The sequence below is a fragment of the Streptopelia decaocto genome (assembly GCF_964273445.1).
Source record: "Streptopelia decaocto genome assembly, chromosome: Z".
Classification (NCBI taxonomy): domain Eukaryota; kingdom Metazoa; phylum Chordata; class Aves; order Columbiformes; family Columbidae; genus Streptopelia; species Streptopelia decaocto.
In genome coordinates, this window is record NC_138657.1 from 62,959,750 (window position 1) to 63,029,842 (window position 70,093).

General features: G+C 41.0%; 2 protein-coding genes across 5 annotated transcripts in view; one reads left to right on the forward strand and one right to left on the reverse strand.

The window, feature by feature from the left end:
* Nucleotides 1-674, reverse strand: part of SUB1 (SUB1 regulator of transcription) — a 9,900-nt gene extending 9,226 nt beyond the window's left edge. The window contains exon 1 of the mRNA XM_082075785.1: nucleotides 590-674. The gene's annotated coding sequence lies outside the window, so the exon portion shown is untranslated. The remainder of the gene's footprint in view (nucleotides 1-589) is intronic.
* A 10,533-nt stretch (nucleotides 675-11,207) lies between these two features.
* On the forward strand, nucleotides 11,208-57,878 carry ZFR (zinc finger RNA binding protein). 4 transcript variants are annotated; one of them, XM_082075273.1, is made up of 20 exons: nucleotides 11,208-11,346; nucleotides 11,618-11,702; nucleotides 29,403-29,685; nucleotides 31,428-31,572; nucleotides 32,311-32,529; nucleotides 33,793-34,040; nucleotides 35,085-35,276; nucleotides 36,377-36,677; nucleotides 37,582-37,775; nucleotides 40,419-40,538; nucleotides 41,496-41,641; nucleotides 42,019-42,181; nucleotides 43,819-44,024; nucleotides 44,250-44,400; nucleotides 45,808-45,949; nucleotides 50,756-50,853; nucleotides 51,675-51,770; nucleotides 54,756-54,867; nucleotides 54,977-55,074; nucleotides 55,489-57,878. In XM_082075273.1, the coding sequence occupies exons 1-20, from the start codon at nucleotides 11,310-11,312 to the stop codon at nucleotides 55,666-55,668; spliced, it is 3,216 nt and encodes a 1,071-aa protein (XP_081931399.1). In that variant the 5' UTR covers nucleotides 11,208-11,309; the 3' UTR covers nucleotides 55,669-57,878. The 4 variants fall into 4 exon arrangements, 3 of the variants coding, with proteins under 3 accessions (XP_081931399.1, XP_081931400.1, XP_081931401.1); XM_082075274.1 differs by having other exon boundaries at nucleotides 36,377-36,665; XM_082075275.1 differs by lacking the exons at nucleotides 11,618-11,702; nucleotides 29,403-29,685 and having other exon boundaries at nucleotides 11,289-11,346.
* Nucleotides 57,879-70,093: the final 12,215 nt, after the last annotated feature.

Genomic DNA, 70,093 nt, shown 5'->3' on the forward strand with positions numbered 1-70,093 from the left:
GGAGAGGGAGGGCAGGACGAGACGGACCAAGTGAGGACGAAGGAAAGGGAGAGAGACGAAGGACACCAGGTAGGCGGGCCCGAGCCGCCATTTTCCTCCCCTATTCCTCTTCTCCACGACTGGTGTTGCCCCCCAGGGGAAAGGAGCGAAGGCCCAGACAGGGGGACGCGGGCAAGGACGCGAAGGCCAACCCGCGGCAGGGCGGCACCGAGGGGCTACAGGTCACCGACGGCACAGGGCAGCACACACACAAAAAAGGGTCGGGGGTCGTTAGCAGGCAGGGTCAGATCCCAGCGTCGGGGAACCGGAGCCGGGCGGTTCCCCGCCGCCATTTTCTCCCTCACTCAAATCCTCTCTGCCCCCCCAACATGGCAGCTTCTCCTCGACGGCGGCTCCTCCTCCCGCCCCAGGCCCGCTCCTCAGCGGGGCATCCCTCCCGCTGGGCATCGCGGGCACTCGAGGAACACGCGAAGCCTCGCCGCACGGCTGCCCGGCGCGCCGCCCGCGCGCCGGCCGGGAGATGCCGAGCGCCCCGCCGGCGGCGGCCCTGGGGGGCGCGACAGGAGGGGGTGCGTTCCCCGGCACTCACGTCTTGCTCCACGCGCGGTTCCTCTGCACCACGAGCGAAACGGAAGTGACGCACGGCGGAATCCCCGCCCCTGCCCCGCACCACGTGGGAGGGGCAGAGGGGAGGTGTTTAAAGGGGTCGCGTTTCTTTGCCGCCGGTTCCCGCCGGAGTGTGGGGGCTGGGGTGGCAGGGCGGCCCCGAGCGCCTCCGGTGGGGCTGGTGTCCGCGTCCGCCGCCGAGCGCCAGCCGAGCGCCGAGGAGGTCGAAGCTCGCCCGCCGAGTGATCTTGTGGGGCTGACAGCAGGGCCTGGCCTGGAGCGGGCACCTCTCGGGGCTGCGCGCTGCCGAGGGGACGCGGCGGCGTGGCCGGGCCTTCACCCGCCGCTTGAGCTGCGAGAGAGGCTCGGGTCCTGGTGCCTACCAGGAACGCTTAAAGAAAATAAATAAAATAAATCCTTAGAAGGCTGTTCTCTGTAGCACGCTGCAGCGTTGCCTCGATGTCGTTGGGAGCCGCCCGGCGGCAGCCGTGCCCGGGGCAGCGCCGTGGGGCGGCGGCGCTCCGGTGGGTTTGCAAAGCCGGGCCGCTCTCCAGGAAAGCGCCGGTTCCCCTTTCTGTCACCGGGTTTCACTTTCCTCCTGCAGAGCTTTGCGGTCGGGGGCCGTCGAGCGTGAGGGCTCCGTGGGGTAAGTGCGGGTCTGGAGCGCTTCGGACAGAAGGTTGAGACAATCCCTGCTCCTGTTCCGAGCGCCTGCTTTTTCAAAGCCCCCAAAGCAATTAAAAACAAACAACAAAAAAACCCACAATATACACTGACTTGAAAACAGAATTTTACAATCTCACTTATTTCTGTAGGACGTTTACACCAGAACAGGCACCCTGAAGCTGTCCCCTATGTCAGCACTTGAAGAGGTGCTGCAGAACTAGTGCATTTGAACAGATCCACAGCAGCTTCTGGGGGGAAGTGACACCTCCTTGCAGGGGAGGTGAGGAAAGGGTCCCCTGCCCCCAACTTGATGGAAGACAACTTTCAGCAGCCTTTACGAACTGCAGTAGGCCAAACATGCTGCTGGAGCTCGAGTGGGTTCATGTCGTTGTCTTCCTATGCTATATATTGAAGCTTGTACTTTCTTTCTGTTTATAGAGAAATACTGTCGTAGTCACCACAACTTCACATAAAATTAACACAGCCTGTTATCATTTACTTAGCACTGTTTGCACCAACATGTCATGCAGTTTTGCTGCAAGCACAGCAGGATGCCAGTGCTTCAAGGACTCATTATCAGTTTAGTTTTGTCCACTGTTCATTGTTTTTGCCTCCAGCTTTTGTTACCATGACATAGCAAGCTTTTTATAATAAGTGCAAGCAAACTATGAGACTATTGTGGCTGCTGCCATCGCCACCATTTGGGGTTTTTTGTTAATGGATGGCCTACACAGCACCAGGTCTGCTGGTATCAGATGGTATTCATATTTCTCAAAGGGGGAAGAAAGTCTTTACACATGAGCTAGTTGGGGTCATGGACAGAGCTTTAAACAAGGCATGATATGGGTGGGGGATGGGGATAATATCAGGCTTATCTGTGACAAGCTGTGGGTTGAGAAGCCAAGGATATATAGGGGTGGGGTGCTAGCGAGGACCCTCAGCCTGTGGCCTTGAGAAACGTTGGCCACGCTGGAGCACACTTGAAGTCTTATGGAGATGAGGCAGGGACTCCTGAGGTTATAGCAGCCAACAGGAAAACATCAGTGAAATGCTTTAAAGGAATCAGGGGGTGATCTTCTCAGAAGGTTGCATGGCTGACAGCCCAGCTAAGTGCCTCTACACCAATGCATGCAGCATGGGCAACATGCCGGAGGAGCTGCAAGCCACTGTGCTGCTAGAAAGCTACAGCCTAGTTGCCATTACTGAAACTTGGTGGGATGGATCTCATGACTGGAGTGCAGCGATTGATGGCTACAGCTGTTCAGAAGGGACAGGCAAGGAATGAGGTGTGGAGGGATTGCCCCCTAAGTTGAGAAATGGATGGTGTGAAGAGCTGTCTCTGAAGAATAGCCACGAGCACATTGGAAGCTTGTGGGTAAGAATCAGAGACTAAAGCAGCAAAGAGAACTCTGTGGTTGGTGTTTACTACAGGCCGCCTGATCAGAGGGAGACAATTGACGAAGTCTTCTTACTCCAGATACAGGAGGTATTGCACTCACAGGCTCTTGTCCTGCTGTGGGACTTCAACCACCCCAACATTTGCTGGAAAAGTAGCATGGTGAGGTGTGGGTGATCCAGGAGACCCCTGGAGTGCATAGAGGATAATTTCCTAAGCCAGGTAACAGACAGCCCTACCAGAGGGGATGTGATATGGGACATGATGCAAGTGAGCTAATTGGTGATGTCAAGACTGGAGGCAGCCAGGGCTGCAGTGATCAGGCACTGGTGGAATTTGCAGTCCTGAGGGGATGTGGGTCAGGCAAAGAGTAAAGTCAGGACCCTGAATTTTAGGAAAGCCTAGTTCCAGCTGTTCAAGGAGTTAGCTGAGAGGATCCCCTGGGAAACTGCCCTCAAGGACAAGGGAACAAAACAGAGCGGGTAGATGTTTATGAACACTTTCCACAGAGCACAAGAGCTCTTGATCCCCAGGTGTAAGAAACTGGGTAAGGAGGGCAAGAGACTGGCATGGCTGAGTTGAGACCTGCTGGTCAAACTAAAGGGAAGGAAATGCACAGGCAGTGGAAGCAGAGACAGGGATGCTGGGAAGAGCACAGGGACACTGCCCAGTTGTGCAGAGATGGGGTCAGGAAGGCCAAGGCGCAGCTGGAGCTGAACTTGGCAAGGGACGCAAAGAATAACAAGAAGGGCTTGTACAGGTATGTCAGCCAGAAAAGGAAGGTCCAAGAAAGTGTACTCCCCTGGTGCGCAAGACTGGCAAACTGGTAACAACAGACAAGGAGAATGCTGAAGTCCTCAACAACTTATTTGTCTCACTCTCAGTTTCCACACTTCCAGAGTAGATGAACTATAAGACAGGGACTTGGGAGCAAAGTTCCTCGCATTGTGAGAATCTGGTTCGTGACCACCTGAGGAACCTGAATGTACATATGTCTATGGGACCTGATAAGATGCATCCCAGAGTGCTGAGGGAATTGGCTGAAGTACTTGCCCTGTCACTCTCCATGATATTTGAGAAACCAGAGAAGTCAGGTGAAGTTCCTGGAGACTGGGAAAAGGGAAACATTGCACCCATTTTTAAAAAGTGTAGAAAGGTGGACCCTGGGAACTACCAACCTGTCAACCTCACCTCTGTGCCTGGGAAGAACATGGATCAGGTCTTCCTAGAAGCTGTGCTAAGGCACATGGAAAACGGAGGTGATTCAGGACAGCCAGCACGGCTTCACCAAGGGAAATTCCTGCCTGACCAACCTAGTGGCCTTCTATGACAGAGTGAATGCATCAGTGGATGAGAGAATAACTGTGGACATCATCTATCTGGACTTCAAATTGGAGATATATGGATTTGATGAATGGACTGTTCAGTGGATGAGGAATTGGCTGGGTGGTCGCATCCAGAGAGTAGTAGTCAATGGCACAATATCTGGATGGACACCAGTGACAAGTGATGGCCCTTAGGGGTTCAAATTGGGTCTAGTACTGTTTAATATCTTCATCAACAACGTAGACGGTGGCATCAAGTGCACCCTCACCAAGTTTGCAGAGGACACCAAGCTGAGTGGTGCAGTTGACACACGTGACGGACGGGATGCCGTCTGGAGGGACCTGGGCTCAAGAAATGGGCCCACACGAACCTCATGAGGTTCAACAAGGCCAAGTGCAAGGTCCTACACCTGGGTTGGGGCAACCCCTGGTATCAATACAGACTGGGGGATGAAGGGATTGAGAGCAGCCCTGCTGAGAAGGACTTCGGTGTAGTGGTGGAAGAAAAGCTAGACATGAACGGGCAATGTGCGCTTGCAGCCCAGAAGGCCAGTCATATCTTGGGCTGCATCACAAGGAGTGTGTCCAGCAGGTCGAGGGAAGTGATTCTGCCCCTCTGCTTTGCTCTGGTGAGACCCCACCTGGAGTTCTGTGTACAGCTCTAGAGCCCTCAGTACAGAAAAGACATGGACCTGTTGGAGAGGGGCCAGAGGAGGCCACAAAAATGATCAGAGGGCTGGAACAGCTCTGCTGTGAGGACAGGCTGAGAAAGCTCGGGGGAAACCTTCTTGTGGCCTCTCAATACATAAAGGGGGCTTATAAGAATGATGCGAACAGACATTTTAGCAGGACCTGTTGTGATAGGACAAGGGGCAATGGTTTTAAACTAAAAGAGGAGAGATTCAGGCTAGACATGAGGAAGACATTTTTTACAATGAGGGCCATGAAACACTAGAACAGGTTGCCCAGAGAGGTGGTAGATGCCCCATCCCTGGAGACATTCCAGGCCAGGCTGGACGGGGCTCTGAGCAACCTGATCTGATTGAAGATGTCCTGCTAATTGCAGGGGGGTTGAACTACATGACTTTAAAAGGTCCCTTCTAACCCAAACTGTTCTATGATTCTGTGTTCTGTTTTTCAATAATGATAGGTGTCTTTGAGAATTATTCTGGTCATTGAGTATAGTGTCTGTTTGGCCTTTTTGGTAAATTACACTTACTGTATTTTACTCTATTTAAAAAGAAGAAAGAATATACTAAGAAAACATGCTGGCTTTAGAAAAGTGGGAGCCTTAATTTTTCCAAGGTAAATATCTTCTTTTACCTTCTGAGCGAGTAATCTATCCCCCAAGGGGTATAGTTCACTTTCTGAGCTCTTAAAATAGATTTTTATAATGGGTTTGTCCCCTCATCAGACATTTCCCTTCTCTAGCTGCCTTAAAAGGGCTTAAATTCTTCTAGTTACAGTCTGATTGCCTCATTTCATATCACACATCTTTGGCTGAGAAGAATGTGGTAGCATTAGCTTTTCCTTCAAAGCAAAATTTTAGCATGCAGGTTTTAACAGGAATGCTGAAAAATACAGGCTCATGCTTTTGATCACATAGCAGTTACTGAGTGCAGTTGTTGACTCCTCTACTTACAAATAGTAAAGCTGGTAGGAAACACATTTTGAGCCAAGCAGAATGACTACGCTTTCAGTATTCAGTACTTACTAGTTTAAAAGGTGGATGAAGAAATCAACTGAGTTAGTCTGTAATATGGACACTAATTTTATTCAAGTATCAGGAAAGAAAGAGTAAGGGATACTGCCAGGCGGTATTTTTGCTTATGTACTGTAAGCAGTTCACTTCTCATATGCATATGATGTGTAGTTTGAGTTTGCATTAATACTTGCATAATTTTTTATTATGCTTAGTCTTGGGTGGTGGGGGGTTTTATGTTGCAATTTGATATTCTAAACACTAATATCTTCCATTTCTTGTTTAATAAATTAGTTTCAGTTATTTTATGAACACATCTGTTGTTATAGTCTCTGTTCAACACCTAAACCCTACTTTTTTGCTTTAAACACTTAAATCGTTGGTGAAAACATCTGGTCTTTGTCTTCACTGCTTAAGAAATGTTATTTCTCTTTGAAAAAAAGGTTGATAACAAATGTCTTGTGACTGTGTAGCTATCTGAAATAATTTCCAAGTGAGAAGATAGCATTTGGCTCCTTATATTGATTTTAAACCTTTTCCTATCTGGGGCTTTTACAAAGAGAGCACTAAGTATTGACTTACCTTTTCAGGAAATGAAAGTGCAGCTCTTGTTAAGATGGTCGGTAGCATACTGTGTAGGAAAGCTTTAGTACTCTGCTGCATCTGCCCTGACCTCTGGTGGCCACGCAAAGCTCAGCTCAGAGTCTGGTTTTAAGTAAATTGGGAGGTTACCTCTGACAAATCTTACTTCCAATTTACTTCCATTTGCTACGATAAACAAACAAACAAACAAACACAAAACCAAGCAACAACAACAACAAAAAAAAACCACACAAAAGCCACACAAAAACCCCAACAAAACTTCATGTTTGCTCACTTTGGGTGGTTAACAAAGAAGGTGCAAAAGCTTTAGAGTCTTCCCCATTATGTTTCAACTCAAGTTTTGTAGTCCTGTGGTAGTACTAGAGATGTGCGTGTTGGACATAGAATAACAGGACTATTGGCACTAAATGTTATATGGTGTTTTCTTCTCACCATTTTTTGGAGATCTCCTTCCATATAGATGAAATGAAGGTCAAAGATTTGTTTTTCTGAACATTACCTTGCAATTTTTTTTCTGTGATATTTTTAGATAATTTTAGAGCTTTGCACAAGGAGAGTAGCTTTACTATTTAATCACAAAATAAAGTTTTGCATTCTAGTGTAAGTTTTCATTCTGTAAATTCTTGGCTATTCTTCTGTAATTTTAATAGGAACAGAGATGGAGAAGATTCTTTTTCTTATTTAAAAAAGAATGTTACACTAAAGCGATTCTGCCTTTCTCCCTCTGCCACGTGACTTGCACATTATCACTCCATTTATTTTCCTTCCAGTTAAGGATACTGAAATTGGTAAAGTTCAAAATGCCCTAAAGGATCTAATCTGAATTTATTACTGTTTCATTTTGAAGCAAATCTGATTCACATGTCTTACAAAGATGCAATCGTCTTTTATAACCCACTGAGGTTTTTTAAGTATAGACTATGAATCTGATCTTGCAAGCTAGTAGTAACATAAATAGATGTTATGTAATGGTTCACAAAGTCACCGGGAAGCATCAGGTTCTTATTAGGAAACTGCTGAGGGCAAGACTTGTATAATACCACTGGGTTATTTGCCTTTTTTTTTAAATTCTGAGAAAATGTGAAACCTTCTTGATTTCTTTTTGTCACATTTAGTCAGTGTGACTTCTCATAAAGTATGTTGCAATCTTTTTTAAAGTGATACAGACACTGAAGATTCAATATCCAAAATTCAACCAAAAAAGTAATCTGAAACTTCTGCTGAATTTGCAGCTGAATTGGGCTGGCAAATGAGAGCTTATGCTCAGACATATGCAGGGCTGAAATTGCAAGATACAGGGTAGAATATTTGAACTAGAACTACTAGAAATTACATGGATGAAATAAGTTATGAAAACTGAGACACAAATCCGTACCATGAATAAGAAAGAGGGTTTTGTCCTCAGATTGTGGAGTCAAAGATCGAAAAGAGGGTAAATATCCCAAATTCAACTCATCAGTGAAGAAGAAACAGGCAATTGCTGGCCTACCCACTTGCAAAATACAGGGTTAATGCTGCAGTGTTAAAAGCTATGTGAATGTCTATGTGCACATAGATGCTTATATTTTTAATTAAATGTGTATTGAATACTTTATATTCATCATTATCTTGGAAAGTTTGTAACTTTGGAGCAAAGAAAACTTCTGTTTTCTTTTTGTCCAAGTACCATGATCCAGTGGTCCAATTCTGAACAACTTTTAATAAAAATCAGGAGGGGGTGTATAGATATCTCCCATTTGCATTTCCAGGGTCCATTGAGGTTCTCATGGCAAAGGTCATGCCCTGTATGTTCTTCTACAGAAGATTTGTGTAGATCCTTCTCCTAAAATGCTCTCCTGTATCACTTCAGGATTAGGGCTTTTGCTTTTGTAAGCAATAGCAATTAAATGTCTTCTCTTCACCCAATAGCTGCTTTCTTCACACAAAAGCACTTTTAATAGAAGTGCACCACAGAGGCTGGAAATTAATTTCTTTTCCCATGCATGTTCCTTTTTCTATTGTGCTTTACTAGGAAAAGAACAAACAAGAGGTACAGTACTATTTAGTTCCTAAAACTGATAATAATGACCAACAAATCATGTTGAGTGAATGTTGGCATCTTAAATAGCTACACTTAATATGCAGCTGCAATAATGTAAGATTTACATGGGAAGTTACTTTAATCTTCTAATTTGTTTTATGAACAAAAATACCTTCGCTGAAGTCTTACTGCCTAAGATGACTGTGGGTGCTGAGGGATAAGGGAAACCCAACCCCTGCTTTTGTGAGGACGGTGGGAGATCCCATGCAGGGGCATTTTGGGTAGGTGTGTCTTACGGAAAATAAGTACTTCTAAAATGATAACTTTTTAATTAATCCAGAAGTGTTTTGTAAGTCTTGATTAGTTTAGGGACAATGCCTATCATAGACAAAGTAGACAAATGAGATGCAAGTGTTAAGAGTTTAAGTTTCACTTTGCTCAGAGCTTTGAGAAGCCTCTGCTGCTGAGGGGGAAGAACTGCCTGGATGTGGAGCAGGGCCGTGGGGAAATTCAGTCACTTTGAATGGGAGATTACTGCACTGACTGTGATGCTCTGCCCAGCAGTTTTTAGGAGTAATCCGATGGACTGCTGGTGCCTAGAAACTTCAGATGAGTGAGACCTGTACAATAAGCACATGGGAATTGTTGCAGAATTAATTTGTGGACACACGTCAGCCATGGCACCTTGGGGAATTTGAAACTAGTCTGAAGTTTAGACAAGACTGAGGTCTTGCTGTGAACTTCGGACACATGTGCTAACTGCAGCTGCTGCCTTCTAGCTCTGTGACCTTGTGAGAGCGCTGACCAAGTACCTGCTGCCTGTGCTGGGCTTCAGTGGAGAATGTGCTCATGTAGAAGAGCCGGTAAACACTGACACGGGCAGTACGGCACAGAGACTGTGCTGGTTTGACTGAAAATGACTTGATTTTCTTCATGCAGTTAGAAACCTTTCTTTTTCATAGGTAGCATGGTCATTATTTGGACTTAGTTTGAGAACAAGCGATAACATCCCAGCACAGAGTTAATATTTTTAATTGCTCTGGTATGAGAGCCAAGAACATTCTTAGCGCTCTGCCCACAGGTGTGAGGTGTCAAGGAAGGGGGACCATGGATGGGGCAGAGCTTGACTGACATTCAGACTGATCAATAAGAGTACTCCATCCCATTAGCATCACATTTCATATTTAAAGGGGGGGGTCAGGATCTTCCAGTCTTGCTCTCTATCTCTGGCTCTTCTCATTGCTCTTGGAGACCTGTTCAGGGGAGTTCTGTTTGGGATGTTTAGTTTGACCTTTCGCCATTTTGCAGAGACCTCTGAGCCTTTCTGCCTTTTTCTTCTTTTCTCCCTCCAAGATCGGTTGTTTGAGACCAGTTGCTGCTTCCTAGGACTGGCTGCTTGGTGTGAATGGAGCTTGTGAGGAATTGCATTGAGTATCTTTTATTTTATATTCTATTTCTATCATATATATATATACATACACACACACACACATATATATATATTTACTAGTAATGTAATAGTATTTTGTTGTTTTATTAAACTGTGTTTATCTCAGTCCAAGTTTCTCCCTTCTGATTCTCTCCCCTATTTGGGGTTTGTGGTGGGGGTGAGTGAGCAGCTATTGTGGCTGTAGTGCTAGCTCGGGTTAAACCACGACAGGGACAAACACCATTATGGGGCAGGGGTGGTGGTGACCTGCTTCACCTGGATTTCTCTTACTGGAGCTACTCACTGCTACATGCTGTGCTTTTGCAGGGAAGAATGAGAATCACAGAATGTCAGGGGTTGGAAGGGATCTCGAAAGATCATCTAGTCCAGTCCCCCCTGTTGGATCAGGAACACCTAGATGAGGTTACACGGGAATGTGTCCACGCGGGTTTTGAATGTCACCAGAGAAGGAGACTCCACAACCTCCCTGGGCAGCCTGTTCCAGTGTTCTGATACCCTCACTGTGAAGAAGTTTCTTCTCACATTTAAGTGGAACCTTTTGTGTTCCAATTTGAACCCATTACCCCTTGTCCTATCATTGGTTGTCACCGAGAAGAGCCTGGCTCCATCCTCGTGACACTCACCCTTTATATATTTGTAAACAGTAATAAAGTCACCCCTCAGTCTCTTCTTCTCCAAGCTAAAGAGACCCAGCTCCCTCAGCCTTTCTTCATAAGGGAGGTGCTCCACTCCCTTCATCATCTTTGTTGCCCTGCGCTGGACTCTCTCCAGCAGTTCCCTGTCCTTCCTGAACTGAGGGGCCCAGAACTGGACACAATATTCCAGATGGGGTCTCACCAGGGCGGAGTAGAGGGGAAGGAGAAGCTCTCTTACCTACTAACCACCCCCCTTGTAATACACCCGAGGATGCCATTGGTCTTCCTGGCCACAAGGGCACGGTGCTGGCTCATGGTCATCCTGCTGTCCACCAGGGCCCCCAGGTCCCTTTCCCCTGCACTGCTCTCTAACAGGTTGTTCCCCAACTTATACTGGAACCTGGGGTTGTTCCTGCCCAGATGCAAGACCCTACACTTTCCCTATCGACCCTATCTTTGCAATATGAGTTCACGGGTGTGGACCATGGGGGTGGTCCATGGTGACGGTGCGGAGCAGGGGATAACAAATGGAGGACGGGGACAGGCAGCGCTACGAGCAGCGCTCCCTGGGGAGTGGCTCGCCATGGCGGCTGGGCCTCAGGAATGAGGACTACAGCGCCCAGGAGCCTTTGCACATCCCGCGCATGCGCACAGAGGACATGCGCCTCAGGCGCGGCGCCGGCTCCCAGAGCGCTGTTCTGCGGGCGCGGGCCGGACTGCAACTCCCAGCGGCCCCCGCACATCCCGCGCGTGCGCGCAGCTCCGGCCCGGCCGCGCTTCGCCGTTGTCGCCGTAGGTGGGTGGGGGGAAGGGAGCGAGCGCGGCGGTGAGGAGGAGGAGGAGGAGGAGGGAGGGGGGGGTGAGAGTTGAGAGTTCAGCCGCCGCTGTCGCAGCCAGCTCGGACTCATGATTCCCATATGCCCGGTAGTTTCGTTCACCTATGGTGAGTAACGGCGCTCGGTGTGTGTGTGTCCGTGCGCGCGGAGGGGGAGGGGATGCGGCCCGCGCGCGGGGCGGGGGCGCGGGGGGAGGGGAGGAGGGGGTGTTCTGAGGCGCCGTGTCTGACCTGTCGCTCGTGCGCTCTTTCTGTCCCTTGTCTGTCTGTCCCTTTCTCTTCCCCCCTCCCCGCCTCTCATTCCCCCCTCCTCCTGCCTGGGCCTCCTGTCATGGCCCCGACCGCTGCCGCCGCCGCCTTTTGGTTACCGTCGCCACAGTGCCCAGCCGGCTGGGAGAAGATGCCAAAATGGCCACCGGCAACTACTTTGGATTCACCCATAGCGGGGCTGCTGCCCAGTATAGGTAACCACCGCGACCCCTCCCTGCCCCGCCCCGCCCTCTCTCCGCGCCCGGAGCCCCTTCTCCCCGCTTGGCCTCCGGTCCCTGACCGGCCTCTCCCCGCCCCTCGGGCTGAGCGCTCGGGCCGCTCCTGTCCCCTCACCCCGCTCCTCAGGGAGGGTTGTGTCCGGGACCCCCCTGCGTGTCCGCCCCGCCCGGGGCCGTGTTTTCTGATCCTCCTGGTAAGGGCCTCCCTGCATCCCGAGGGTGTGAGGGTGGGGAGGTGGCGCTGAGCACCGCGATGGAGGAGGAGAGGCAGCGGCGGCATCAGGTCCCGAGGCTTCTAAATTAAAATGGCCACTTGCCGTCAACGCGACCAGTGAGTTACTGCCGGCCGCCCCCGGGCCCTTCTCCTCCTTCAGCTTCGGGGAAGATGGGGTTTTCTCCCCGAGCCTTTGCCCTCGCTTATGTCAGCGTGGGAGGATGGAATCCTTTTTAAAGCAGGTTAGAATTATATCAGCTCTACCTATTGGAGCCTGGAGGGATATGGGAAGAGCTGAAGCACCAAGAAATAAAAGGGACTTCATTCCACTGAAGTAATGTTATAATTAATTATCTACAAAAGTAGAGAAGGTACTTTCAGGGCCAGGCACATTTTTGAAAGATTTCTTACTTCGAATATACAAGACTAGGAGCAGATCTTATACTGGAGCTTGGGGACCTGTAACTGTATAACTTGTATAGACACACTGCCATAAGTCTTTGTATCTTTGCAGGTTTTGTGCATCTAAATTATGTACCAGCGTATTAAAAATAATTGGTAGCATCTATTATCTCACGTTTTCTGAAATCAGATCACTTAATCTGGAAAGAAAAGAGATACAGTCAGGAACGACTTAACATTTTTGGCTTGTGTTGAAGTAGCACTCTAAAGTCCATATTTGGATCTATGTTATTCATTTCATAAATCTGTAATACAGACCTTGCTTGATTCCTGCATCTTGGTTAACGGAAAAAACAGAATTATAAAGCAAATATATGAGAAGTTATTAACAAATGAATGCAGATGTGTGATACTATTAGTTAGCTTATCAAAATTGCATACCTGCATAGCTTCAGGAATATACAGTTTTACAGAGATCTTGGAATGACTCCAAATCTATTCTTTCTATCTGTTTTTTCCTGGAAGTGGATGTAAATTTCGTTTACTCCAATGCTTGATAGTTGAAGGAGAGGATTAAATTTATCTGCCTTCTGGTTCTTTTATGCTTAGGTGTTCACAGTATGTTTATGTTTTACTTGACAGTTATAGTGAAATTTGAAACAGGGTTTCATGGGGTATGAAGGAGTTTCTAAATAGGATTTTTTTTGCCTTTAATAATAATCTGAGATCCATGCATCTACATTTTTGAACTGGAGATGAATTTTTAAAATTGTTGTTCCTTTTATTGTGGAGCTGAGGTAGTCTCTAGACTCAACAAACATGAACAACTTACTTGAAATTTCTGTTTCAATTGCAATATAAAAACATAGAATTGGAATAATATTCAAGTTCAAAACTTGTTTTGTTAGTTAATCCTAAATGTGCCCTTGAGAAAATGGAAAAACTAATTTAAATAAGCTTTTTCCTTTGCTATCACAATGCAAGATACTATTTCATATGCTATTAGTAAAACACTGAATCCTATAAACTATTTGTATATTTACCACATCTGAAAGTGAAGAGACACAGCAACCAGTGTTAAAGCAGCCCTTTCATAAGAATTAATTCAGTATTTTGAGCAGAAAACTAAAGAATCACTTAAAATGTCTAAAAGGGAACTTACCTTCATGAAGCAGTCTTGGCAGGTCCTTAATAGGTTGTTCGCAGGGTGCTACAAAATCATAGAATCATAGAATAGTTTGGGTTGTAAAATGTGTATTCCAGTTCAACATATTTGAGAAAGAGATGTTGGTGACAGGGGAAGATAGTAGAAGATTTAGTATTGCAACAAGTCCTGTACTATTGTTAGCAGTATTTGAAATAACAGTTTAGAGAATAATAAAATTATTGCATTCTTAGAAACCAGTATAATAGATAAACCAATGGATATTTATCTGCATAGCTAATATGTAGGTAAGCCTCATAAATCTACCAAAAAAAAAAAAAATTCTAGGCACAGGAATACTCTGTGGACTTCTAAAAAGTTGCTCAAAACACCAAGTTGTTTTAGGAGGGCAATACAATATTTCGGTTGGAAGGGACCTAGAATGATCATCTACTCCAATTGCCTGATCGTTTCAGGACTGACAGACCAGAAGTTACAGCAGGTTTTAAAGGGCCTTGTCCAAATGCCCCTTAAGCACTGACAGGCTCGGGGCATTGACCACCTCTCCAGAAAGTCTGTTCCAGTTTTTGACCACCCTCTTGGTAATTAAATGCTGCCTCATGTCCAGTCTGAACCTCCCTGATGTAGCTTTGAACATTTCCCACGTGTCCTGTCACTGAATCCCAGGGAGAAGAGCTCAGCACCTCCCTCTCCACATCCCCTCCTCAGGAAGAGGTAGAGAGCAATGAGGTCCCCCCTCAGCCTCCTTTTCTCCAAACTAGACAAGCCCAAAGTCCTTAGCCATTCCTCACAGGACATTCCTTCAGCATTTCCACCAGCTGTGTTGCTCTCCTCTGGACCCATTCAAGGACCTTCACATGCTCCTTAAGTGGTGGTCCCAGAGCTGCACACAGTGCTCAAGGTGAGGCCGCACCAACACTGAATCCAGCAGGACAATCCCCTCTTCTGACCACTGATTATCCCGTGTTTGGTGCTTTGCAGGATGGGGTTTCCCTCTTGGCTGCTGATCATGTTGAGCTGCTGTCAGCCAGCACCCCCAGGTCTCTTTCTGCAGGGCTGCTCTCCAGCCACCCCTCTCCCAGTCTGTACTGGTGTCCAGCATTGCGCTGTGCTGGGTGCAGAATCCAATATTTGGAGTTGTTACATTTCATCCCATTAATCATTGCCCAGTGCTCCAGTCTATCTAGATCCCCCTCTTAACTTGCTTCATATTTAATCAAAGGCAGCAAAAGAGCTAAGTACCTTTCAAACCTCTAAATAATGGATTAGAAGCATTCTTGTTTCTTTCAGTGTTGTCACTGCATAAGGTTTCCTGCTACCCGCTCATTCAAAATTCTTTCTGTGCACTACCCGGTAATAATATCATGACTTAATGAGAAAAGCATTAGGTTATGCAAATACCAATAGAGGAAGTTTCTCTGAGGATTGCAATACCTTTACAATCTGTGCTTTCTGCTAGCGGTGGTATTAGGGCCTAAGGTTATAAACCTGCATGCAGTGCAAACTTCATCGGTTACTTATTTAAGTAACTGTATTAATCCATCTATTTAGAAGCCTGAAATAAATGTGGAATTGGTAATATTAGCCCTATTTTCTTTGTGTGTGTGTGTGTTCTCTGTAGGTCACCTGAACTACTGTGTGTGTCTTCTGTTTGAAATAAACAATGGAATATTGGCTTGTCTTTAATGTTTAAAAAATAATAGCATTCTTGAGTCAGTGCTGGAGAGAGGCTTAGTTGTGCTTTTATTCTGAAGCTGGCTGATGGAAATGTGGGAATGCTGGTGGAGAGATAGGAGCATTGAGAAATATGTCGACAGAGAAGTGTGTGAATGTGGTAGTCTCATTAAACTGTTAAGATTTTGGGTTCTATTAAGAAGAGAAAAATGTTTAAGTGTCTTGAGTTTCTTCTTAGTAATATTCGTACTGTGTACTTTCTCTAAAGAGACAGGTCACAGATGGGAGATTCTTGGGTAGTTTGAAGTGATTTGTTGATTTTTGAATTGCTCTATTACTCTTGCTAAGTACGGCAAGACTTCACAGGTAAAGGCAATTTAGCAGTTCAGGTCCAGAGCAGACCACAGTGCCTGTGAGTTTAGGTTAAGATGCAGACTTCTAGGCAGCCATATGGAAATCAGCTCTTGCAGTTGTAGCTTGTTTGACATTCAGGTACAGTGTGTGATGTTATAGGATATTTGAGGCTGGTGCAGAACAGCGAAGGATGGTGAAACGCTGTGGATGTGTAAGTTGGCTATTGGGAACTGTTTGGACATGGAGTGTTCTTTTTGCATTTGCTGGTACTTCTAATTACTTTTGTTTTCAGTGTTTGCCTCAGTTGCCTTTTTTTCAACTAGATACTGGTTTCAGAAGTGTTCAGAGACATTAGGGCTGTAATTCACTCAGGTCTGCTAGCCCAAGCTTACAGTATCACTAAATAGAATTCAGACTTGTGCTGGCGGACAACACAAAGAAAAGGACAATACTGAGTGGGACATACAGCTTATTCTGAAGTGAAAATGTACTACTAGGCTTAAACTTACATTAAGAAACACATTTGTTCATCTTACAGTATTGTGTTCTATGCAACCCACTCTAAAATGCATGGGAATGAAAGTAATCAGTCTTATAATTAGATGAATGTTCCTATATCATAGTATAACCACTCCAAATCCTTGCTGTTATTTTTATGCCCATGGTATCTTGAGTTGCATCATATATCAAAGCATATTTGTTTTTAGCAAAAAAAGACTTAATATGATAGAGCTGCATGATGCTGATTCTCTTTTGTTCAACTTATGTTAAATCTAAAATGCTGTCCTAAACTTGCTGTTCTAGTGTACTTCATGTGCACAGGAAGCCTCTAGTAAGCTACTGCTCTTTGTAAAAAGATTTTGATAGACTTATTTTCAAATCAGTGAGGTCCCACTCTCAAAGGGGTTGTGCCGATTTTAGAAAGACAGTAAGGGGTCTGGATCGTTAATGTGGACTGTGTGACAGTACTGCAGTTGACTAATGATGGGGGTTGGAAGAGGTGGTGGTAATTGGGGAAGAAAGGTGCCTCACTAATCAGAGGGGCCTTTGTCGTTTTTAGAAGGGAGGTCTGCCAAATAGTTGAAATTTGCAGCAGGCTCATGTCTTTAGGAACTGAGCACTTGGGGAAGGTTTTCTGTTAATGGTGTAGTTACTTCCTTAGTAGTTGTAACCTCAAAAGGGATTGCTGATTGGAGGCTTAACTCTGGGATGTTAAATTATGTGTAAAATTTTGTCTGCTGCTAAAATACAACCATGGTAGTTAAAGTGTAGTTGCATTATTGGTACTAGAAAAGCAAAGTAGTAGCTTAAGGCAAGAAATATAGAATGTTTTAAGCATTGAATACATTTTTTCCATACTAGTGAAGTTTATTTCCTTTTATAGAGAGCTTGCCAATTTTAGCATTATTTTCTGTTTAACATCTTTATTAATGGTCTAGATGATGGAGCAGAGTGTGCCCTCAGCAAGTTTGCTCATGACACAAAACAGGGAGGAGTGGGTGATGTCCCAGAGGGATACAGAGCCATGTAGAGGGATGTCAACAGGCTGGAGCAGTGATCTGACACGAATCTCGTGATATTCAACAAGAAAAAGTACAAAGCTCTGTAGCCAGGGAAGAACAATCCCTTGCACCGATATGTGCTGGGTGCCACACAGCTGGAAATCAGCTTGGCAGAAAGGGACCTGGGGGTGCCAGTGGAAACCCAAGTTGAACACGAGCCAGCAACGGGCCCTTGCAGCAGAGAAGGCAAACAGTGTCCTGTGCTGCATTACACAAAGTGTGGCCAGTGGGTCAAGGGAGGTGATCCTGCCCCTCAAACTCAGCGCTGGTGAGGCCACACTGTCGTGGTTTGATCATGGGGAGACAATCAAAACCGTGGCAGATGGTTTCCCTTCACCCTTTTTTCCCCTTCCCCCTTGAGCCCCACCCCCCTTTCCCCTCCTTCTCACTAGGATTTGGGGAGGACAGGAAAAGAGAAAAGTAAAGGAAAAGAGAATAGTGAAACTTGAAAACGTTTACTAAGACTAGGAAAACGAACACAGAGAAAAATAACACAGAAACAAATATTGTAAAACCAGTCCTGAAGTCCAGCAGGATCCCACAGTTGAACCGGAAACAGCACGAGACCCTTGCTTGCAGGAACAGCAGAATGAAGGAAAGCAGTCCAATGAAAAAGAACCGATACGCCGAGCAGCCGATGCAAAAAAGAGCAAGCCAGTCCACGTGCTCTGCTTTTATATGCAGGAAATAGTGAATGGGATGGAATACCCCTATTGGTCAGTTTGTGGCCACATGACTTGGACCATTTCCTTCCATTGCTTGCCCCCCCAGCTTCAGCCCAAAACGGGGCGGGGGGGTTCACAACACCAGGACATTCCACCCCTTATTACATACCATTCACGGCCAATACAATCTAACTAATACAATCTATTAATACTACCTAATTACTTACAACTATATACATATATACCCCCAGGTGTAGCTTATTATTCTTAGTCCTTGGACCATCCCTTGGAAAAAAAAATCCATCTAAGTTCACTATTCACAACAGATGTAAATACATCAACTTTGAAGAAGCTGTCAGATGCCAGTCGAAAAACTGTCTCTGGTTCCATCTGAAAGACACTGATTAGACACTGTTAACATGGAAATTAACATCATGCAATTCAGTCTTGACTATTTTCACCCAAAATCAAATCCCCTTGTGGTACACACTGGACCTCTCCATCTCTAAGCATCACCCACCAGGTGCTGCCCAGTCCCTGGGCAAAGACAATCCCACGAATAGGCTTGTCTTTGCCTGAGGCAGGAGTGACCCAAACTGCTTTTCCCAACATATTTTTCATGTGTACCACCGGGACTTTATCTCCTTCTACTGTATGCAGAATTTCTGATTGGGCTGGCGCGGCTCGATTGGTTGATCCCCTAGTGTTGACCAACCAAGTGGCTCTCACCAGGTGTGAATCCCAGTTTTTAAAGGTTCCACCACCCAGTGCCCTTAGTGTAGTTTTAAGCAAACCATTGTACCTTTCAATTTTCCCAGATGCTTGTGCATGATATGGAATATGATTTATCCAGTCAATGCCATGTTCTTTAGCCCAGCTGTCTATGAGACCGTTTTTAAAATGAGTGGCATTATCTGATTCAATTCTTTCTGGTGTACCATGTTGCCAGAGAACTCACTCTTCAAGGCCCATGATCGTATTGCGGGTGGTAGCATGGGATACAGCATAAGTCTCTAACCATCTGGCGGTTGCTTCCACCATTGTGAGTACATACCGGTTCCCCTCACGAGTTTGTGGAAGCGTTATGTAGTCAATTTGCCAAGCCTCTCCATACTTTAACCACCGCCCCCCATACCATACAGGCTTTAACCTTTTGGCTTGTTTGATTTCCACGCAAGTCCCACACTCATGAATTACCTGTGAAATGCTGTCCATAGTCAAATCCACCCCTCTATCGCGAGCCCATTTATAGGTCACATCCCTACCTTGATGCCCTGAGGCATCATGGGCCCACTTTGCTAAGAAAAGTTCACCTTTATGTTGCCAGTCCAAATCTACTTCAGCAACATGAATCTTAGCAGTTCGGTCTGCTTGCTGGTTGTTACGATGTTCCTTGGTGGCTTGACTTTTAGGGACATGAGCATCTACATGGCGAACTCTCACAGGCAGCTTTTCTAGGCGAGCAGCAATGTCTTGCCACGGTGTGGCAGCCCAAATGGGTTTGCCCCTGTGTTGCCAGCTGTTTTTCTTCCATTGCTGCAGCCACCCCCACAAGGTGTTTTCCACCATCCATGAATCAGTATAGAGGTACAGTACTGGCCATCTTTCAGCTATGTCCAGTGCCAGCTGGATGGCTTTCACTTTGGTAAACTGACTGGATCCACCTTGCCCTTCGGTGGCTTCAGTGACTTGTTGTGTGGGACTCCACACAGCAGCTTTCCACCTTCGATGTTTACCTATAAGGCGGCAGGATCACAGAATCACAGAATCGACTGGGTTGGAAAAGACCTCAGAGATCATCGAGTCCAACCCTTGGTCCAACTATAGCCCGTTTATTAGATCATGGCACTAAGTGCCATGTCCAATCTCAGTTTAAAAACCTCCAGGGACGGCGAGTCCACCACCTCCCTGGGCAGGCCATTCCAATGCCTGACCACTCTCTCTGTAAAGAATTTCTTTCTAATATCCAGCCTAAATTTTCCCTGGCAGAGTTTAAGCCCATGCCCCCTTATCCTTTTGCTAACTGCCTGGGAGAAGAGACCAATCCCCACCTGGCTATAACTTCCCTTCAGGTAGTTATAGAGAGTGATGAGGTCACCTCTAAGCCTCCTCTTCTCTAGACTAAACAACCCCAGCTCCCTCAGCCTCTCCCCATAGGTCTTATGCTCCAGTCCCTTCCCCAGTCTTGTTGCTCTTCTCTGGACTCGCTCCAGCCCTTCAATGTCTTTCCTGAACTGAGGGGCCCAGAACTGAACACAATACTCCAGGTGTGGCCTCACCAATGCAGAGTACAGGGGAAGGATCACTTCCCTTGTCCTGCTGACCACGCTATTTTTGATACAGGACAGGATACCATTGGCCTTCTTGGCCACCCGGGCACACTGATGGCTCATGTTGAGCTTCCTGTCAATTAGTACCCCCAGGTCCCTTTCTGTCTGACTGCTCTCCAGCCACTCTGTGCCCAGCCTGTAGCGCTGCAGGAGGTTGTTGTGACCAAAGTGCAGCACCTGGCACTTGGCCTTGTTGAACTTCATCCCATTGGAATCAGCCCATTTTCCAGTCTGTCCAGATCCCTCTGCAGAGCCCTCCTGCCTTCCAGCAGGTCGACACTCCCTCCCAACTTGGTGTCATCAGCAAACTTGCTGATGATGGTCTCAATCCCTTCATCCAAATCATCAATAATGATGTTAAATAGGACTGGACCCAACACCGACCCCTGGGCACCAGTGTCCACCAAAGCCTTGTACTCCTGGGGGTGTGTTGTACCAGGCCATCTTATCTGTACAGTCCAGTAAACTCTGTTATCCTTTTCCTCTGCCTGGCTGGAGGCAGGGCACCTCTAATCTCGGTCTTCCACGGTCTCTTGGTGTGAATTAGAGGTTCCTTCACGAGCATCAGAATCTCTTTTGTAAACTGGGGCAGCGCTTTTCCTAGAAGCCTTCCCTGTTAACTCATGCACTCGTTCTTGAAGTTCCCCAGTAAGTTTATTGTGCCACTTACTCATATCTTCTCCCTGCTCACGTAGGAAGGACCACAGTAAACCTTTGATGGTGGCCTGCCTGTGTTCTCTCTGTGGAGATTGGGAATGCCTTCTCTCTCTCTCTGGGGACTGGAAATGCTTTCTCTCTCTCCCTGGATATTGGAAGTGCTTTCTCCTAATAGCTGAAACATTGGTTTGTACAAATCATGAGTCATGTGTGTCTTCCCTGAGTGCTTTCATTTCTCTCAACAGCTTTTCAAAACAGTCAACAGTTACTTCACTCAGTTTCTCCACCCTAGAGACATAAGCCCCTAGGGGATCAGAAAGGTTTTCCTCAAATTCCCGGAGCCGCTCAGTCATGTCATTAACACTTTGTCTACCACCAGTTGACATGAACATTCCTGCCAATATCTTAGCATATATAGGTGGTGCACTTTGTGAGAATCTGCACCACATAGACCGTGTACACTCAACTCTATCTGGATTCACCCCCTCCTGGCTATCTGGCCCAAAATAGATAATCTCTCGCACAGCTAACTCTCTCAGGAACTGGATACCTCGCTCCATAGTATTCCATTTCCTTGATGTGCATTGACAGTCATCCTTGTTACGAAATCTTGTTTTCATGGCTGTCAAGAGTCGGGTCCAGAGGGCCGTGGAGTTGGGCTCACTGGCAATTGCCCTATCAAGGGTGGAATCCCTTGATAGAGATCCCAACTGTTTGGCTTCTCTGCCCTCCACTTCTATTGTTTCAGCCCCATTATCCCAGCATCGGAGCATCCAGGTTAACATATTCTCACCATCTTTACGAGTATAGTCTTTTCGCAGCTCTCTCAGCTCACTTGGAGAAAAAGACTGGGTAACGGTCACTTCCTCCCCTGATGATGCCCCTTGGGATGAATGTGGCCCCTTGCCATCATCTGTAGCCCGATTAGTCTTCCTAGTCACTTTCTTACAACTGGCTACTGATGCCAATATGGGCTTAACATTATCGCTGGGCTTGTTTTTGCTACAACAGGAACAATGCCCCGTATTTGAGGAAGAAGCTTGAGCCTGAGTAGCCATGGTGTTTGTGACTGGGGAAGTGGCGGCCATAACGGCAGCCCCTTTTCCAGCCTCACCAGACACCGTGCAACTCTCATTGATCAAAAGATACACAAGCCTTCGATTTAACCTAATCTCTCCTAACAAATATATGAATACTAATATATTTGCCAGGAAACTCCATGAATATTCGAAGTGCTCAGAAACATCGGTAATCGGCTCAAATGAGAAGGGAGAAGTATGCTGAGTCATACTTTCCCAAGATTCACTAGCCCATTTAGCAAACACATAACTGGAATTTAGCTCTCCTGGCGGTCTCTCAAGGTACAGCAGAAAGGAATAGAAACTCATTATTGGTTGCACTACCATAAAGTAAACCACTGCCAAACCACAGAGTACTGTTATAAGCATGGTCCAGTTCTTTTTTGTTATATAATGTAAAACTCTATTGACAAGAAACATCCAGAGAAAATAAGGAATACTTGTGCACAATGTTATCAAATAACTTACAGAAAATATACCATAGCATTTTTCAAATCAAAGTAATTCACCTCTACGTTACACTATACAATATTCTAAACACCCAGACCTCTTATAATCCTATGAGTTGGCACCGTGCCGGGAAAGTTGAAAGGTACTTCTGATCAGTTTTAAAAACCTCCAATTTTTTTCCCGTGCCACACCACGCTGCGCCTGCCGCGTGGCCACGTGGCGCCGAGCCGCGCTCAAAGACAGACACGGCAGACAGCGGCACCTAGTGGCCGCGCTGCGCAACGCTGAGCCCGCCACGTGGCCGCCGAGGCAAAGGCTGGTGGCGGCGGCGAAACGGCAGGGCGCAGGAGCGCGCGGGTCGGACCCTGCCCTTAAAGTGCCAAAATACTAAAAATTTCTCAAGTCCCGAATTTGCCCGCATTCTCCACCGCATTCTCTGTCGTGGTTTGATCGTGGGGAGACAATCAAAACCGTGGCAGATGGTTTCCCTTCACCCTCTCACCCCCTCCTTCATCCCCGAAAGCAGTCCGATGAAAAAGAACCGATACGCCGAGCAGCCGATGCAAAAAGGAGGGCAAACCAGGCCACGTGCTCTGCTTTTATAGGCAGGAAATAGTGAATGGGATGGAATACCCCTACTGGTCAGTTCGTGGCCACATGACTCGGGCCAGTTCCTTCCATTGCTTGCCCCCTCCCGCTTCAGCCCAAAACGGGGCGGAGGGATTCACAACACCAGGACAAAGACCCGGAGTCCTGTGTCCAGTGCCGGGCTCCCAAGTACAATAGAGACATGGCCACAGTGGAGAGAATCCAGCAAAGGGCCACAAAGATGATGAAGGGACCGGAGCATCTCTCCTTTGAGGAAGGGCTGGAGAGCTGGGACTGTCTGGCCACAAGAGGAGAAAGCTTAGTGGGGTATCTGCTTAGTGTATATAAATACCTGACAGAAGGGCACAAAGAGGACAGAGCCAGACTTTTTCCAGTGGCCCCTAGAGACAGGAACTGAGGCAATGGGTGCAAGCCGAAACGTAAGAGGTGCCTTCTGAACATAAGTGAACACTTTTAGACTGTGAGAATGACTGAGCACTGGCACAGGTTGCCCAGGGAAGTGGTGGAGTCTCCCTCCTGAGAGATATTCAGAAGCCATCTGGACATGGTCCTGGGCAACAGCTTGAGGTGGCCCTGCCTGAGAGAGACTGGACCCCAGATGACCTCCAGCGGTCCCTTTCAACCTCAGCCAATCTCTGATTCTGTGATTTTGACAGGGAAAATGTTAGTAATTGGTATTTTTTAGGCAGAAGTAACATCTTAATCTCAGTTCATTTTATCTTGCAAGCTATCATTGTGAACATGGTTGTTGACTAGACTTGGATAAAATAAATGTTTTCATAATGAAGAAAGCAGTATAGGCAATGAGCAGTTCTGTGTCTACAACTGAGTAGGGAGGTAGGAACAGAGCATATATTGCATCACTGTTACAGGCACTTGCAGTTACATTGTGATGTACAGTGGGGAAAACCTTGGAGAATTTGGTTGGATTTTAATCAGATAGTGAAACTAATCGTGAAGATTAACAAAGCAGTAAGGGTGAATTGAAAACATGAGGATATTTGTCATTGAGGTGATTTATTTATAGTATATGGTTTAGCTATCCAGTAGCAATCCATATTTTTTGTTTGTAAGGAATAATGCAAGGATGTTTTTAGAAACAAGGAAGAGGAAGGGAAACTCAAAATTGCTGCAGAGAACTGTCTTTGTTAGACTGTGGGTAGTTAAATCATAGAATACATTACTTGGAGCTGCTGAAATTTTGATCTACATAAACTGAAAAGCAACAGAATTCAAGAGGGGGTTGCACATTTGCATGCCTTCAGACCTTACTTTGGATTCTTAGTGAACTGGGTTACAAATAATGTTCTGTTCACAAAATGTTAATAATAGGAAATATAATTTTTGTTGAAGTTCTAAAAATACATATTCAGTCCTCATCAAAATTTTATGCCCACAGTGAGTGACAGGCTCTAGAAAAACGGAAGTCACTTTTAAAGTACAACTAACTGTAGTCTGTAGTGCAATATTTCATTTCACCATTTTTGTGGTTTATTGTTAAGTGTGTTTAGGAGGAAAAAAGCTCTTTATTATCATTATCATTATTTTGTTTTTACTTTGCTTTGCCCAGGTTCTGTTAACACACTTGAATTGTCATCTGACTTATTCACTTATTCAGTAGTGCCTCTTCCTAAGTTCGGATCTGAAGAAGCAGCAGCAGATTGTACTGCTTCTTTCAGTTTTTGTGGGGTTAGGGTTGTTTCAATCTTCAGATCCCTGAAAGAAAAACTGCAAAACTGTGGTTTTTGCTATTCTGCTACTAACAGAATAATCTATGAAACTTCAAGAAATCTGGCAGTTAGGTCTCAACAAATATGGTTTCCTAAATGCTAAAATGTTCAAATGTTCTTAAAGGTTAGATTTAAAAAAAATAAGTCATAGTCATTTTTTTAGTACAAAGAATTTGTATTGTAAAAATTATTTTAAGAGTAGCTTAAATGTTGTGTTAAGCCAGCCTGAAAATCACTGCTTTAAATGAAAAAAAAAACCTGCAAGAACTATGTTTAAAATGGCAATTCCTGAGGAAACTTGCAGTTTGGATAGAGTCAAAATTGGTTTTAGTCCTCATCTTAACTCTATATCAAAATAGCATTCTTCAGAAAACTAAAAAAAAAATTAATATCTTTGCTGCTAGAAAGAATTTTCAGTGTTCAGTACCCTAAACACAGCTGGAGTAGCAGCAGTATTAGTGTATGTGTGTGTTGGTTGTTAGTACGGAGATGAGCTGGAGATCAGCATTTTTGTTTTTCTTTGGCTTGCGTGCACATGAGTTACAATAAATTTTTGTTTTAAAATTAAATCAGTCAGTGTGATGAAAAGCAAGGCTTACAGGAAACCTTTTATGTGCTTCCTTTATAGATACTTTTTACGTGCTATTTGTCTCATATGGAAATAGACTGCATTTTCCTGAAAATGTGTTCCTCTGACAATAACTACAGATAACTGTATTAAGTTTCTTAATGTGTGACTTACTCCACGAATACCTTAATGTATAAAATATCTTACAGTCTTAAGTCATATGAAGTTATTAACTGGTAAAGTAGAAAGCATTGTATCAAAGCATTGTATTTTTTAATATTGTTAAAATGCAAAACATAAAGCTTCCTACTTTAAATTTACATTTTCACAAAAACCCCACATTTTCATACTAGAAAAGGGCTATAGATGGAAAGGAAAAAGGACAGGAGCCCAGTGTTCTTCAGAAATTAATTCAGTATTTGTTTCCTAATTGCTCTTAATTCTCTGTCATTCTTGGGCTGATACATCAGAGGAAATCCAGATGTCTGTCAGTATTGCTGTGTAAAAGTAACTAACAAGTGAGGGTTCTGCTATATTAGATCTAATAATTATAACAAGTTTTCATCTAAGCTTTTTTGGTGCAATAATGTTGCTCATTTACAAACCCACATTGTATGGCTTTTGAAGTTAGAAAGACCTGTGTGGTTTTGGAACTGCAGAACAATGTTTTGCTAAGTGGACTCCAGTACTTCATTTATTGCTATTTTTCAGCAATTTCTACCTCCTAGCCAGCTTCTGACTTAATTTTAAGTGTGCTGCCAGCTTTTTTTCACTTTGGAAGTCCATATTTATTTTTCTGTATCAAAAACACTGCTACGGTTTCTTTGTGGAGTTTAGAAAAAGGTTTTAATTGCTTCTTGAATATCCTGGGTTTTGACAAGGGGGTTTAAAGTTACCAACAAATTAATCTAATTATTTTAATAGCTAGTATGGAGTAGTGATGGCTGAAGAATGTTAATTTTTCTGAAGAATGGCTGAAGAATGTTTGAATGCCCTTAGCCCATAGCACATACAGAGTAATTTGGTTCAATTTTTCCCCGCTGTGTTGGGAGATTAAGCTAAATAGAATTACTTGCTTTGTTGTGGTAAATAACACACATGTGGTTTGTTACCATGGCTCAGCTGTATTTCATTGTTGCTCTAATAGCTTGATCACGTGTGTAGATCTTTTGGAGTCTTATTTATTTGGATTAAGTTGAAATACTTGATGTGGTGCAGTAGGGAGAGTTATTCCTTAAGGTAGAGATTAGTAAAACAATTGTAGAGAGTGGTAGAGGTGGTTAGTAGTATTAGTACAGTTAGACAAATTAAATGAGTAATTATCAAATAAGAATAATTGCAGTGGAGTTCCCTCGGGATGGGTTCTGAGTCTTGCTTAGTATTTGTTATTAGTATGATGTGTCGTGATATTTGATATGAGGAAAATACTGTTAACACACAGGTAACTTTACAAGAAGCTGCTCTGGGGAAGCTAGACTGTTTGGAAGGAGAGCATGGTCTGCAATAGAGTGGGTAGCACAGCTGAAACTTCATCTGAAATGGTGCATGTGGTTCTTGCCACCTGTAGTCAAGAAAGAAGAATAGTACTGGGATAGGTACAAAGGTGAACTGCAAGAAAGATCAGTGGAATAGGCAGCCTGGTAAAATAATCTAAGAGGTGATAGGTTCATCTCAGCAAATGTGATGAGACACTAATTATCAAAGAAGAATAAAAACTCTTGTAAGTTAAATGAAGAAGTTGGCACAAAAATATTTTTATGTAAGTTAATGGCATGAAAATGTCTGGTCATTTTAATCACAGAATCACAGACTGGTTGGAGTTGGAAGGGACCTCTGGAGATCATCTCATCCAATCCGCCTGCGAAAGCAGGGTCACCCAGAGCAGATCGCACAGGAACGTGTCCAGGCAGGTTTTGAATGTTTCCGGAGAAGGAGACTCCACAACCTCTCTGGGCAGCCTGTTCCAGTGCTCTGGCACCCTCAAAGTAAAGAAGTTTCTCCTTATGTTTAGATGGAATGTCCTGTGCTTCAGTCTGTGCCTGTTGCCACTCATTCTGTTGCTGGGCACCACTGAAAGGAGTCTGGTCCCATTCTCTTGACACCCGCCCTTTAGACATTTATAAACATTGATGAGATCCCATCTCAGCCTTCTCCAGGCTGAACAGACCCAGCTCTCTCAGTTTCTCCTCATAAGAAAGGTGCTCTAGGCCCCTCATCATCTTTGTAGCCCACTGCTGGACTCCCCCCAGTAATTCCTTGTCCTTCTTAAACTGGGGAGCCCAGAACTGGACACAGTTGGAAGGTTTTCAGGGAGAAAAGGGAATGGGATAAATTTAGAAAAGATGTCACCATGAATTTCTGTAACATAATGTAAATCAACTTCTAAAAAGGATGAAGCAGTCAACTCCAGAGTATTTTTCTTGTAGTCTTGCAAACTCGATCACTAGCTCTGCATGATGTTGCAGAAGCAAGGGGAACAGGTTTGCTAAAGTAAACATGGTCATAGAACTGTATTGGCCTTAGAAATCATATGATTTGGGCAGTTAATTCTATACCATGATAAGAAATTTCAATACAAAAATAGCACAGGAGAAGTGAAACTGTCTGTACCAGAATCTTATTAATTGTCCTGGTGATAATGATCATAATCTCTTCACAGTATTAAATACTGAAAAAAGTCACGTAGCTTTAGTCATATATATTCTGAGAACAAAAGCATTTTCTTTAATAAACTGGCTGGTACTGTTACAGAATATGATACAGAGCCAAGTTAATGCTTCCTGGACAGGTCGCTGTTCTTTCTCCTACTCCTGTTTGTTTGGGTTTTTTTTTCCTGTTTCCCTATGCATAATTTATGTGCGTTCTGGCACTTGGCAGACTTGTTTCGTAAGCTCCAATGTTTCTAACACTTCTACCATGGGATTCTACGAGCCCAGCAACAACTATTCTCACCATTTTCTGCTAGATTAATGACTTAAATCAATGCACTGAGTATCCTGACAAGTAGCAGAACTAGCACCAGGGATGACATAAGAAAGCACAGCTGGGGTTGCTGTGTGGGAGGAGGGAAGAGTAAGAGTGGAGGTAGGATGGAGCAAGGCTTTTCTATTGACAGGATTGGACTGGTGATGTGTTCAACTGCAGCCTGAGCTAAACAATCTGCTCTCTGTTTCCTCAATTTAATGTGATTTTAGCAGATATATATGATAATGATAGTTACCTTCGAATTTGTGACTATTTTACACTTTTGTACTGTTAGATATGTAGGTAATGCAGTCTAATTTTATAGGCTGTCACTCACTTTTACCATCATAAAATAGTCTTCCTGAATTTTCTGGTGGAGTCCAATTTCTCACCTTAAACTAACAAAACAGAGTCTTCCTATGTGTGTCAAGTAGGAGGAATTGTTTCAAGCAGTGGTGGGAGCTACACGAAAAGTGTTTCAGGCTGTTTTCTTTCTATTGTTGTACTGAGAAATTGAAAATTAAATGAAATGTAATTGTGAGTACCACTCACAGCTGAATTAAATTTGAATGGAATGCAAGTGGTCTTTTAAGCAATCAGGCCTATGATGGGCAGAAGGTGGAGTCCAGGCATGGAAGTCTGGTAGTAATGAAATTTTCCACATCACTGTTCTAATAATTTTTTTTTTTTATGTATTGAAGTTAATGGGTTCTGCTTTAGTTAAAATGACAAAATCAATTTTCATAAAAATAAACCAATAAAAATTACTATAACCAAAAGGGAGTTATGGAAATGTATTTTGCAAAAATAATGGTATCTATAGTTAAAATGTGGTTTGTTTCTGGTAGTTATGTCAGAGAGAATATTGGGGTAAAAATGCTGTAACTTTTTATTCCTTTTGGTCTTGAGCATAACAGTACAGTTCCATTGTACCACTGAGTACGTTTGTTTCATGTGAGATTTTATTTTTAATTTTCTTCTGAAAAATACAGGTTACTACTTCTCTGCTAGGCATGGAGTTGGTTATGAATTACCTTTTAATAGTGCTATGGAGATGTGAAACCCTGTAAAGATTTTTAAATATTATTGAACAGCAGTGCAGGATTAAAGTGTATGCATAGATGGATAGCTGCTGCATGTCTGTCTGTAGAACAGACAAGTATTAATCAAATCTGGGATTTTGAAATGTGTAGGCATTAGTTTAGTATGTTGGATTGATATAATTATTTACTTACTGTCCTTTTCCAATGTAGCCAGCAGCCAGCTTCGGGTGTAGCCTATTCCCATCCAACTACAGTTGCTAGCTACACCGTTCACCAGGCACCGGTTGCTGCACACACCGTGACTGCAGCCTACGCTCCAGCAGCAGCTACAGTCGCCGTAGCCAGGCCTGCCCCGGTAGCTGTTGCAGCTGCCGCAACAGCTGCCGCGTACGGCGGCTACCCTACAGCACACACAGCCACGGACTATGGTTACACACAGAGGCAACAAGAAGCCCCACCACCACCACCTCCTGTCACTACGCAGAATTACCAGGTGGGTTAAAAAAAAAAAAACACAACCTTCTGCTGCACAATTTTTAAATGATGTGGTAAAAGGAAGAGGCCTCTTTGGAAAAGAGAATGTGGTAATACTTATATTTTTTTCTTGTCTGAATCACAGTTTGAATACAAGTCAAATTACTTAGTGAAAACTGATAGAATGTGAAGTGGCTGCAGTCTCATATGTCCTGTATAGAGGATTATCATCCCTAGTACTGCAGGAGCTAAGGTCTAGACATTGGTACAATAAGTAATGAACTGATGTTTATCTCCAAGTGATTTTGTGAAACTACTATTGAAAAGAGTAGTACCATCTTCTCTCAACTAGCTTAAATGTTTGAGTGGCATGCAGTAAACTGGGTCGTGGAACTGACGTAGCTGGAAAAACTGTTCAGATAAAAGTTTTCAGTGGAGGTAGTAGTAGTGTTCCTTTATCAGGTTCCTGAGTGCCACAGAAGTTCTTAGTACTGAACATATGAGAATAGAACATTGTCCTAGGACAGGAACAACCCTTTGGGTGGTTTTTGGTACCCTTTGTGAGATCACTGCCTAACCTCGTGTTCCCTTCCACAAAAGGGAACTGTTTGTCTGTTTTGATCTTGGATGCTGAAATAAGATGTGTCTTGTAATATTTTTTGAAACTTTTTAGTCCTAAACTCACCAAGACATTATCTAGAGTCTAATTAGTATTTTGGTTTGTTTAAAAGGACAACACTGTTGCTGAATGTTGTCAGTTCTTTTGTATAGCTTTTATAATTTGTTGCATATGGTAATGAATCATGACGTAGTGGGATTTTCTCGTAGCTCGGGTACTCATAATTACCAGGTCAGCTGTTAGATGCATTTGGATAGAAAAGAGAGTCCCCTAAACTACATAAAAATAGTTTTATTTTACACTGGTTGGATGGAACATAGATTTTATTGTTGCATTTCTTGGAAATAAAAATAATTTTTATATCTCAGTGCCTTTCAGCTGTAGTAATTCATGCTTTGCTACCCCTCAGTTGATTAACTCTTTATGCTTTACCATGAATATGGTGAGGATGAGAGAGTATATGTTCATACATACGGTGGCTTCCAGGCCCTCCCCTTCTAAGCTTACTAGCCATCTCGTGAATTCTGGATGTGTCAAATGGGCTGCTTGCCTTGCTATTGTAGATAAGATGTAGTTCCCTAATGGACTAGTTTTGAAATATCAAGAAGTAAAGAAAGCTTTAAAAGTACCACTTTCATACTCTAAAAAACAGAACCAAGGAAAGTATTGTTAGTGATGGGATTTTTATAGCAAATAAAGGGTCATGTTTGTAAACCTGTGAATTTATTGAGGTTTATAGAAATTCACATTTTGTGGAGATCTGTGGTGGTTTTTCACATCATATTTTACAGAAATGTAAACTGATACAGTAATTATGAAAATTATGAGAGTAGTTGCTTTTCAGTAACAAAAATAATTTGGTAGGGAAAGTGATTTAATGGCACGAGGTTAATTCCTGTTTAAAGTCTGAAAAAGATGATCAGAGTTGTTTTCAAGCCTGAAGTATCTGTAAAAATAAATTTATTTAATGCATTTATTTGTATGTACTGTATCTGTAAATGTTTGGGTTTTTTTTTTTAATCTACCTTAGCAAACCAGAAGATAACACATTGTTTCTTTGACTCTGCTAATGACTTCTATTACTGCAGGTATATACTTGAAGGAGAAAGTCACTGTTTTTCTCTTTTTTTTTGAATTTGCAGGATTCCTATTCCTATGTTCGATCTACTGCCCCAGCTGTAGCTTATGACAGCAAACAATACTATCAACAGCCAACAGCAACTGCAGCAGCTGTGGCTGCTGCTGCCCAGCCTCAGCCTTCAGTAGCTGAGTCGTACTACCAGACAGGTGGGTGGCATGATTCAAACTGCTGTCATTATACACAGTCTGTGTGCTACTTTAATAACTTAAAAATAGGGGGGTTTAATATTTCACATAATCCAGATTCTTTTTTTTTATTTTAGTCATGTAATCTCTCTCAACATGTGGGAAGATTTGCTCGCCTAGAACTTGAACATTATTGTGACATTTCCATATGTAGCTGTATCTGAGGTTTAGATTGTTTTTAAATATACTGAAAACTTAGTTCTAGGCAAATGTCTTGTTGATGTGTCTAGAAACATCACTGAAGTAGGCTCCAGTAGTCACTGGTGGGTTCATATGGTGACTTGCTTAGAAAGACTTTTTTTACTTCTTTAGTTACTTAATACATGTAGTTATTAGTTTCATGATTGCTACAAAGTATACATTCAATTTACTTTTTTTTACTTTAATAGGAAAGTTTAAGTGTACTTTCATTTACTGTATTCTAGTAAAACCACTGAACGAGGAGGTTGTTTAAAAACATGGCATCGCAGTTAAAAATAAAGAAATCTGAGGCTAACTAGTGTGAGCTGTGACATGATTAACAGTTGTGTGATACATGGTACACAATGCATAACCATAACTAAAAAAAAATACCCAACACCAAAAACACATTACACATTTATTGCCCAGCATATAATTAAGTATCACTTAATATGGTTTGCATTTCATTCAGCTAAAATATGTCAATGTTTGTACACTTTTATTTTCTATCCTTATCAGCTCCAAAAGCGGGATATAGCCAGGGGGCAACTCAGTATACGCAAGCCCAGCAAACACGACAAGTGACAGCTATAAAACCTGCAACTCCAAGTCCAGCAACAACTACGTTTTCTATATATCCGGTATCCTCTACTGTGCAGCCAGTAGCAGCTGCAGCTACTGTTGTTCCATCCTATACTCAAAGTGCGACATACAGTACAACAGCAGTTACTTACTCTGGTAAGAATTTTGTATATAGTGTTGCTGTGATCTTTGCAGTTGTTACAGGAGAGGCTTTAAATACTCAGAATTTTAGCAGTTTGTTTTCAGTTCATCATAGTCTACTGATAAGTATCAACCAGTTCGATCATTATAATGGCAAAATATTTTGCTGTATCTTTAGAAGAGGTTTGATGTTTGTATATGCCGATTTTGTTACATGTGAGAATATGCAGAGCATTGGCATTTTGTGTGTGGCGTTTTGTGACTTACTGTAAGGTTTGGAGAGAAAAGATGTGAGACAGAAAAAAATAAGGAAACATGTCCATGCAAATACTACTCAGTGAAATTGGAAGAGAGCGTGCTGCCATCAAACAGCAACTACAGAGACAGGGAGGACCAGTCCAAATCTTGAACATTTGGGTTGTCTTGACCTAAAATGGGAGGTGAATAGGTGCTTAAAAATACGTCCCTTCAAACATTAGAAATCCAAGTAGTAGTTAAACATGAAAAGATGATAACTTTCTGGCATATCACTGGCATATCACAGCTGCCTTGAAGTTGTTTTGTTCTGTTTTCTGTTTAAAAAGGGATTTTAAGACTTCCTTGAGACAGAGCCTGATCAGAGGATTAAAATAGTTGAAGCAGTAGATGTAGAAAGTTTATGGGAAAATTGGCTTAATAGGTATGAAAGACCAGTTTCCTTGATTTATGCAACTTTGATACTAGAAATCAAGGACTGAATATTCAAGTCTTAGCAAGCAAGCAGCTCCTATGCACTAAAATAACTTAAATCAGTGAAATAAAATATAATAGCACTAGCCATTCTTTTTTTATCTTCATTTTCCTGTTTTCATCTACATAAGGTCTGTCTTCCTTGCCATTTTGAAGCTCGAACAGTAAATCTGGTTCTAGAAGACTGCTTATTTCAAGTGTCTTTGATAAATCTTTTATTAGAACTCTTGTTACATCATACTCATTCTTACCAGATGTACCAGGAAATTTCGCATATTCTTTAGGAATGCTTTTATACCTCTAACATAACTGTGTGTTTGCAAAGATGTGTCTAAAATTAAAACTCTTCCTGATACAATTGATATCTATGTATTTGTGTACTGTGAAAGATGAAGAAAAATTCAGACTGCCTAAGAAGATCTTAATAAATTGTTTATATCCTTCCCTGCCCCCTTCAAGTCTATTATGCAACATGTTTTCTTTTATTGTGTTATGTAATTGATACATGATGTACAGTGATGTAACATTTATTTTATTTTGATCTTTGAGGTACCTCTTATTCTGGCTATGAAGCTGCAGTGTATTCAGCTGCATCGTCCTATTACCAGCAGCAGCAGCAGCAACAGAAACAGGCAGCAGCAGCTGCTGCTGCTGCTGCTGCAACCGCTGCTTGGACAGGGACCACCTTTACAAAAAAGGCACCATTCCAAAATAAGCAACTGAAACCAAAACAACCTCCCAAACCACCCCAGATCCACTACTGTGATGTTTGTAAGATCAGCTGTGCTGGACCACAGGTACCTGTATTATGTAATATTCTGCTATACACTTTAGCCATAATTTCTTCAGTTAAAAAACCTGACCCTTTTAAGAATACTGATTAATTTTTAAAGATCTGATTCTATAATTCTATTAAAGAAATAATAAAAGGAAAATATGCGCTATTATGGAAGGGGTTCCTCTGAGAAAACAAAAAGATATATCCCCTTAGCTTGTACAGAGAAGCTTCAGCTGTGCTTTTGACATCAGAAATATTCTAAACATTGAATTTGATTTGCTTTTTAACGTAGCAAACTTCCTAGAAAATACTTTTTTCAAAATTGTGGAGTTACATAAATTTTGTAAATGGTAAGCCTGAAAATTTAATGTTCATTGTATTCCAGCATCCCAGTTCAGTTTCACAGTGGGTACAACTGCTTAGAAAGTAGATACCTATTAATGCAGAGTGTTTATGTGCATGTCTAGCTGAACAGTTCTTGCTCTTTATGTAAACTTGTCATTATTTCCCACCTTGTCTGCTCTCTAGATTGCCAGTGTTGGTATAGGAACAAATAACAACTTCTGCCTTTCATTTTCAGCACAGCTTTATTTGTGTGCTACCTTCTTTTGAATTGCTTTTTTTTTTTTTTTCTCTGGATACAGTTAATCACTGTAGTCTTCTAGTTTGTGGAAAATTCAAAATCAAGAATAATTGAATGCAATGCAGGAAACTACAGCTTTCTGATCTTATCAGGTTTTCAGTGGTAATATCTGTTGACCAGTACTTGATTGAGGAAGAGAGAAATTAGAGAAGCCCGTATCGTATTATCTAAAAGTAGAAGAAAAGCTCATCTTGTATTATCTAGAAGTGGAGTCCTGGGGTTGGAGAAGAAAATTTCTTGGTCTTGGAAGTGGCCTGCTAATGCCATAGAGCATGTCACATGGAAGAAATGTTCAGTGTAGGAAGTATTTCTTAAACAAAGTATGAGGTTTATGCTATTTTCTGTATTACATGTATTCACATGAATGATGAAAAAGCAATACAAAATGGCTTATTGTGTGCGTATTGTTTATTTGAACAGACTTACAAAGAGCACTTAGAAGGCCAGAAACACAAGAAGAAAGAAGCCGCATTAAAAGCTTCCCAGAACACCAATAACAGCAGCACTTCTGCTCGTGGAACTCAGAATCAGTTGCGCTGTGAGCTTTGTGATGTGTCTTGTACAGGGGCAGATGCTTATGCTGCCCATATCCGTGGAGCAAAGCATCAGAAAGTAAGAGTTTTCTCTTATTCTTACTATACAGGTCAGTCGTATATTTCTTCTTGTCATTTTTTCTCATCCTTGAGATGATAAAATAAGCAGAAACAATATAATTTGAATTATTTTGCTTAAAGACATGTAGTTCTGTATTTTTTTTCAAACTTATCCATAAGCTCAATATTGGAGGGGCCTGGTTGGGAGAGAGGGGGAAGAATATTGCCACGGCATCAGTGAGGAGAGGCTGTATTTAGGGAGAGTATGTAAATTGTAGGAAGAAGGTTTTGAGTAAGATGGGAAAAAGAGTTAATGAGGACATGCAGTAGCATGCTTTTGTTCTCAATCGTTTTCAGGATCTTTCTTGACATTTGTCTTATTTATCTGGTGCTGTGAAGCTTTAAGTGTATTTTGAAACACTGTAAGCTGAGTCAGTGCCAAGAGACAGGACTGTTATGCATCACTCCATGGTATTTCTTGCAGGGAAAATTGTCATATGCGAACAGGGAACAATGTCCTGTAGTAGACTTTACAATTAGTATGTTTAGAAGACTTGCTGAGCTTGTTTTCCCTACTGTTTGGGTGCAGTTAGGTGGGCATTCTGGAATAAAGACTGTGGGCCTGTATTTTAAATTTGGCTATACAATAGTTAATGCAATGGCAATGTAGAATGTTTGTTTAGATATTACAGGTTTTCCTCATAACTCTGGAAAGATTAATGTCAGTAACAGATACAGTATTAATACTCAGTTTTTGTAGCTCTTTGCATCTCAGAATGCAAAGTGGCATCAATAACGTCATTCCTATTAAAGTAAACAAATCTCATAGCAGCTTTAAAACAATTTTCCCTATATAATTTTTTGTTAGTACAAGAGCAGAAATTACAATTTAGGTAGACTTGCCTAGTGTTCTTTCTTTCATTAATAAGCCAACCTATTTAATTTTTGGGTTGTGCCCAGTGGCTCTGTAGGTTTATGGAATATATTATCATTATATATTACATTTAGCCAACTTTTTAGTTATGTGGAATTTTTTTTGTTATAACGATGTTTGTGTTACATAGTTTTTCACAGTTACCACAGAGAGATCATATTATTAATTTCTCTTTATTCTTATAGGTAGTAAAGTTGCACACAAAACTTGGCAAACCCATTCCTTCAACTGAACCAAATGTGGTTACCCAAGCTACTTCCTCAACATCCACATCTGCTTCCAAACCAACTGCCTCTGCTTCAAATATAGCAACTAGCAACAGTACTGTGAACTCCTCTGTTGCATCCTCTGCAGTGAAAATTCTTACTCCCACGGCAAACACACCACTTAACACTGCGTCCAACAACAAAACATCTTCAACTGCTGCTAATATAGCTGTAAAGAAAATATCTACACCGAAAATAAACTTTGTTGGCAAGTACAGAAGTCAGTCTTTATTTTGAAACCTAACCTATTCTATTTTTTTTTAAGACTTAGTGCAGCAAATATGAATGTATTCAGTTAACTTTATGCATGAGTAGATATGTGTTTAAAGAATTACTGATAGGTGAAAATAGAGCGTAAATAAAAGTTTTGCTTCAAAATTTATGGTGTTTTCTGCCCAGTTGTCTCCACATGACCTCTCTTGGACGCTTCTAACTTCATACAAAGTGTCCCACATTTGGTTTCTTATGTAGTAGCTGCTGGAATATTGCAGTTTACAGTCCAGTTGATCCTAACTTCAGTTTACAGCCTGGGCAGTAAAGCCAACCTGCAGCAGGTTTGCAGTTGATAACTGGGCAACTGAGACATCCTTGTAAGAGTGGAAATCTAACGGTGGAAACTTTTGAACTGAGCATGACAGATGGGAAGCAGCTGTTCAACAATAAGGTATCCAGCTCTTGAAGGAAAGACCTATGCAGTTTCAACAGTGATAGTATGCTACCAGCTTTGTTAATAGCAACATTACAAGGTTTTGAAGTACTTTTTTAGATCCATTTACAAAAGAAAAAATTATCCGATGACAAAAAAGAGATTATTAAATTACATTTGCTGTGTTGTTCCCATTCAGTCATATCTAAAAAGGTGTTAAAATTGCAATTATATGAAGCAAAAGTTTTTCTTGCTAAAATAAAAAACTACGTATTTAAGTAACTTGAATGTTATTAAACTTACTTTAGAAAAACTTAAATTGTATTATAAATATGTTTATGTTTAAAATAATTTTAAAATATTGAGAATACTTTGGCCAGAACATCGATATTCGCAAAGAAAGTCTTCGGTTTGCACATCCTGTGTAATCACATTCTCATTTTATTAAAGTTAACAATTTAACTTTTTTGACTTCTAGGTGGCAATAAGCTGCAGACAACAGGAAGTAAACTGGAAGAAATGAAATCAGCCGAAAGTGTTAAAACACCTCCTGCTGCTACAGTACAAACACAGGAAGTAAAAGCAGACACAGCAGCTGAACCTGTGACTCCCACAACTCTTGCTGCCTTGCAAAGTGATGTCCAGCCAGTGGGCCATGACTATGTGGAGGAGGTATTGATATGAAAATGTGTATTATTTTTTAACTAGTGAAAGCTTGTTCAACGTGAAACAGAATCACAGAATGGCTGAGGTTGAAAGGGACCGCTGGAGGTCATTTGGGGTCCAGTCTCTCTCAGGCAGGGCCACCTCAAGCTGTTGCCCAAGACCATGTCCAGATGGCTTCTGAGTATCTCTCAGGAGGGAGACTCCACCACTTCCCTGGGCAACCTGTGCCAGTGCTCAGTCATTCTCACAGTCTAAAAGTGTTCTACTTATGTTCAGAAGGCACCTCCTGTGTTTCGGCTTGCACCCATTGCCTCAGTTCCTGTCTCTAGGGGCCACTGGAAAAAGTCTGGCTCTGTCCTCTTTGTGCCCTTCCGTCAGGTATTTATATACATTAAGCAGATGCCCCACTCAGCTTTCTCCTCTCGTGGCCAGACAGTCCCAGCTCTCCAGCCCTTCCTCAAAGGAGAGATGCTCCAGTCCCTTCATCATCTTTGTGGCCCTTTGCTGGACTCTCTCCACTCTGGCCATGTCCCTCTTGTACTTGGGCACCCAGCACTGGACACAGGACTCTGGGTGTGGCCTCACCAGGGCTGAGTTTGAGGGGCAGGATCACCTCCCTCGACCGACTGGCCGCATTTTGTGTAATGCACCCAGGACACCGTTTGCCTTCTCTGCTGCAAGGGCCCGTTGCTGGGTCGTGTTCAACTTGGGTTTCCACTGGCACCCCCAGGTCCCTTTCTGCCAAGCTGATTTCCAGCTGTGTGGCACCCAGCACATATTGGTGCAAGGGATTGTTCTTCCCTGGCTACAGAGCTTTGCACTTTTTCTTGTTGAATATCACGAGATTCGTGTCAGATCACTGCTCCAGCCTGTTGACATCCCTCTACACGGCTCTGTATCCCTCTGGGACATCACCCACTCCTCCCTGTTTTGTGTCATGAGCAAACTTGCTGAGGGTACGCTCTGCTCCATCATCCATATCATTAATGAAGGTGTTTAACCAGGACTGGACCCAGTTACTAGCCTCCAACTAGGCTTCATTCTGTTGATCACCACTCCCTGGGCCTGGCCATTCAGCCAGTTTTTGATCCACCTCACTTTATACTTATCCAGCCCATACATCAATAGGTTGTGTATGATGATATTATGGTGAGACTGTGTCAGAGGCCTTACTGAAGTAGACAATATCAGCTACTTTCCCCTCAACTACCAGGCTGGTCATTTCACCACAGAAGTTTATCAAGTTGGTCAAGGATGACGTGACCTTGGAGAAGCCATGTTGACTATGTCTGATAGTTTTCTTGCCCTTAGTGTGCCTGGAAATGGTTTCCAGGATTAACTGCTCCATTACCTTCCCAAGGACTGAGGTGAGGCTGACTGACCTATAATTCACAGGGTCCTCGTTGGAGATAAGAATTACAAGGCATTGAACCTGCAAAGGATTGTGCATATGTTTACAATTTTGTATTATACATGTTTCTTTTTGTTTAGTGGGGCATTCTTCATATGGGTGGCATGAGATATGTGGATGAAGTCTGATGTAAATTTTTCATGGTTTGACGTTTTGTAGTTATTCAACTTAGTATGTTCAGGCTCCAGTTTAAAGCTGCGTACTCTTTGGAATGGAAGAACTTTGTTTTTTACCAAGCACAATGGTGTGTCTGTCAGAATTGAAAGTTCTAATCTGACTTCCTTCAGTTACTGCATGAACTTTTTGGCATGTTTTGAGACAGGCTAACATTATCCAGGGTCACTGAATTGGATTACTTTTTGAATCAGTGTGCTGGTTTGACTGAAATTGAGTTAATTTTCATCATGCAGTTAGAAAGCCTTCTTTTTCATAGCTAGCATGGTCATTGTGTAGATTTGGTTTGAGAACATTAAGCTAACACCCCAGGGCAGAATTAATGTTTTTCTTCAGGTATCCTTCCAGTGGTTTTGAGTTGGAATTAAGATAATATAAGAACTTACTACTATTTTAGTTGTTGTCTGGGAGCAAGGTCTTTCTGGGCTCTCTATGTGCTGGTGGGAGGCAGTGAGGAAAGAGGGCACAGATGGGGCAGACCTTGACTGACAGCCAGGCTGATTAATAACAGTATTCCCTGCTATTAGCATCATGCTTCATATTTAATGAGCGTCAGGTTTTCTGGCTCAGGGGACCCATTCTGGTTCTGCTCCATTTTGGTTGAGTTCCATTAGGGAGTTCCTTTAGTTAGGCCATTTGCTGTCCTGCCATTTTGCAGTTGGCCTCTGGGCCTTTCTACCTTTTTGGCCTCTTCGCTTTCTTCCTGGGATCGGCTGTTCAGGACCAGGGTACTCTCTTCCAGGGACTGGCTGCTTGGCCCAGACAGAGTTAGTGCAGAATTGCTTTGAGTGTCTCTTATTTTATATTTTATTCTTACTTTCATGTATTTAATTAGTATTATTATATTAATATTATTTTGTTATTTTATGAAACAGTTTTTATCTCAATCCATAAGCTTCTTCCTTCCCTTTTGATTCTGTCCTCTATTTGGGGCAGGTGGGGGTGGGGAGCGAGCGAGTGGCTATCTTGGCTTTGTTTGCTGGCTGGGGTTAAGCCACAACAATCAGCTTTGTTTAAAGCAAAACAAAACACCAAAAGAGATGTGTTACAACTTTATTTTCCAGGTAAGAAATGATGAAGGAAAGGTGATCCGCTTTCACTGTAAACTTTGTGAATGCAGCTTTAATGATCCTAATGCCAAGGAGATGCACTTAAAAGGAAGGAGGCACAGACTTCAGTACAAGGTTAGTAGGAATGCGAATGCTTCTATCAAAAAATCCACTTGATGTCAGCCACCTGATTACACATTCTTCCATTTAAAGACTACACAAAAGTAGGTACTCTGAGTAAACAGCATATAAAAAAAGGTAGAGAAGTGTATTTCTTAGGGAGTATAGTTTTAAAGAAGTAATGCGGACTGTGAAAGTGTATTTTGTTTTTTTTTTTTTTTTTTTAAAAACATTTTGAACATTTCTTTCAGGCAACTTTTGCAACATTAAAATATGCTACAACGTATGCAAGCAACAGGAGGTTTTTATGTTGTTTACCATTAACTTCAAGAAGTGTAAAATAGTAGTGCTCAATGTTTGGGGCAGAATAAACCATATAAACCCTTTATGGAGATGTTTGAGAAAGAAGTGTTGCAAGTTTTTTCAGTCATGAATGAGATACAACCCTATTGACATATGGTGTGCTTTTTGATTGGAATAATCTGCTGTCATCCCAGGAGATAAAATGGACCTGCATAATCGTGAAAGGGATGAAAGAAGAGAAAAAATTACTAGAAGATTTTATTCAGTAAATCAGTATGGCCCTATATGAGGGACCCTTCAAGGAACAGCATCAGGAAGCACACTGTAATTAAGATGAAATGTTTTTTCAGGCTATAGTGTACTCCTCCTGCTACACAATGAACAGCAAGTTACTTAGTAATTCATGTAACATTTTAATGTTAAATTCCTTTGTTCTCATATAAGAGGGAATTCATACTCTTTGTAATATATTGGTATTTCTTTCCTTTAGAATGCTGAACACAGATTTTTCTATTTCAGCAACTCATTCAATGCAGTTCTAAAACTACATTTTACTCCCCTTGATTTTATCATAGACAGGTAGTGTTTGTTAAACATGTCAGAAGAACCCTGTAACCTTGAGATGGCAAGAGGAAAAATAGCATTTTATTCATTATTTTTCTCAAATAGAAAAAAGTAAACCCAGACTTACAAGTAGAAGTAAAGCCCAGTATTCGAGCAAGGAAAATTCAAGAAGAGAAGATGAGGAAACAGATGCAGAAAGAAGAATACTGGAGAAGGCGAGAAGAGGAAGAACGCTGGAGGATGGAAATGAGGTAATGTACTCTGTTTTATTTGTGAATGAAGCAAAGGTGCAGTCAGATTATCTAAAAGTAACCATACTTCTGTAGCTAATTATTCTGAATGCTTGTTTTGGCAGCTCTGCACTATGTTGTTTTAAATTAATTTGTCGTTATCCTTCTGGTATCTTTGTGTTCAGTCCCCGTGAGGAATGCAGACTTATTAGAATTATTTTGCTATAAATTCAGGCTCGCTTTTAAACTAACCACTCATTTTAGTTACTCTCTGGAGTTCACTGGTATTTGCTTATGACTACTAGAAATGAGTTAATGAAAACATACAATAATTTATTTAGAATGGTTGCAAGTATTAACTGCTGTATAAAGAGAACACTTTGATTGATGCACTTCAGGCGATATGAAGAGGACATGTACTGGAGGAGGATGGAGGAAGAGCAGCATCACTGGGATGACCGTCGCAGAATACCAGATGGAGGATATCCTCATGGTCCTCCAGGACCTCTAGGCCTGCTGGGAGTTAGACCAGGAATGCCTCCTCAGCCCCAAGGGCCAGCTGTGAGTTTCTTAACTTGAGAAGAAAAATCAAATCATACTTAGCAGGCAGCACAGCTAAGAATTACAAATTATTCAGTGCTACTTTAGTTGTTTCCAGTGTCTCTTAATAAAGGATTTGGAAAAATGGAGAAGAAATTATATATTAGTGAAACTGTGGAGGTGGATCTGTCTTCCAAAATAAGTCCACTGAAATGACAAAATGATGCCTTAAAGACAAATATTGTTTCTTCTGAAACATAAATCACTCTGTATTTGTGTACTACTTTTTATTTTATCTAATTGCTTTATACAATATTATTTAGCTAATTGTGGACAAATGTGTAGATAAAAAGTGGTTAGACCTTCAGTCCCAGAGGATAATGGTTAGTGGTGGGTCGTACTCTATCTGGAGGTCAGTAATACATGCAGTACTAATGTGGATTTATCCTGGGATTTGGCTTATTAGCACCTTATCAGTGACCTGAAAGGTGGAGTGAGTCCACACTCATAAGGTTTGTAGCTGGCATGAAACTGAATCAGTTTGGGGTGGGGAGAAGAGCTGATACCTTTGATGGCAGGGGTGCTATCCAGAGGGACCGAAGTGAACTGGAGGAATAGACTAACAGGAGCTTCCTGAAATTCTACAAGGACAAACGCCTATTGCTGCACTTGGGAAAGAATAACCTCTTGCACAGATACAGGCTGGGGAGTGACAGGCTGGGTAACAGCACTGCTGAAAGGGACCTGAGGATCTTGGCAGATAGGAAGCTGAACGTGAGTCAATATGTGCCCTGGCAGCAGTGAAGGCAAACAGTGTCTAGGGTTATATTAACAGTAATCAACAGGTAAAGGGAAATTGTCAGCTTTTATTAGACCCACACTGCAATACTACATTCAGTTTTGGGCTCTCCAGTACAAGAAAGATGCTATAAACCGTAGCAGGTTCAGTGAGAGGCTACCAGGATGGTCAGGGGTCTGGAATGCACGCCATGTGAGCGGAAAATGAGGGATCCGGCCCTATTCAGCCTGGAGGAGAGGTTCAGTGCACTGTAATAGCTTTGTAATAACTGTACGTTATAAAGGCAATGGAGCTGGGCTATTCACAGTCATGAGAGGGTGAGATACAACCAGCTTAAGCTGAGAAAAAAGAGGTTCAGATTGAATACAGAAAATATTTTATTTTCACACAGGTGTTGTGCAGCCTCCATCTTTGGTTTTCAAGAACCAACTGGATAAAGTCCTGAGCAACATTATGTGGTCTTAAAGCTGACCATGGCTTGCACAGGAGGTTGGACTAGAGGACCTCCTGAGGTCCCTTCCTATTTGAATTCTGTGATTCTACAAAAGCAATCCTAATACTTTCTTTTGCAGCAACATGCAAGTACTTCCCAGATGATAGACAATACGTATTTATGTTGGGGAGATACTTTTCATCCTCGGATTTCATAATTTGTTGAATTTTGATCTATTTTATGTTTTTTCAGTTGTGATTGATTGTAACCAGTTTAAGTTGTTAAGGACACTTCATGTTTTGTTACATTTCAGTGGTTTGAGATTTGAATATTCTGTTGTTTAGCATGTTTGGTTTTTTGTCCCTTATGATTTGTGAACTTGGGAGCCTACCCAAATTTCAGAAATACTCTTTTTCATCTCTTTAGCCTCTACGCCGACCTGACTCTTCTGATGACCGCTATGTGATGACCAAACATGCAGCTATATATCCAACAGAAGAGGAGCTGCAAGCAGTCCAGAAAATTGTTTCTATTACTGAGCGTGCTTTGAAACTTGTTTCTGACAGTATGACTGATCTTGAAAAAAGCAAGAACAAAGAGGGAGATGACAAAAAAGATGGCAGTAAAGACAGGTAATTTTTAATTACTTTTGGAGTATTTCATAATTTGTTTCTGAATTTTTTCCTTCCACTGTTATCAGTGCTTCCAGGGATTCTCTTCTCTTAGGGTTTTGATATGGTATATATCACTATGGCCTCAAAAATATGTGGAATACTCTTATTTCACTTTTCTGTCTTTAGGATTAGTTTTAAGATTTTTGTATTATTTTAAATGCAATTTTTAACTATAATTCACAGAGCTTTGAAAGGAGTTTTGCGAGTAGGCGTTTTGGCTAAAGGTTTGCTACTCCGTGGAGACCGAAATGTTAATCTTGTTTTGTTATGTGCTGAGAAGCCTTCTAAGACGTTACTCAGTCGTATTGCTGAAAGTCTTCCCAAACAACTTGCAGTAAGTAGAAGTTAAATTTTTGGATTTTAATTTTTGTAAGGATACTGTAAAAATCTGTCCTCAAGTCAAATGTCTACAGGGCTGACTGTGCCACGTTTCATAGCTCAGGTTCAGTTTCTTTCAATTTTCTGAGTGTTTGCATCTGAATTTGGGGGCTATGCTGCATGTTTTGCTTTCTGTATATTGTGTCCATACAAGTGTCTATGTGTAGTGTCACTCATCGTATAACAGATTTCATTTAACTGGGAAATACAAATGAATAGAAGAAAAACTATTATCCAGTTACCAGCAGTGATAGAGGTAATTCGTGCAGTGCTAGAGGCAGCTTTCTGCCTGAAGATCAGGGTTTTCCATGTCAGTCTGTTTGTACTTAGATCTTGTTTCCAATTTATATGTGTCAATGCTTTGTACTTCCATAATGAGTTAACTAAGTTTTTTGTGTTTGGTTGGCGGTTTTATTTTAATTTGGCCCTTAAAAAAAAGTACATGCAGTCCTAGACCATTCAGCAGAATTCATATAAAGCATTTTCTATATTTCCACAAGAAATAAGGTTTCTGCTGAATAAAGCCTGTCCACCATAATTACAGAATGCTTGTCACAGCATAAGTATTTCAGTACTCTCTGGTAAAATGTTTGGCAGAATCAGTAACATGATACAAGCTTTAGCAAGATAAAATTGATTAGAAAATTGTCTTGAATATGCTTTTGTTGAAGAAACAGAACAGAAGAAAAATTTAAAACTGCACATCTTGGTCTTGGTTTTGTGGAAGTCATTGTCCCTTTAGTTTGTGGAAGAAGGTGACAGAAGTGCCTACAGCTTCCGTTTGGGGATATTTAGAATTATTAAACCTAGTTGCAAGAAGCAATTCAAAGTAACTACATCATTACTTACTCTTACATTTTTTTCCCTGGTGTTTATCTTGCCCTTTTATCATATAATGTTGCGACAGCCAAGTATAGAATGTACCCAGCAGTAGCCATTGTGTAGCTGCTGGCTTGAAGAACAACTCGTACATCTTTGTGCTTTTTAAAGGCTCCCGTGTTCCAATAAGAAACATGTGCAGCTGACACTGAAGTGGCACTGAGGATTTCTTTGTCTCAAACACTGTCAGGATTCTTGTTATGTAACTTATTTGTATGTGAATTTCCTTTCTGGGTAGGTTGTTTTTTTTTTTTTGCATGCTTGGTGACTGCTGTGTATTTTCACTAATGGAGACCATGCAAGTCCATATGTATATATATATATGTCTTAATTGTGTATACTGTGCTTTCTTTGAATATAGAGGTATCTCCTTCATATAATTATATTGTGTTTCTGCCTTTCTGTGAAAAACACTATGTTGAAATTCTTCCCAATGCTTTTATTTGACATGCGATAATGGAAATTTCTGTTTCTCGATATTTAGGTAATAAGTCCTGAGAAATACGATATCAAGTGTGCAGTGTCAGAAGCAGCAATAATTTTAAATTCATGTGTGGAACCCAAAATGCAAGTTACTATCACACTGACATCTCCAGTCATTCGGGAGGAGAACATGAGGGACGGAGGTTGGGAAGTTGTTAAAGATGTTACTTCTTTCTCACCTGTTTATGTTTATCTATTCTGCTTAAGATGGCATTAAGGTCCTGGAAGGCAACATGCTGGCACATGTATTTGATCGAAACCTTGTTTTTCAACAACCAGTCTTGGTAGAGAACAGTTGGTTAAAATAAATGCGTATATGATGTGTTTATTTAATTTGTAAAATTTCTAACTTCACGTCCAACCTCAGCTTTCTGGAAAAGGTACAAACATGACTATTTTTTTCCTCTCTTTTAAAATTACATGGAAAACTAAGTATTTTAGAACAAGTGGCTATAAAGTGGCTTTCTAGAGCAGCCTTGCCCTAAGAGATTGTGTGGTTTTAGGAAATTAAATAATAGGGTTTGGGGTTTAAACTGGGTCAGTATTACTATCACTTGCACATTCCAAATAGCAGTGCCACTTAAAATGCACTTTTATACTTTGATGGTAACAGTGCTTCTAACTTTAAAAGACAATGTGATTTTTTCCAGCTTTCTGAGGTTGTTTTTGGTCTGGAGTGCTTTTTGAGTGTATTTAGGCTCCTGGTATTACAATCAGTCTTCTATCCAACTGGCAAACCCAGACTAGTACAGTAAGAAATGGCTTTGTCGTTGAGCTGAAGCAGAAGGTGGAGCTTGTAAATCAATTCACATTTCTGAAGTCCATAGTTTCTCTGGTGCCAGCAGTGTTGCTTTAGGGTCTGTTCTGTAACACTTTCAAAGCTCCAAAAGCTTTTAAGCCAACAAGCATGATTAAATGTCTGCAGTACATTGGTTCTTTTTGTTTACGGGTCAGATAAAATTAACTTTTGTTTCCTTTTAATCCTGTATTTTCATAGTTGAAAGAGATCATGGCAAACAGGGTTCTGGTGTTTGACAGTGAACCTACAAATGGGAAATCTGAAGCTATTTTAACACTTACATGCAGGTTGAAAAAAAATGTATGTGTGTATGTATACGTGTGCTTGTGTATATACGTACTTATAGAAGCCACACAGGTTTTTTTTATTTCATCTCATCATTACATGTCTTATAAAATACTTGAGACTTCTATATTGCATCAGTAAGCGTCCTGTAGCTGTGCAAGTAAGCTGTGTTAACCAAGTTGTCCTCCATAATCAGAAAAATATTTCAAGATGCATTCTTGGTTTGGATGACTTCTGAAGCGTCTTCAAGAGTACTTTGTACATTATTTTTAAGATGTGCATAGTATTCCTAGCTATAAAGGCTTTCTAAATGTACTGGCACACCCAACAAATTTAGTTGTTTTTTGACCATCTAACTATAACATGACCCTTCGTTTGTCTGTGCTGAATCAGACTTCACAAATTATTTAAGTTTAATAAAGAATACTTTAATGTAAAATATTTGATTATCAAATTAGATTAACCACTAAATGAAATGTTTATTTCTTAATATACTGTGCAAAACTGCAATATCAATCCTGCCGCAATACTTAATTTCAATTAAGTGGTTTATGGCATAAAATTCTATTATGTGGACTAAAAATAAATTTCAAAGTACTGCCATCAATCCCTTAATTTATGCCACCTAAAGGAAACAAATCTGTATTTTGTCTGACCCACACTTGAGTTAAAATGATCATTGTGAGTTTATTCACTGCTGGATGCAGTACTGCCTCTAGGCAAGCAAAATCAAGTTAGATTTCTCTTCAAGACACTGAGCAGTATCAAATGGATGTGCAGAAAAGTTCACTTTTGAAACTAGAGCAAATAGAAGATGGAATTGCAAATTATTGCAGCAAAGAAGGCCTTACTACGAAGACTACTGCTTATTTGCTGCAGAGTAACAGTATGTGTTTGTGTTTTTTCTTGCTGCAGCTTGTTATGCTCTGTGTCTTACAATGGTTTAAAGTTTTCATTTTTTTTTAGCCCGCTTGGGGAGCTAGTTCAGGCGATAAGGAAGGCTTTACCGGAAGAACCAGTTTGAGTAAAGATGAGACTGAGACTTGCACGTGGAGTAGAATCATGTTTGATGTGTAATAACCCCATTACATGATAAAAGGCTAAAAAAAAATACAGTGAAATAAAATTGTTAACCGCATAGCTACTGTTTCTTACAGTATTGTGCGTTTGACAGTTTACTGAATCAGATGCATTGAAAGTGCTCTAACCCCTGCTGTGGAATCTTTCCTTCAGCAAACAAAATGTACATACCTATAAACGCATATATGTGTGCGCGTGTGTCTTTTTTACCCTTAGCTAACAGCCCCGGTCCAAAGCCTTCTAGCAGAGGGACTTGATCCCTGTCAGGGGTTGCTGCCAAGACATCGGAAGGATTTTTGACCAAGGTTTTCTAAAGCTCAGTGTCACACCTGCCATGTTTTACAAAGGGAGGGGGTTTGGATGCATAGTCCTAGCATCTGCTGTTACTTTGTGTGTCGTTTTCTTTTTTTTTTCCTTTTTTTTTTTCCTTTTTTTTTTTTTTTTCTTTTCGTCTTTGTCTCTCTCCTAGAATTAAGCAGTGTTCACACTAGTCTTGAAATAGTTGACTGGGTAAAATGTATTTCCCATAATAAAACTTACTGAAATTGATATACCTGTTAACTTTTAACAAAGAGGTAGTGTGGACACAGCATGTCTAACTGAAGATTAACCCCTTATATTTAGGCCAGTAATAAATTAAGTTACATAGGTTAAGAATTTGTGCTTGTGTTTTGTAAATTAATTCAGTTTTTGTCTTAGCTTAACAGGGTGGTATGTTAGGCATCTGAATTTAGTCAAATAGTCTTTAAGGGGTTAATCCTGAAATACGAAACAGATGCAAAAATCCACAGATTAAATATTACAAGGGTTTCCTTGAAACATTTTTTCAGTCAATATATTCTCAGTGCAATAGGTGCCTTGGCAACTTACGGCTTTCAAAGTCTGTTTCAAGGATATTGATGTGATATCTGCTAGTAGCAGATATCTCTTCTGTGCATTTAAACTGTAATTCTTTGTAGTAAAATTGTTTTCCAAATTGAAGTTTGAAGTCACCTATTTGCATATTAGTTTCAAAAGAATGTAAATAATTAACTGATTAGGCTGCTAGACGCAGCAACCCCTATTTTTATTTTTAATTTCTCAACCTTACTTTACCACTTTTTTCCTGCTGTGGGTTTTTTCTAGATGTTCTCCTTGTCTCTAATATCCAGATAGTACTTGTTTCATCAGTTATCTTACCTGGCACCTCTCTTGTATAGGCTTGGGTTTGGTTTGGTTTTTTTTTAAAAGAAAATACTGTTCTAAATGTCTTCATTTGCTCTGTAAATGCCTTGTTAGTGCAGTTTTTAATCTTTCCACTTTAACATATAATCCATAAGTTCTGTGAGAAGATAGCTGTGTTCTTCTCAGCTTCCTTCTTATCTTGAAGTCTTCCCACTTTTAGCCCTGTGCAGAGCAATGGGACTATCCTATAAAAATGCTCAAATATGAATGTAGTACTTCAGATTAAATTTTATAATTATATTGTGGAGTTCTACCACCATGTTCATGCATGGCTTTTTAGCTCTTTGTATAATAAAGTGTCCTACTATTTATTTTACATTTGTGTGAAATAGATGGTTTCAGAGCTGTCTTTCTGCAACATCCCTGACAGCTTGTCCTTGCAAGCATGTTTCATGAGTCTCAATATTTTTTTTTTAATTCTCTGATTTACATAGATTTATATCTTGCTGGAGTAAATTATGTTGTTCCTTAAAGCCAGCTCCTGTGAAATGAGTACCATTGAGTGAGGGCTTTTGGTTTCATCTTATCTCTTCTGCTTAGCATCAGTTATGCTACCAATATACTTTGTTACTACCCACAACAGCCGTTTTCATAATTAGTGAAACAACTTTTAAAGTTGATCACTGCATTATATCAGTACAGTTTTTAAGTAACCCAAGGATACCATTTAACATTGTTCAGTGGTTCCAGTTCCACTGGGAAAACCACTTCCAAAAGGGCCTGTTGATCTCTTTGCTAACAAAGCAATTGGCTTGGTAATTAAGTCTTCTTCTGAACATTTAAATATGCAAGCTCTACTATATTTTCTTTGTCTTTCACATGTTCTGCTTTGTCTTTTACGCTATTCCTTGCTTTTCTTTTTCCTGCTTAATCTTAAGTAAAGCAGTCCCTTTTCAGATGCTTCTTTGCATCCTAAATTATATTGAAGCACATATATTATGGGTTGAGGAATTTTATTTATATGAGTAAGAGAGAGGGTACTAGAAAGTAATAGAACCTCTAATATTGAAGAACACATTTCTTTAGTCAGGTTTTTCAAGCAAAATAATCTCAAGTTTAAGGTATGATAAAAATAACATCACTAAACATCCAGTGCTTTTAAGATTTGTTATACCTAGTTTTCAGAATAGGTCCCAAATAACACGTGACCATCAAAATTGACAAGAAACTAAGTTCAAATGTTTCTACTCGGTTAAAGTGGATTTTTGTGTTCCTTCTGTCTTGTGTTCTCTGTGCTGGTGCACTGTGTCCAACCATCCTTCCTTCAGTATTTAATTTTAGGTGATACATGTTTTTCCAGTGTTAGCTTAAAGAAAGAAGTACCACGCATTGCATAATCTGCAGTGCATTTGAAAATAAAAGTATTATACACTGTTGATCTTCACACGGGGTTGATGCCCTAATCCTAATTGAATGGCTTTTGTTGAACATTTACATTTGTCGTTCAAGGGTTTAAACTTTAAATGGCATGTGTGACATTGAAGCTACTTTAAGGAAGTGTCTTGCTCCCCTGGTCAAACACCCATTCCTCACTGCATTTTGCCAATTCAATCCATTTTAGATGTAACCTCGGGTATGGTGAAAGACCCACCGGACGTCTTGGACAGGCAAAAATGCCTTGACGCTCTGGCTGCTCTACGCCACGCTAAGTGGTTCCAGGTTCGGAACATCATTTTACTTTCTTCTTGTAGCCTTATGAGAGATTAGTTCAGTTGCAATATAAATGTTTAATTATGTGAAAACACTCAGTGTTGTTCATGCTAATAATATTTAATATTTTTCTGGTCCCTAAATTTAAATGTAGAAGGTTGAGTATGGAGGAACTGCTTTATGCAGTTATTGCTCATTTGACGTGATTTTTTTTTCCTGGTCATTGAGAAGGCGATGTTGAAAGCTTGACTCGCTTGGGGTGATCATGTGTTGTATATTTGTTATATATTCCATAAGGCTGCAGAGTAACTTCGCTTTAAATAATGGAATATGTGTTTAAAGCTTTGTGTTTAGATTTAAGACTTTGTTTCCTATTTCTTTAAGTGCGTTAAGTGTAGGGAATGAAAGGTGAGAAGCAACTGTTTGGTTTAGTGACTTTGCGTTCTGGCAAAGGCACAATAAAGAAACCAAACAGATTCCCTTGACCTTTCAGTCTCTATACCTATTTCTTAGATCTTTACTTTATCCTTTTCATTTCTAATATAGAAAGATACTGTATTTATTGTTACAAGTGAACATAGGTCAAAGTGTACAGGGGATCAAGAAACGTTATTCTTGTATAACCTGTGCACTTTGACTTCTACCACCTTAAATTACTAACCCTGTATAAAATACTGCTGTAAATGGCGGCTCATGGAATAAAGTTGTAGAATTATTTGTTTCAATCTTGTATCTGAGCTTCCATTGAACAGTGGTGTTTTAGTCTTTCAACAAGCCCTATTTGCTAAAGGGGCTAGGATTAATTAATTTGATTTTGTATTGCTCTCAAGGCTAGAGCTAATGGTCTGCAGTCCTGTGTGATTATCATACGTATTCTTCGTGACCTCTGTCAGCGAGTTCCAACTTGGTCTGATTTTCCGAGCTGGGTGAGTAATGTTCTGTTGAATGAGTCTTTTTAATACACATGGTGCTGCAAGTAAAGCATAGGGAAGTGTTACTACAGTTTTTAGATGTCAACTTTTTCAAAAAGTAATTTGGGGTTTGGTTTATGTTTTTTCGTTCTTTCTTTTTTTCCCAACATATAATCCAGAGTGCCTCTAAAAATTTAATTATCTGAGGTTGTGTCATTTGGAACTGGAATTATTTTTTTTCCCCAAAGGAATTTTCTTGTTCTTTCATGTTCTTTGTGGGTATCATTAATATTCTAGATTTCATCTTTTGTATTTTCCATTATTTTGTATAAAATAATTAATTTTTTTCTAACCACCTACTCTAAATTGCTTGGGGTTTCCCAAAAATTGTTTAAAATAATGTCAGCCATGCCCAGATAGTTCTATGATAACAAAAAGGCTACTTGAAAGAACAAATCACAGTAATAGTAATTCCTGTGATCATTCATATGTCCCTTCCACAAGGTGAAATACTACAGTACTTCAGTGCTGTCCATGGATGTGTCACCACTAGCATTTGGGTCAGTGTCACTTAAATCACTGGATTGTACTGGGTTATCTCTCTTACAGACAAATATTCTTGGAGCATTCCTTTTGCATTGACTATCTTAAATGATGCTCTCCAGAAGTGCAACTCATGCTCCAAGCATCAACAGAAGTTCAATCTGTGGACTAGACAAAGTCAGTCTGAAACAAAATCTCTGAAACATGGATTGTGTGGAAGTAAACTTAGCACTGACTGTTTTGTTTCATAGTCCAGGTCCAGTTGCACTGTGCTGCTTCCTTTTTGGCAAGAAGGGTGTTTTGGCAAGAAGGGTGTTAACATTGTCAAGACAGTGTGACCCATTAGCCTTATTTCAGTGAGAAATGCTTTACAATTGTGCTAAGCTTGCAGACAATTTTATTAAATTACTTCTGATAATATTTACGGCTTCTAGAAAAAACTGTGGAGCAGTTATTTCTGGGTTTTAAATATTTAAAATAAAAAAAAAAAAGACAGTTTCTGTGCTACATTTCATGTAAGATACACTGTACAGATATAGCTTAAGAGAAGCTAAGTATGTAAGTGCCCTCTCAACATCACTTTGATACTGAGTTGCCAAGGAATAAACCCTGGTATACTTTCAGAGAAGCATCCTTCAAACTATTGCAACACACAGCAGGTACCTGGGTGAGGGACAAGGAATGTTGTTTCTTGTTTCTTACATTATCTAAGGCACATCCAGAAGGGAAGGGAGGTAATGAAACAGAGTGCCAGGCCGAGCTGTGTCTCAGTTCTCTGCAGAAGTGATTTCCTGATTTGTTCCTCATACCTGGTGCATTGTCAGTGACATAGATCAACATTGAAGTATACATAGTCAGCTGTTCTTCTGGCCCGCTGGTAAAGTCTTACTGATAAAAACAATGACAGAATGAAAATGGTGATTCCACATATATATAATTTCTGCCAGTCACAGATGGAATTTCATAGGTTTAAAAAAAATGTATTTTTCTGGATACATAACTTCTCCTAACCTGTGGGCATGTTACAAACCAAAGAGATGCCAGAGCTTTTCAAAAAGATCCTAAGTAGCTGTAAAAGTAGATTATAATAGGACCCTAGTAGCACCCTCTTTACATACCTAAAAATAAAAATTAAATTAGAATAATTTTGTCAAGTTCGTACAAGTTAGAAAGAACTATTATTCAAGTTCGATTTTTCAAACTTGAAATCCATCTTTTTGTACACATAAACACGAGGGCATCATAATTCACATTTTCGTAGGATTAAGTTGTAGACTTTAGTGTATTGTATGAGGATCCAAAAGAGCTAGACTTCAAGAAATGCAAAAAACATTATCTACTTTTTTTTTCCTTTCTGCTGTATTTTGCTTCATACTTGAAAATAACTAAATTACTGTTGCTAAATCCTGAGTGATACAATGGGAGTATGGAAATACCATGCTCAAGAACTGACATTTATCAGTTAAATGGAGCTAAAATAAGAAAGAATGGCTCCCTTAGTGTAGGATTGTAATCAACACTGCCTGTAGTTATTTGCATGCATCAGAATAGGCCTTTACGCTGGGAAAGTAAAAATAAAAGGCAACAGCTGAACAACTGTAAACTGGATGGGGAGGATGAAAAAACAAGCTCCTCACAAAAAACCCACCAAAAACCAAAAGAGACTTGCTGGAGGATTAAACTTGCCAAAGGGGTAGTACTGAAACATCCATTTGAAGCTGGGGTAAAAGAAAACGCTATTCTTTACTTTTGCAAATATCTTTTGTAGGTTTTTCTGGAAAAAAACGTGTCTAATAAAAGTAAACAATGGAAATATTCACAGAAAAAAATCCCAATATTTGTAATATAGTTAATTGTTTAAGCTATTTTAACTAATATCAAACAATGTATCAATTTTAGAAACCTGTTTATCATAAAGATTTCTTTGCACTTGTTTAACATCTGAGTTAGTGTTAGCCTATATCCATGAGAGAACGTGCTGCTGAACTAGTAATCACTTAAACGTTAAAAGTTAGATTTTTGATGCTTTAAGTTTCTTGAAGAAAAAAATGCTACTTTCTGCAGCATTGTGTTAATTTCATTTTATACACTGTGTGTTGCTTATTCATGTTGCTGACAGATTAAGGTGACCTACCGTGTTTCATACTCTCTTTAAAAAATGGCTGTACAACTTGTCTACCTGCATATGTAGGCTACTACTGTACACATTTCTCCAAAACTTTTGAACAACTTGTGATGAGAAGGAGCGCATCAGTACTCAATGTTAATCTTGCACCAGGTTTCTTTTTATTCATCTCTAAAATAGCTGATTTTTTTCCATTTAAACTGAAAGTGTTCTAGAATGTATAATAGTTTCCAAAACTCCAAATTCAAAAGTTTTGTATTTAACAACACCAGCAGTATTTTCTGTTTTAATCCGTCTTCTAAAGTGGCTGGATTTTCTTATTGTTGGTCTAGGCTATGGAGTTGCTTGTGGAAAAAGCGATTAGCAGCGCTACTGGACCTCAGAGTCCTGGGGATGCACTGAGAAGAGTTTTTGAGTGTATATCTTCAGGAATCATCCTTAAAGGCAAGTTGCATTCGACCAGTGTCTGTATATTTATTTTAACTAATTGAAAATCTCTAATCTTGTTTGAAATAAGGTGGAGATGTGCTGCTAATTAGTATAACCATTGTAGGTGGTCCTGGCCTTTTGGACCCTTGTGAAAAAGATCCTTTTGATACACTTGCTGTAATGACAGATCAGCAACGAGAGGATATTACTTCGAGTGCACAGGTAAGGAAATATATATGTGAAGTAACTAAACTTGATGGCTGATTTTTGAGGTGGTTTTTGTTTAGTGATTCATTTTTCGTTATTGTTGTTAGTTGGTTGGTTGGTTTTGTTTTGTTTAATGGAGCTAGATGGTGGACACAACTTTTCCTGGCAAGCTTTGGCTACTTCAGTGCAAGTCCAGCAGCTAAAACACATGTATGTTATTTTAAAGCTAAGTTCATGGACTTTGTACCGAAGCAGCAAATGTGACATACACATTTTATTGTGTTTACTTCATTGAGGGATGGAAGAGGGGATAACAAGAGCTAAGGATAATATCATACATCGCTAATGTTCTTCATTAATTATTCGACAAAGTACTCAAAATTTACCTTTGTTTCTAACAGAAGTTCCTTCTTTCTACCCTTTTTCTAGTTTGCACTGAGACTCCTTGCATTCCGTCAAATACACAAAGTTTTAGGAATGGATCCTTTACCACAGATGAATCAACGCTTCAACATCCATAATAATCGTAAAAGAAGAAGGGACAGTGATGGGGTTGATGGATTTGAAGCAGAAGGAAAAAAAGACAAAAAAGATTATGATAACTTTTAAAAATGCTTGTCATCAGTGCTAATGTCAAAGGTGATAAAAAGTCCATTTGTTGCCTTGCTTTTACTTCATTCATAATAGTGTCTGTTTAAAACATCCAAAACCAACTTGGGAATTACATTTGGAAGAGAACAATCTAGCTCTTCTGTGTGATTCTGAATATTTTAATGGATGTACTATACCAGACAAATTATGGATGGAGAGACTGCAAATGGAAGCTCTGTCACAGGAAAAAATAGTTTTCCCTCATTGCATTTCTTTCAATGTGTTGCTAACTTCAGTAGCTTTTATTCTTTTATTTTGATCTTTTTTTGTTAACAAGTGCGTTGTCTTCTTATCTTTACTGTATTTAATGCAGCATTTGTGCTTTTGTTGCTATGTGTATTTTGACTTTTTATTTAGAAGTTTTATGTTTGCCCTTGACACTAGCTTTATAAGTTACTTTGGTTTAGATAGTAGAAACTGCTCCCCTCCCAATTAATATCTTACAGAAGTTTTTTTTTTGTAAAGTGAGACTGCAGGATTATATTTTATTTCTAAATGTGAAGGGGTTACAACACATAATTATCCTGCCATTTGAGTGCTCAGAATTAAATGTTTTTGCCAATCTTGTGGCACTTGTCTCCTTAGTGTGATATAACGGTGTAATTAAGACAAATTTGTGTTAATCTAATCAAGTTTGCTGTTAGTTGTGCATTAGCAGTATAAAAGCTAATATATACAGTATGGTCTTGCAACAGTTTTACAGCAGCTGTATAATTGATCAAAGTTTTGCATGATGTTTTTTTGTTTTTCATAGAAGAGCTTTTAAAACTATAATTTAGGTAAAATGCGTAGATCTTTGTATGATTGACTTTGTGACATAGGAAGGCCAAAAAATAACTTTCTGAATTTCTTTTCTCAACATACAAGCAAAAGCGGGCATTTCCCATTTAGACAAAGTTAGTTATTCTTTTCAGTCAACTTTGTCAATAAGATATTAATGCCTCTCAGCCCTTAAAATAAATGTTTGTCATATCAGTGCCTGTGAGGTTATTCCTGATAGCTATTCCTGTATAAACTTTCCGTGATATTTTTCAATGATTCAAATTTAAAAAGTGAAGTATTACTGAAAAAGTGAAGGTTATAAAAAAAAAAAATCCCAGAAAATTATTTGATGTGGCCATAGTGTATGCTTATGTCTCTTTCAAAAAGCTAAATATAGCAGTGGTGTAAGTAAAAGTTACATCATACTGTTGATGTATGCTCTGGTACACAGGTGTGATTTGTTGTCACAGCACTACAGTGGAATACACAGACAAAAGCTAAAATTTATTAAATGACTAAAATTCATTATACACTGGAAACGGAAGTTTCACTCATTCCGTTCAATGTGTATTGTGCTTTGTTGCAAACCCATAAACCACAGATTAACATAGACTAACATTCTGGTAATTACTTTATGAATGGCTGTAGGAGACTATCACACATTACAAAGATCATTTGTTATTTCTGGTACTGTTTATTAAAAAATGTTTTTGTTCCATTTTGAGGTCAAATTTATCTTTGACCTTCTTAATATGTAACTCTTGGAGTAAGGGGATATTTCTGTTTGCAACTTGTACTGCTAACAGCATGGGCCTATAGAATAAAAATACAGTATTTTAGAAAAATAGAGGGTGTCTGAAGACTTGAAGAAAAAAATTAATACAATGTTCTTCATGCATCAAGAGTGCAATTTTTAAGAGAGTGGTTACTAGTGGTTACCAAATAAAAGGAAAGCTTTCTCATTGTAAGAATGGTTTCTTACTAATTTCAGCATCAGAAACATAGAAAGCAGAAACGCTTTAAAGTTACTTTAAAAAAAAAATTACACTTGTTTCTGTTGTCCAGTCTTGATTCATAGCTCCAAGCATATGCTTGTTCTTGGTCTTTCTTTAAGAGGATATTTTGCTGACATGATGTCTAGTTAGGCATTACTATTTATTTTGAAAGCTACAGGTGCTATTCATGTGGCTTGTTCAACTCCATACCAAAGTTTCTTTCCTCATAAAACAAACTTGTCTGTTCAGGCATGTGACCCTAAAATTTAGGATTCAAAAAAGTGAAAGATGTGTTTTGGATTTCCTGTATTTTTGTTCTACTGGCCTTTAACTCTTAACCAGTTTCTGGATCTTTTGAAATATTGTATACGTAACGTGATTCCACATTAAACATGAAGCTGTGACCATGAATTTTGTGCTGCGTGGTGAATAGTGAATTTGCAGTTTGTTTCCAGTTTTTCTGCCCATTTTAATGGGCGGTATTAGGTAACTTCTGATTCTTGTTAATCTAAGAAGAATGGAAAAACAAGGTTTTAAAAAGTGCAGAGCTAGCTTTGATTTTAAAGATTACATTGTTTACTTAAGAGGACAAAACCAAGACAAAGTAATCAATTTATGAACAAGTAATAATTTTCTTGTCTTGTGTTCTGGTAATGCTAGTGGTTTACTAATCAGCAGTGTTTGGCTCTTTTATCCAGCAAAGTGTGTACTAAATCTCAAAATCCCAGACACCATGGTCAACATACACAAAAGAGAAATGTACACAGCAATAATTTTCCCCTCAGTGCTCACCTTAGCGGAACAGTTTGTGAAAGTGTGAGCTGTGCTGTTTTGAAGCTTTTTTCAAACTTTCGCTTGTCTTCCTAGTTTATGAGTGTGTCCTGTCTGTGAGCACTGTCGTTTCGCATGGACTCCAGTACAGACGTATTGCTGGAAATTAAAGTCTGTTGGACATAGTCCATCAACTTCTTGCCCTATTACAAAATTCTAGGTGAGCTGTTAATCTTACAGAGCTATTGAATGTGATGGGTTCATTTGCTACTTCTGTCTCTAGACTTATTTCACTACTTAGAAGTGATTTAATAGTACTTAAAGCAGCTGTACCTAGCAACTTTCTGAGAGTTGGAATCAACTTTAAATATTTCTACAACAGTTTGTGTGCATATTTAACATTCTTTTTGCTGGTTGAATATCTGCTGGTCATTGGTCTGTTAAGTGTTCACGCAATGCTGAATTTATTTATTTATTAAACAATTAAGACTTGTTTGAACTACCCAAGTGGATTTTAATAGTATAGCGTTAATAAGGTGGGGGGGGAAGAAGGAGTAGGCACAATCTGCGATCTCTTTTTTTCCATTTACATAGTAGGTTTACAAAGAACAGTGACAGATTCAACAAAAACATCTCTTTTCCTTCTGTTTGTTGGTTTGTTGTTTTTTTTTTTTAATCTCTGACAGCTGTAAGCTGAAGCCCTTTATAGCCAAAAAGGCTAGCAAATTAAATTTCTCCTGAGACATTCTTTTATAAATCTTCTCAACAGTTCTTTTTTCCTTCAATGTGGTGTTCCTCAGCCTCTTTAAAGAGATATCTAGTCTGGGGGAGGAAAAAAATCCAAGGAGTGTCATCTACAGAGTTACCCCAGTGGTTTTGATTTACATCCAAATAAAAATCAGGCTTCATTCTGTAAATATCTGTTAATTCGTATTCTCACATTTTGTTCCACTTTCTAACTTGGAATATGAAAATGTGTATCTAGATTCTGAGTACTAAGTTAATTTTGCTGTTGTTTATTGAACTGCATTCTGATGTTTTACAGTTTGCATTTTAAGAAACGCTGCCCTAATAATTCTTGACAAATGTAAAGTTCCTTACAGGGTAGAGGCTGTTGTTTTTCACTGGTACATGACTGGCAGCTGTTGCTGGGGATTTTATCCCGTACAGTGCACACTTCCCCATTTATCATAGCCTTAACATATCTGCCTTAGCAAGGGTCATCATTAAGGCTTGTCATCTTTAATACGTGTGCTTTCTTAAACTCTTTTGCAAAGCCATGGCCATGAATATTTATTCTGAAGCCAGTGATTCATTTATCACAGGGTAGTTTAAAGCCTATCAGCTTTTCAAGGCTCAGCCTAGCTTCAATTCTTTCACATGTTGTCTATATCGATCCTAGTTCAGGCTGATATCCTAAATCCAGAGAAACAAAATGGCATCAAGAAACCTCTGTGGATTTTTGAAGTTTCTCTGTATTTAAAAATCTAAGATTACAGAATGGAATAACTGACCAAGAGAAAACAAAATACTTTTTCTACAGCAAAAGGTTACTTTAGCGTTAAAAGGGAGACAAAAAGCCTCTTATTTCTACATGAGAATCACACACCTTGCTCTTTATGTAAGCTTTTTTCTTTCATTTTCGGCATGCTGCATCATGTTTGTGTTAATTGTATGCATATATAATTAGGAAGTTCTGCCGAAAATATATAAGACAGCATTATCACAGGCTTCGCCGCTGGCATAATTCTAAATTTGCCATAGTCTGCTGGTTTTACAAGTTAATGTTTTCTTACCAAGACAGTGAGCTGAGCTGCACTGCTAACAATGCAAGCGAGAACAATATGGGTGAGATGAAGGTGCCTGTATACTTGGGTTTACTGTCATTTTACCTGTTTCTGGGGTGCATGCTGCCCCAAAAGGGGACGGGTTTCTCAGAGATCCAGGCCCATGGCTGCCAGTGCCATGTGGATAGCTCGGTATGACTTGGGACATCTAGAGTGGCACTGTTTGGTAACTATGATGTACTTAACACATGAGAGGAAAGTGCAGGTGCTTTTACAAATTTGAGCCAGTGTGATCCAGAGTGTTTCCAGTATAGCGAAACTTAAAGAAGGTGCGATAATCATGAAGAAAGCATTGTGGTATCAGCAATGGAGTGTGCATGACGCATTTAAGTGCCTATGATAATTAAATGCCATCCCAATTTCTCCCAGTAACTTCAGCAATTTTTTAAAGTGTGTTTTGTAAGTGGAGAGGGAATAGAATAGCAATAGAATATTTCAGTTGGAAGGACCTAAAATGATCATCTACTCCAATTGCCTGACCATTTCAGGACTGACAGACCCGAAGTTACAGCATGTTTTTAAGGGCCTTGTCCAGATGCCCCTTAAGCACTGACAGGCTCGGGGCATTGACCACCAGGAAGCCTGTTCTAGTGCGTGACCACCTTCTTGGTAAAGAAGTGCTGCCTCATGTCCAGTCTGAACCTCCCTGATGTAGCTTTGAACCTTTCCCATGTGTCCTGTCACTGGATCCCAGGGAGAAGAGCTCAGCACCTCCCTCTCCACATCCCCTCCTCAGGAAGAGGTAGAGAGCAATGAGGTCCCCCCTCAGCCTCCTTTTCTCCAAACTAAACAAGTTGAAAGTCCTCAGCCACTCCTCACAGGACATGTCTCCAGGCTTTCCACCAGCTTTCTTGCCCTTGTCTGGACCCATTCAAGGGCCTTCACATGCTCATTAAATGGTGGTCCCAGAGCTGCACACAGTGCTCAAGCCGAGGCCGCACCAACGCTGAATCCAGCAGGACAATCCCCTCTTCTGACCACTGATTATCCCATGTTTGGTGCTCTGCAGGATGGGGTTTCCCTCTTGGGATCTTGCTGATAATGTTGAGCTGCTGTCAGCCAGCACCCCCAGGTCTCTTTCTGCAGGGCTGCTCTCCAGCCACCCCTCTCCCAGTCTGTACTGGTGTCCAGCATTGCGCTGTGCTGGGTGCAGAATCCAGCATTTGGAGTTGTTACATTTCATCCCATTAATCATTGCCCAGTGCTCCAGTCTATCCAGATCTCTCTTCAAGGCAACTTGTCGCTCAGGAGAGTCAACAGCACCTCACAGACTGGATCATCAACAAACGTGCCACTGGTGCATTCAATTCCTGCATCCAGATCGTTGATAAATATATTAAACAGAACTTGTACATGTCTTTCCCTTTATTTATCATATGGAACAAACAGCTTGTTGCTGGTTGTCACTCCACAGATTTTCATTCCCAAATGTATTGTTTCTGACAAAGTGTCCTGTTTTAAGTTCATTGTCATTTTGTGGTCTTTCATGGAACCAAGGGCCCACACATTTTAGCAGGAGAAGGCCTGCCCTTCCCCTGCCTTTTTCCCTTTGATGGTCAATCACATCAAGAGCTGCATTTTTCCAGTGAAAAGTAGTCTTTGAGTGAATTACAACTTTAGGAAGAGAGAAGAAAGTGTGTGTAGGGGAAGGTATCAGAAAGAACAGAACTGATTAAATCGGCCCAACTCAAGAAATAAAATGAGGAAGGCCCTTAGATAGCTACAAATCAAAGCTAAATTAAAATGGAAAGAAAAGTTACATCAAGTAGTAACCCAGCCAACTTCACACTGTGAAGATAGTGTGGGAAAATGAAGAAAAATGCTCTGCTTTGTGTAGAGAGAAGACCTAGTCCAGTACATCATTTGCCACCCATGCAGCAACTGCAGTGCTCCACAAAAAAAAAGACAGAAATAAATAGAAGTGCCAAGTGACTGAGGAGGTTGAGACTGCAATGCTTTGGGCCAGGTGTTAATTAATGTTACATGAGATGTCACTGCAAATGGGCTGGGAGAAAAGCTGAAGGGAAAGATGAAGAGAAGGGACCGACTTTCCATGCATCTATCCTGCTTCTCAGAGAAAACTCTACATCTGGTGCCTGTGCCTTGCTGCCTTACACGTGACTGAAGAGGAGAGCGTTGGAAGAGCTTGAGCACACTTCTCCAAACAGCTGGAAACCAAAAATGCTGCACAGCCAGAAAGAAAAAATGCAGCGTTGTGCAGAAAGTCAACATGCTCTGCTGGACTCGCGTTTGAAATGTGTCGGTGCTCAGGACAGCAGAGAGCGCTGCGTCGTTAGCAGCAGGTTCCACTGGGAAGGCAGCGCGGTAATAACTTCCACCTTGCTGTTACAAGCACAAAGAGAACACTGATGTTTCAGCCACCCCAGCATTCCTCTCTGTTGCCAGAGAATGCAATATTTATTCAAAAGAGTTTTTAAATAAGTAAATAAATAAATAAATAAATAAATATTTAAGATGCAGCAAAGTTGCCATGGCAGCAAAATCCTACATAAAATCTCTGCTCATAGATCAGGAGAGAGCAGTGGTTCGAAACACGATCGCGACTATCTCATGAGGAAATTAAAAGTAAGTACTTTTAGAGGTAAAGAAATGAAACATTTCATTGTAGGCACAGGAGAAAAGAGATTCAGTTTGCCCAGAGTGACTGGGGGTCTCCAAAGAAGAAAAGTGCTACAGAGGTTCTCCCAGGTAAGGGGTCCTGCAGAGGAAGGTAACCTGAGAAAGAGTTTATAAAGACAGACTTGAAAAACCATGTGTCAGAAGAGTATATCTGGCACTTCATTGGGAACAGGAGGAGAGGGACATTTCAGATGCAATTCTGCATTTTTGCTGTCTTGCATCCATTTCTCAATAAACTTCTTGCAGCTGCTACTAGGGGTGATTTCAGGGCAATAGATTCAGGGTAAGCATTCCTCATATGGCAATAGTAAATCACAAACCAGGATTCTGGATGCTTCAACTAATGTCCCCAGCATGTTCTCCAGCGTATCCAGAGGTACAAGATGTGCCAATTTACAAGCTGTGTGACCAGTTCAGAGCTCCTTTCACAGGAACAGCCAAGGCTGAGGTGTCTCCTAAGGAGCAGTGAAGCAGAGTGAGAGAAAACAGACTTCAAAGCCCAGGGCTTGCAACAAAGTCCACACAATAAACTTTCACTGACCCTCTGCTGGTTTATATATTCTCCCTGAGGAACAGTCTGCCTACAAATGTCACCCACACATCAGAAGATAACTGAAGATTTAGAATAACTTATTTCTTTGGAAAAACCCTCTGGAGTTCTGGAAGCGCAGGTCATTTCTGGAGTCCCTGAGACATTGAGACATGCCAAATTCCCATGCAGCCGTTAGGATATGTTTTAATTCTAGAAAGTTTGGTAAAGAAGCTTTCCAATGTCTTGCAGCTGAAAACCACAGCAATTCTGGAGAAAAATGTTATAGTAAATCAAATATAGTTGCTAACAGGGAAGAATAAATAGCTTGATAAGATGTCTTCTACAATATATGCTGCTTCTACTAGGTTTGCTGGTTCCAAGATTCATTTCTCTTAGCCAAATAAAGGTTTACCTTGCTTATACAAAGGTCTTCTTGGACTCAGGGACAACTCACATTTGTGGTTTACTATTAGTTTCTGCTAAAAAGCATGTAGCTTTCCTTAAGGAGTAAGTTAGTGCCTGTTCCTTAAATTATTTGGGCTGGAATTTTTGGTTAGAGCAGCTGTATGGGAGATGGGGATGACAGCACAAGCATTTAGCTGGATGGCTCCTGTCAGTACCCCAGATACGTGAGTATTGACTCACACATGCATTTTTCATTAGGAAATCAAAGCCAAGATCCTGTCAAAGGCCTGGTAGGCAAAGTAAAACCAGCACATGTTTTATTTCAGTCATGCACTGGACACAGTTTTCACTGCTAAAGGAAAGAACAGAAGAGACAAGATGCTGCTAGCAAAATCTTCGAGTCTCTATATGTACTTCACAAAGAGGCTACTGTCTACGCCTAATACTGAGTATTTCTCCCTACAGATACACTAGAACCTGCCTGTCCGGTACTCCGTGACTCAGACACTAGATGGCCCTTTGTGGCTTCTCTCCTCCCAGAGCAGGAGCCCTCATGGCCAGTGGGAAGAGTCCCAGGAGGCACAGCAGTTTAACTAGACAGAACACATTCCCAGCTGGTGGGGGACAGCTGGAAGTCTTCCCCAAGGACCTCCATTATTTTTGGAGAAGCTACTTGGGCAGAAAGTATCTGAGCCACTGAGTAACTCCAGCAAGGACCCCTCGGCAACTTTTTCTACCACTCAGCTCAGCGACTGGCATCTAAATTGGGAGCTGAATGTCAACCTTTTATTTTCTGGGGTTTATTCCAAGACATAGAATCAATTCAAACCTTTGCTGTCAGGAAGAACATGTATCCATTTACCTTTCTTGTTTTCTAAGAGCTCATGTTCCTTAGCACCTCCCTTTGGATTGCAAGATGAGAAGAACTGAGGGTAAGAGATGAGCCCTGGTTTAACTCTGGCCTGACATCCAGCTGTGGTGTAAGCTTTCTCGTGGTTTGGATGGGCTTTGGCTCACCCTTTGGGTACTGTTAAGGAGAAGAAGTGTCCAGCCTGAAGTAATTTGGATTCACAGCCTTTTGGAGAATAAAAGGAAGAGGTTCACCACACTACAAAGAAGTCTGTGTGTGCCCATGAACAAGTAATTGTGTTTGCTTTCAAGAGAGCTAAAAAAGGTGGAGAACTTCCCTAGCTCTTGTGTTCTTGTTTCTGATACCATGCTTCCTTGGGTGAGCAGAGTTATTAGTTACTCACTTCCTCTCCTCCCACTTGTACCTAAGAAAAGAAGATTATTTTGCTAGTAGATGTGAGGTGCTCTGACTTTGTTTTCCATCCTCAAGTTTAAAACGTGTAATTCCCAACTGCGTCTCTATGACTAAAGTAAACACTCTGGTTCAGGGTGTGTTCTCAGTAGTTAATGCCTCTGACCTGCTCTTCATTATATACTTGTTAATTTAGTCTTACACTTTTCTGCATTCATGTTTTGACACTCTACACCCCAAATGGTAGAGGAATGTTCCTGATAAGTGGTGGGATGCCCCCATGGTCCCTCTCCATAACCTTTGAATATCTAGATTATCTCTTGACCAAGACTTAAATTTTCAGTTTGCTTATTAGCTCTGGAAGGCAAACAACAACAACAAAAACAACAACAAAACCACATTCAGTAATTAGGGGATGGACACAAAATTGCAATGGTCTGTATTGCTACCGCTGAAGTAACTGCTGTTTGCCATCTGAGTCATGAACTGGCCACGTAGGAGCCCCCCAGATGGCTTTACATAAGAAGTAAAATGCATCTCTTCAACAGCCTTCAGGGGGGAACTGGGCACATCGTGTCCCAGGACTAAGACACATGATGGTGCAGGAGTCAGAGCAGAAGGTTTCATCTGAGGAAAGGTGCTATAGAGCTCCTTTCCCTTGACTGGGGGAAATTCACACAAAATCTCCCCAAATAAATTAGGTTCTCATAGCAGTTAATAGAAAACTTTGCTTACAAAATTAAAACACACAATACGGCCAGTAAAGAAAGAACACTGCGACAAAGAAAAAAAAATAAAGAATTAGTGGAGGACAGCATTATGCGATCTGTGACCGTATCAATGAGAATGAAAACAAATGGCTATATTCCGCAAATCTGAATGTTACCTTGGAGTTCACTATGAAAGTGCCAGACTGTGAAGGATGAAATCTGAACCAAGTTTGGAAACTAAGTCCCAAAGGACACTTTAAAGTACCAGCAGATGAAAATGTCAATGTAAATCCAGTGCTAAAAGCATCATCTTAGAGTAGGGCCCTTCTTTTGTTAATAGGTTTGTCTTAATTTGCAAAAAGCTAACATACATTACTTTAGTAGGAAGTTGTCCTAGCCTGTGGAAAGCAGAGATAGCTGCTGGCTGTTTATAAGAAGACTGATTTGCTGACCTTTCCTCAAACACATCACAGTACATTCCTGATTTCCAATTTTTTCTTTGATAGTTTCCAGTAATCTGATTTCCACCTTCGCCTTAAGTCTTCTACATTTCTTACATACTGATTTCAGCTACTTCAATATGGTCTCTCACTGTTTAACATACTAAGCCCTAAACTGAGTTACTTAATTGAACAATAGAAGTAGAGAGTATCAGACCTAGCATGTGTGGTCGATCTCTGTATAACTGGGGTAAATCTAACACTTCTGGGACACCTCCTGCCTTCTAAGCATGCACAGCCACCTGTGATGCTCTAGGAAGTGCCAGACCAATTGTGCATTTACTACAGAAATATCCAGATTTCTACACCTAAGGGCAATCGTTCTGGTAACACCAGACAAGAGTGAGGGGAAAAAAAATAAAATATAAAAATCTTAAAATTCTACCCAGGTAGCTTTTCAGGACAGAATAAGAAGATCACGGAGCTTTGATAAATGGTGACTTTGTGGGATTCTCCTTCCAGCTGCTACCTCAAAATCTTACCTGCATCACCACTGGAGGTGCGTATACGACAAGCAGTGTCCAGGCCTGCATCCAGCTGTGGTGTGGGGCCAAAGGGGGAGCACAGCTGCCCCGTCCTGCCAGTGGTTTATCACTCTGGAACAGAGGCTCCACACACAGGAGTGCCTTTGCAGGTCTGTGGAAGGGAAAAGCCTCCCTCCCTTTATTTTCTTCAAAATGAGTAAACAGGAAGCAGAATTTCAGATATAGTCATGCAAGTACCCTCAACACTCAGGCATGGCTTTAACATTAATTCTTTTCACCTGCCTACCCTACACCAAATCACCCACAACACACGATGACCGGCACCCCTGCCCGAGGCACTGAGGTGGACAAAGCCCCAGGCTCAGAAAAGCTGGAATGTGGTATAAAGCTGTATTCAGTGATCTTTGCCAACTGCGCTCCAGATACTGCCTAGGATAATGCCTTATCCAGGCTACTCACTTCCCAGAGCCAAAGCAACCCTGACAAGGAGAACTGCCACAAAGGAAAATATGAGATAAGGCTTGCTGTAGCTAAGAGGGTCCCTGAAAGAAAACTGATAGGAATGTTGCAAACAGCTCCTTTGTGGCTCCCTTCCATCAGCTGTTCCCACCAAACCTGGGCACAGCTGAGAATTCAGCCCAAAGAATTAGTCAAATTAATGGCATGTAAGTTTTTTGAACAAAGCATTCTGTGTCCATGGGAAGAGCAGAGCTGGTCTGTGAGTTTCCCTTCTGCAGACAGATTTAAAGGTAAGTACTGTGATTATATTTTTAGAAAGAATGCAAAAGATCAGGACAAAATGGGGACAGTGAAATGCCGTATGCTCTTAACCCACCACATAAAAATTAGAACTAGACTTTTTAAAAAGTTTTGCTTTTCTTCATTAGCATGACTGTCATTGACATACACATAAAATGGAACAGAATTAAACTATATTATGTTATAAGCTCACTTTTTTTGTATTTTGATGTGGGTTTTGTTGTTTTTTAAAGGAGAGAAAGTCATTGGCAGCATGGAACAAAACTTTCTATTTGGAAATAATGTGGGAAGATGGATCATCATCCCAGGAAACTTCAATTTGTTGCAGAAACGATTTTTTAAAAGGCCTTTGTTAGTGACGAGAACAATCCCAAACGATACAACACTGAACCATCTTATTTTCTCATGGGGAGGAGGTGACTCAGAAAAACACTACAGAGTAAAAATGCTGGAGGGAGGGAGCACAGGAAAATAATAGAAAAGTTAATATATAAATACATAAATGAGAGGCAGCAGATGACTACAGGGCGAGCACACAGATGAGGTGGGGAAGGAGGGCACTCAGAAAGGCCAACTTCAGCCTCCCAAAGGTGCCCTGAGCACTGGCCGCTCTGTCGAGGCTTTTTCTGTACAAGGCTTTTATTTGGTTGCCCCATTATCTTCAGAAGGAGCCTAATTCCCCTCCACTGACTGCAAGGGGAATCTACGAAGGTTAGGTGGCTGGGCTGAAGCTGGCTTTTGGGAATACTCCTCACAGACACCCAGAATTTTAGAAGAGCAAGGCAGAAGACTGCACAGAGGTCTTTCTGGGGAAAGGGAAGGTCACCCAAGCCCTGGGTGCTCTGTAACCTGTTTCGGCACAGTGTGCTGTGTTGCAGCTGTTCTTTTCAGAGGCAAACGTACCCTTCTGAGGTACGTTACTTCGCTTGTGTGACAGCTTTGCTTCGTCCTTTCCAGCAAAAGGTGAACACGCTGACTGATGAACTGGGGATCTGAACCCAGCCCTCACATTTGAAAAGGGTTTCAAATCCCTTCAGCGATGGGCTCAGCCTGGTGTGTTTGGCATCCTGGGGAGCACACCAGGACGTGGGACTATGTGGATATTCCGCTGATAGCAGTTATATACGTTTGGATTTTGAGGATGTAGGGCTTTTTTTGATGAGATGTTGAAGAGTGAATTCCCATGTGCTATGTGGGAAACAAAGCTCCTTTTGCACTTCCCATCGGAGTTAACACTCTGGCCCAGTGTCAAAACATCCCTTCCTCTTCAATACATGCTAAGTAGCTGCTTTTTGCCTTAATCTGCTTGTAAACTTCAGGGTGCGTTTGGAGGTAATCCTGCTGTTGCCACTGTAAATTCAGACACTTTAAAATATATTTTTTATAGTGTTATTCTCCTTATGTATTTGCTTACAACTGGAGAGCATGGAGGAACTGTCCCAATTTTCCGTTCACCCTAGGTTTGCACAGTTGTACCCATGGGCTGTATTTTTGACCTATGCAGCTGAGATCAGACGCAGTGTAAAGGAATTATGTGGAAGCAGCTGTGGGGTGAAACGTGAGAGCTCTTCTGCATGGGATCCCACACCAGAATAGCCTTTGTTGTAAAAGTACTAATGAAACCTCATATCTGAATTTTCTTTTTTTTTTTTTTTCAGGCTGGTGGTGACTAAATCCAAAACACTTTTCATTCCTTGAGACTGAAAATAGGGAAATTAATTTATTTCTGAATTAAAACAGCAACTCTATTTTATTTTTATAAATGCCATCTTATGACTCCCTATATCTCTTTTTCTTTCTCCTTTTAGTTTCTCCAGGTATGGGTTTGGAGCAAGGTAAATTAAGTGAAATATTACAACAAAAAGTGAGGGAGCAATATGAAAAGTGCTTATTATTAGTACTTGGAGGAGCTATTGATTTTTCATGTCCTACGGTCTACTGAAGTTTGTAAAGTATGCTTTATTTTTGTAAAAATATTTCCATAAATACTCTGTATGCAAATTGTCACCTCAGTTACCATTTGTCATTTTAATTGCTGGGTAGTTCTGATGCCACAGGCAGTTCACAACATTTGCATTGTTCTTTGTCCGCATAAAACTTAACCTTTTAAAAAACAACCTAGATACCCAGTAAACCTGGTATTTATTTACAGCTCTGATTATACAGTGTCCAAAGACAACATTCCAGGGAGGCTGCAGCTGTTAACACTTTAATAGACATTGGGCCGACGACTTCTCAGGGTCTATCAGCAGCCAGGTTTAGAGAATTACTAAAAATCTAGAGGATAGTTTAAACAGATAGCCTGTTTTATGACATTTTCATTGCACATCTCCTGACTGAAGTAAAACTCAGCATGTCATTTTACTTAACACCGAGTTTTCTTAGGAGTGTGCACGGATGCAACACGGGCATTTTGCAGATGAGTAAGAAACGGACAATTTAAACAAAGTGACAATTCCACTACAGAACAGGCGAGAGGAAACACTCTGTCAGTGCCCCGCAGAGCCGTGGGGATCCCGCGGGAGAAACCCGGCGGGGCGGCTGCACCCCCCCCGCCCGCACCGGCTCCCGGCCCCCCGCGCCGCTGCCGGGCGCGGCAAAGCGGCGCTCACCACCCGCACAGGCGGAAGTGCCGCAGTACCCCTGCTGCCCTGCGGCCACCGCCCCGGCCCGGCCCGCCGCGCCCCTTGTGGGGTACGGGGAACAGCGCCCCCCG

Bases quoted from the DNA above. Each gene is read 5' to 3' on its own strand.
- ZFR (XM_082075273.1), top strand. From the start codon at position 11,310: ATGATTCCCATATGCCCGGTAGTTTCGTTCACCTATG. The intron at 11,347-11,617 runs GTGAGTAACGGC...CCGTCGCCACAG, and splicing joins GGTAGTTTCGTTCACCTATG to TGCCCAGCCGGCTGGGAGAA. The intron at 44,401-45,807 runs GTAAGTAGAAGT...CTCGATATTTAG, and splicing joins GTCTTCCCAAACAACTTGCA to GTAATAAGTCCTGAGAAATA.